General features: G+C 45.1%; 2 protein-coding genes and 1 long non-coding RNA gene across 5 annotated transcripts in view; all 3 read left to right on the forward strand.

The window, feature by feature from the left end:
- Positions 1-451: 451 nt before the first annotated feature.
- On the forward strand, positions 452-16,679 carry LOC149874278 (uncharacterized). The gene is made up of 7 exons (XM_090059206.1): positions 452-565; positions 4,295-4,597; positions 6,781-7,101; positions 9,726-9,845; positions 11,314-11,418; positions 14,283-14,438; positions 15,322-16,679. The coding sequence occupies exons 1-7, from the start codon at positions 466-468 to the stop codon at positions 15,654-15,656; spliced, it is 1,440 nt and encodes a 479-aa protein (XP_089915332.1). The 5' UTR covers positions 452-465; the 3' UTR covers positions 15,657-16,679.
- Positions 16,680-27,559: 10,880 nt separating this feature from the next.
- Positions 27,560-54,547, forward strand: LOC149874279 (uncharacterized). The gene is made up of 3 exons (XR_016439914.1): positions 27,560-27,578; positions 30,389-30,460; positions 54,123-54,547. It is a non-coding gene; the product is annotated as an uncharacterized LOC149874279 (long non-coding RNA).
- Positions 54,548-70,401: 15,854 nt separating this feature from the next.
- Positions 70,402-71,762, forward strand: part of LOC149874280 (uncharacterized) — a 13,154-nt gene continuing 11,793 nt past the window's right edge. For all 3 annotated transcript variants that reach the window (XM_090059253.1, XM_090059262.1, XM_090059271.1), the window contains exons 1-2: positions 70,402-70,527; positions 71,364-71,636. In XM_090059253.1, coding sequence (XP_089915379.1) covers positions 70,443-70,527; positions 71,364-71,636 — 358 coding nt within the window. In that variant the 5' untranslated portion in view covers positions 70,402-70,442. The remainder of the gene's footprint in view (positions 70,528-71,363; positions 71,637-71,762) is intronic.

Genomic DNA, 71,762 nt, shown 5'->3' on the forward strand with positions numbered 1-71,762 from the left:
TCAGATGACCTAAGAGTCTCCATTAGTAGTATAGTGAGACCAAAGTTAACCAGAGGAGCAGCCATTCATTTAAACACACACGGGCAGCCTACTTCAAGTGCAATCCTCCTCTGCTCTTGTACGGTAAGGATGACAGTGAACTTATTTCCCTTGTTTCCTTTTTGCTATGAAATGTCTTCTACAGTGCTGGCCTCCAACCACAGCAGCAGCAGCTGTGATGTGGAAAATAACAAAGTTTATCTACAAATTTTTCCCTGGTGTTTCTCTGACACAGTGGTTGAAGTCACAAGATTTTTGTTACAAAATAGTCACTGCTCTGTCTGTGAACTCTGCTTCTGAATCAGTAAGGAAGTAATTAAAATCGGATACATTCTTTCAGCATTTCCGCATGTTAAGTATTGTCTGGACCCACCATTCAGCAATGACATAAGCTTATCTGGATGTACAAGTTTCCTGAAAAATTCCATGTGCCAGTGTAAATATAACAACAGAGCAAGAATGGCTTATGAAATGTCATCTCTTTGTACCTTCCAGGCTATATTATGTGCGGCTTTTATTTTTAAGGGTAAGGCTTTTTTCTGTATCTATTTATTTCCCAATAGATCTTTAATTGTGAGATGTGTTTATGTTAAACCTAATTTTTTTTCTCTGTGAAATTAAGGCAAATTATGTCATCAGGTTTGCTTTGTTTTGAGAGTGAAGTGATATTGGCACGTTTTGGGGGGAAGTAGAATTAACTTCCCAAAGTATTTCAGTTTTTGGTAGTTCCATTTTTATGTTGCTTCTGGTTATAGTGAACTTGTATGCTGAAGATGAAACCTCATAATAATAGGATTTCACTATATTTGGTATGTAATCAATGACAAAATATAGAAGTACAGGAATGATTACTTGGTGCTATTGATTTATTGTCGTACAATACCTTTAATGTTGGAAATGTAGTACACCAAAATATAGTTGGATGACAGTAAGAAACCAAAGATTAATTCTGTATTTGTGAATTTCTGAGTTTGTGTCCTGTTCTCTTGTCCTCAGCTGTAACCATAGGATTATGTTTCTGTCTTGGAATTTAAAAACATGCATTGTCTCTCTCATTTGGATATATTTAGATGTCTGGCTCTAGTTTTTTGCTTTTTTTAAAAAAACTCTGGTCTTACTTTCTATAGATTGTTTGTTGTATAAAGTGCCATTCTTTTCTGCAAGGAATGTGTATAACACAAACATCGACTTGTGAATAAGCCACAATGACAAATGTAAGATATACATTTGCAAACCTAGTCAAGAAAGATGCATGTCAATTGACATTAAACATTTCAAAGGCAAGTTTCTGTTCTGTTCAAGTTCCATGCAGGGGGCATAGACAGTTGAAAAGCTCTAAGAAGCTGGCTGTGTCCCCCTGAATCTGAATATCCTACCTTTTTAAGAGGACCATATACCTTGGCTGTATTCTGCTGTGCAGCCTCCCCTCCCCAGCCTGCCTTCACCATACTATCAATATACTGCGGTGCATCTCCTCTGCTAAAAAGACTTGCGTTGGATTTCTGGTTTAAAGCCAGATGATACAAAATGGTTTTAGTAAGCCACAGTACAGTAGCATAAATATTTTTGTGACTTGTACTCCTAGCACAGTAGCATAAATATTTTTGTGACTTGTACTCCTCCTGTTTCAGTTACACAGAAAATGTCCCTCCTCTTTTCATGAGAGGTATAAGGCAAAGGAGAATGTGATAATTTTGTCAGACTGGGAGTAAATGGACAGATAAAAGAGAGCTGTTAGCCCAGTGGTCCTTAACCACTACTGACTCGAGACACCCCTTGGAAAATGTCGGCTCTTAGTTTTCACCTTGTTTTTGACTACAGAAAAATATTAGAGCAGTTCTTCTGTTGCAAAGAACTCGGGCTATGACAGGTCAGAATGTTTTGACACTATTTGAATTCCTATTTGAAATCTCTGGGTTTATCTTGTGAATCATGTTTGCACCTCTAACAGCACTAACCGTTCCCCATCACCGTAAACTGTGTAGCCAAGATCCTTACTTTGGAGGCATTATTGGCTCTCACAGGGATCAGCCTACCTGCGGTGCAAGGGACAGGTTTTCATGCTCAACTACACCAAGTCATTCAAGGCTGAGAAGAAGAGTATCCCCCTACCAGATAAGTAAAACCATCTGGGTTAAAATCATCATGATGAAACTCTGTTGACGGAGCCCAGCCCAATTAGCTATATGGTAAACCATGAGACTTTTGGCTTTGGGCTAATATTATGCATAATTTGTGCTATGTATAACTGGGTAGTCTGTATTGTATATAATACTGTCCCTTCATAGTTTGTGGTGTGTGGGTGTGTAGCACAAACTATATTGTATAGTTGTAAAGCTGCTAAAGTTCCACTAGATAAGACTGTGAATTTATTAGTATGTTGGGGTGCCCTGTTCCTTAATGAACTATTTCCCTTGCTGCAGGCGACACAAACAGGGTGATGCAACAAATATAGCACAAACTATACAAGGATCTATATATAGTACAAAGCAAGGATGCTGTCTGTCTGTCAGCCAATTGTCTGTCGTGAATGATGGATTTAAAATAATGGAGTGTATACATGGCTGCCCCCCGCTCACCCTTCAAGGCCGGTCATGTAAGCACTCCCTGCGCTGCCACCGCTGCCGCCTCCAGCCACTAGTGTGGGGGGTCCCTCCCTGTGCCTGCCTCCACCTCCTCCCCTGAGCAGTGGGGCTTCCCCCCACCTCTCTGCCTCCTCTCCCCTCCCCACTCCCCTTTGGTCTTGATGCTTCTGCTGACTTGCTGGCTGTTGTGTGGATGTGCATCTGCCTCCACCTCCTGCCCATCTCTGCCTCCACCTCCTCCATTGAGCAGCTTGGCTTCCCCTTGCCTTCCCCACCTCCCTGCCGGCTGTTGGGTGTGTACGTGCCCACCTCTTCCCGCCCCCCCCCCCCCCCACACGTCTGCCTCCCTGCCTTCCCCCCTTGTGCCCATGCAGCCAATTGCTGTCCACCCTCTCGGTGGCACATGCGCAGTTGACCAAAAGCATTATGGTCAGACAGAGACACACACACAGACAGACAGTCTAAGTCTTATATAATAAAATAATAGATAGATAAATTGTATGTGTACACACACACGACACAAAATATGCATAATAGTAGCCCAAAGCCAAAGGGCTCATGATTTACCATATAGCTTATTGGGCTGGGCTCCAGCAGAGTCAACAGAGTTTCAGTACATCTAAGTAAATGCTAAAATGCTTAAAAGTGCATTTATGGAATACCTGATACCTGTGCTAAAACTTATAGCAGTTTCAAAACGGTAATATGTATCAATTTTTAGATGAACTAAGTGTATGGGTACTGTATGATAATGACTATAGGCAGGTGTGTTCACACATTCACTAATGCGCCTTTGCTACTGCACATTAAGTTTAGTACCTTTAGCTACATAAGGTGCAGTAGCTGCGCTAATGCACATTAGTGCATTAGCATGGTTATTGCCATGACGCTCTAATGTGCAGTCGAATAGTCTACTGCGCATTTAAGCATCTCGCGTAGACATTCTCGGACATGTTTATTTCAAAGTCAAGTGTTTTTAAGTGTATTCCTCACTTCTGTGTGCTCAGGTAGAATGGAATCTGGCAGTAAGGAAAGCAGGGCCAAGGGCTGTGGGGTGAAGAAGTTGAGAGAGGGGGCAAAGTGGCTACCTGACCCTGCCAGATTAGTTTTTTCTGCTGTAGCAGTGGGAGGGGTACAAATTCAAGGCCAGGTTCCAAGAATTAGATTCTATACCTGGAAAATTATAACATATTTATACATTTCCATAAATAGAATGTAACTATTGGGGGTTGTCTTATAGTTTCATAGTTAGTGAGGTTGGAAGGGACCAGAACAGATCACCTAGTCCGACCCCCTGCCATGGGCAAGAAAGAGTGCTGGGATGACTCCAGCAAGGTGTCTGTCTAGCCTCCTCTTAAAGACCCCCAGGGTAGAAGTGAGGACCACTTCCCTTGGAAGTTGATTCCATATCCTAGCTGCCCTGACCGTGAAGTAGCGCCTCCTGATATCCAGCCTGAATCTGCTCTCTGTCATCTTATGGCCATTGTTCCTTGTTAATCCTGGTAGTGCTTTGAGGAACAGGGACTCTCCCAATGCCTGCTAGTCCCCCTTGGCCAGTTTATAGATGGCCACCAGATCCCCTCTCAGCCTTCTCTTGTGGAGGCTGAACAGGTTTATATATTTGAGTAAATATAGTAGACTTTCTCAAGCAAATACTTTTTTTTCCATAGGTACTAGTGGTGGGGAGAGCCCTACTAGAAGAACCGTAGGTGACTGTGTCATCCTTGATCTGAACATCCACAAGCCAGAAACAAATGAAGTCATCTGGAAGAAAGGCAGTAATCAAATGGCCAAGATCCAGAATTCTATTGTAAAGCTCTATGGAATCAATGTTACCCGATTTAATGCATTCCCCAATGGCAGCCTAAGCTTTTGCCCCATACAGTGGGGGGATGAGGGTAACTACACAGCTGAAATGTTCAGTCATGATGGGTTGCTTTTAGATACCCAAGCTATTTTCCTGGAGCTTGTTGGTAAGTAGGAATTTACCGTATAACACCTTGCTGGGTTTGTGGATGCATTCCATAAAGAAAGAGTTTGAAGTGTAGTTGGAAAATGCATCTTTATATTGTTCAGTTGACAGACAGTTATTTGTTGCACACAAGTCACTTACAAACTTGAATTTGCGTGGAGGTTTAAAAGACCTAAAACTGTCTTGTCTGAATGGTACTCCTGGGCTTTGTCTCCATAAAGCCCCACAGTGGGAAATTACCCAGACCGAGGAGAATGTGGAGCCCCTGGGTAGGGATGGTGGGCCCATTTAGGTAAGTCCAACTTTGTGTAACCAAACTTCATCCCAAACATTAATCTCTAACTCTGGGGGCATTTTCATTTTCTATTTGTGAATGACCTTTTCATTTTTGGGTTTCAAGCTGCCCTGTAGTCACAGCAACACAGATTCCCAAGTGAGGGCTTGTTCCTGCTTTCTCAGTCTTGGCTAGTAAGTCACAAAGAGGGCAAAGATGTGCCAGTAGGCAGCCTTATGATAAGGTTTCCAGACTAACTTGCAGCCTGCTAAGACAAATGTAGGCAAGCCTGAAATACAGTAAAATATTTGGATGCTTACAGAAAACAAACCTGAACTCTCAACCTTCCTTGGCTTACAATGGAAGTGTAAAATGGAACAGAGAGGACAAGAGTTATGTTCACATGTGAAGCTGTTAAGTGGCGTACGTACTGTACCAGCTTCTGCTCTTTAAATATATGAAGTGTTAAAGTGCTATAGACATTTATTTTGCAAGATGTCCTGTCTGCTCTAGGTCTTGTTTCATGCCCTGCTGTACTTTGATCTTCCAAGACTTGTAGTTTCAGTTTTTGGCTGAGACTGGAAAACTGCAGCCCTGTGACCACCCACAGGCATTAGGACTTGCATGCCACATTCAGTAAGGGTGGGGTGTTAGTGACTGTATCCTGACACGCTGCCTTCTGTCATTCCTCTTTCAACATGTTGTATGCTGCAGTATTCTTCAATGTTCTTCTTTGCTCCCTGTTCTCAATCATTGCACAGTGGGTGTTATTTTAGGATATGCCTAAACCTCATCTTGAAACTAGTTAGTAGTTCCCAAGCCAGCCACTTTGAAGCATTAGTAGGCATGCTTGCCCAGATGGCCATCATTAGGGACAGCAATGTAGACACTCCCTTGGTGTATTGAGCAAAATGTTTTGTGATCATTTGAAATAGAAACAGTATACTAAATTAACAGCTTTAATATTACTGTATTTTCTTGCATACCACATGTTCTCCCTCCACCACCACCAATGAGACACCAACTTCATTTGGGGAAGGCAGACTGAAGAAAACAACAAATTTCTCAGAGTTATTGCTGCATAGAGCAGGAGTGGAGTCTGATCTTTAGCTCGCTCACTTTCCTTTCCAGCTCAGGCAAAGGCTACAATTTGCTCAGCCAAGAGCCAAAACTAGCTGTTGCTAAGACTGGACTCCATGGGAATATCTAGGATTTTGAACAGAGCTAAAAGCAATTTGCAGAGCTGTGAAATAGGAGGAGAGATGCCAGGCATAGTCAAGAGACGGCAAAATTGCCAAGGAAAATATAGGTGAATTAGTGGAAAATCAAGAACATTAAAAAAGGTGTTAACACGTGTGAGATGAAAAGCAATGACCATGAATCAGGTCTATTATAATGAACCATGAAATCAATTGTCTACATCAGCACTTCCTGAATAGAATTGCTACCGCTGCTGCCAGACACTTGGTTTTAAGCTTTGGGTGCAGCTAGAACCATCTGGATGTGACTCCACCATTACGCCCTTGCTGAATACTGCTCCTCCCTCCATGCTGCTGCTGGAGGGAAAAAAAAAAAGCAGCAGCAGTCATTGTAGTCTCCATGCTTCTGTTCTGGGCAGAAAAATCAGTTTTCCTGCTTAAGACATGCATCCTAATTTTGAAAGGCTAAGCTTTGGGGAAAAGGGGGTTGTTTGTGAGGCAATATGGCATATAAAGTCAGCACACATGTATTTTAAACCTTAGTTTTATATCTCCAAGCGCTTGACTTCAGCCCTCCACTTTAAAAAGACCCAATAGAAATAAGAGAACTTCCAGTCAAAAGGAACTAGAGAAAATGTTTTCCCTGCAACTGCATTGAGTTGGCTAGTAAAAATAAACCGATATTTAACAGAGATGGCTTTTTCCCATCAGAATATATATCTGCACCTGTTCAAGAAATCAGTGGATTTGCTGGTGGTTCTGTGTTCTTACCTTCTCCTGAGGTAAATCTGGAAGGACATTTCCATGTGACATGGAAGAAAGACAATGTATCCATTGCTAGGATGAATTTTCCTTATTTCGAGTACTACGGGGAATATGCCAACAGATCTGAGATCTTTTCTAATGGCACTCTCAGATTGGACAGGATTGAGGACAGCGATAGTGGTTGGTATTATGTAGAAGCACATGATGGCACTGGAATGATAATGTACAACATGATCTCTCTTGAAGTGGAAGTGGGAGCAACAGAAGGTGAGCATTTCTCAATTTAAAATATTAGCAACATGTGCAAATACTGTCTTGTCTTAAAAAAAGTCTTGCTTTCCACTTGATCAAGTTTTGTTGGTATAGCTGTGTTCATGAGGGATGTGATATTTTTTCTTGTATTGCTGGCTTGGCCAAAACCTTACTGCATACACAGTGCATGCCAGGGAAAAAGTCCTTTGGCGCTATAGTTTTCTTTGCTAAGAAAGAAGTGCAAGCAATTCCAGAAAAGTACTTTGTGACTAATGTATGCTCTACCCACTCTCAGGGGGTAGCTACACCAGTATAGAACTGGTGGCAAAACTTAAATGTGCAAGGCATGGTTTAGAAATGTTTTGTAAACCGGGGAAAAAACAAACAAAGCATAAAGAGATGAATTGCCTGTCTGTGGGAATGTCAGATTGGCTGGAAATATTTGGGATACTTCAAGTCCTTCTCAAAATTCCAAACTGTACAAAATTTGAGAATCCAATCCACATTACCTGAATACTTGATTATACCTAATAAAGTACCCACCAGTGAAATAGGTAGGTGTGATGACTAAGAAACTGTTGGCAGGTAGCTTTGTATTAACAACCCATTTTGATGAATGAGGCAGCTCACACCTTTACTAACGTTACTGTTGCCTTGTCTACAAACTTTCAAAGGGCAGGTGTCCACTGCATCTATGACCATGCCTGTTAGGGATCTGATTCTGATATCTTTTTACACCCTAAGTAGTTATACCAGTATAAGCAGTTGTAGACACATACCAGTATATGGTAGCCTATTTTGTTTCCCACACAGGATTAAATAATGTATATGCAGTATAAGAAGAAATACATTTATAACCATCTAAAGTAAGGAAAGGCATTTACTTCCCCTAAATATATTAAAGATAGTTTAAAAAGTGCAACTTTTGTGTGGGGACAAGCCTTCAGTGAGCTAATGGACATCAGACTTTAATTGAAGGGCAGGGAAGAGACTTAACTGACTGAGGTCAAACTGGTTTATAGAATGTCTGTCCCAGTCACCTTCCTGGTTTAAGTTAAATCAGAGTCCCCCAGCATCCCAGCATGCTCTGCAGCCCTGGGCTGGCCTGTGCTGTCTGTTCCAGCAGAACAAGGCTGGCTCCACTCCTCTGCTCTCTAGGCAGAGCAGGGGTGGGGACATGGTCAGATGCTTGCTGGCATGACCCCTGAGAAAAAAGGGGCAGGAAGGGCCCTATTCCCCCCTCTCTCCCCTTTCCCACTGGGGGGACTTCGGCCAGGGTTTGCCAGTGCTGGCCACCACCTCCACCTCTGCCGCTCACCTCTGCATAGGTTGAGCACTCTCTGACAAGGGCTGCTGCACCTGGGCCAGACAGACCCCAGCTGTGGTTCCCTGGGGAAAGAGGGGAGGGAGAGGGGAATAACCCCCCTCTCTCTTCCCCCTTTGCCTCAGGGGGCCATGCAGAGCTGGCATCTGGTCATGGCCCTGCCCCTGCCACTGGAGCAGCAAGGAGTGAGGTGGGATCCTGACAGGGGTAGCAGCCTTATGGTGTCCTGGGGAGCACAAGCCTCTTCCTGGTGGGGACATTGAGAGGGGGCTGTGCTGCGGGCAGGAGTGGGGTGAGCAGAGCCTGTACAGGATGGACAGTGGCAGTAGGGCTGAGAGGGGTGGCTATGGGGGCTGAAGCAAATTTTGGGGTGGCTATAATTCTCCTTAGTGCCACCACTGCTTAGTCCCCCATAGCCCGACCATTGCTCACCCCTGCTCAGCCCCACAGCCCCTGCCCCAGCCCCAGCCCTGGGCAAAATGGGTGGCTACTAGGGCCAGGCTTTGCCGTGGGAGCAGGGCCCTTCCCAGTCATCCTGGGCCATGGGAGCTGTGTGCCTGGTTTGCTCCCAGCTCCCTGCACCCAGGCTAGGCCTGGCTGGGGAGGGTCCTGCCCCTGTGGCCCCATCCCATCTGGCCCCACCGTCCACCTGCCTTACCTGGGGTGGGGCTGTGGGGTGAGCTGGGCTGGCCTGTTGGTGCTGCTGAGGGTGGGCATGGAGGGGCCAGGCCCTTCCCAGCTAGCTGTGGCTTAGGCTGGGGCTATGGGAGCTGTGAATCTGGATTGCTCCCAGCTCCCTGCACTCAGGCTGGGCTGGGGTGTCAGGGAATCACTGCAGCAGGTAGGCCTCTCCCCATCTTCCTCCTCTCCCGCTGCTGGGTGGGAGGGTCAGGCTCTGTGCTGCACTGCCTCAGCAGCTCTGTGATGGCCTGGCCTGGTCTGGGCATGGGGATCTGGGAGCAATCCCAGTGCACAGCTCGTGTGGCCCCAGCCCGAGCTGCAGACAGCTGGGAAGGGCCTCTGCCCTTTTCAGCCAGAGGTGGGGCTTGGGCTGTGGGAGCTGTGTACCCAGAGTGCACCCAGCTCCCCTTGTCCAGGCTAGGCTGTCACAGAGGGCTCTTCCCCTCCTCTCTGTCCCCTGCTATGGGGCCATGGTGGGGCTCTGTACAGCACTGCCTCAGGGCTCATGGCTGGAGGGGCAGAGCGTTGAGCCCCACTGTGTCATTAGAAAATACATATACAGACATGTGTAAGACTAACAACATGGACAGAAGGAATTTTAAGTAATTTTTCCCATGTTGTATTCCCATTTTAGCACCCCAAAGAATCAATTTCTTTGTTATGTTATATATCTGGATGGGATGCGTTGTTGCTGTATGTACGATTGTGTCTGTCACACTTGCGTGGCATTGTGGAAAGTGCAAACGCAGCAAAGGTAAGGGTTTCTTTTTTACTCCATATCCAAACTAGGGAAAGAAGATTTTACACAAAAAATGGTGCTTAAGGCTAGCTTACTGTTTTTGTATAGCCGTCCTACCAGAGATACACCAGGGACTACCTGCCACTTCCAAGTCAGTCTTGTAGTCTGGAATTCTGACTGCTTCAAAATGCTTTCAGCTGACCTATGAAACTGCTTTGGAGCAGCAAGATGTAGTAACTCGAGAGGGAATTTGGCCATGAATCTGGGATTAATGCTCTGACTCTTGTGAAAAGCGTCATGGTCTTTTTAAAGGTCAGCATTGTCTGGGATCATATCTGTACATCTCCACACAAGAATTGAGAAGTACCGGTCCTCATTATTGACCCTGGTTGATACCTAGACGCAAGATGTTACTACATGTGAATCAGTTATGGAGAATTAAGTTAATGGGCCTAATCCTTTTCTTCAGCAGAGTCTGCCCACCTCTCCCAGAGCTAGGGGGCAAGCTGCTGGTGGGCTGAGTGGCCCCTGAACTGTAGGGGTCCTGGTCCTTCCCTCTGTGGTGGTGGCACCCCTTTCAGCAGGTACCTGTTGAAGGCAGAAGTGGCGAGGGGCCCAATCTTTTTTTCCTGAGGAGCCTGCCCGCCTCTCCTGCAGCTGGGGGCAAGCCGACAGCTGTATCATTGCAATTCACAAAGTTGTTAACTAAATTGCATCCAGATGTAGTTTAGTTTGCAATGATTCAAGTCATTTAAAACCCCCCAAAGTCCTGCATGTGTACACTGTAGTGCCATTAAGCCACACAAACTGACATTATCATTGTGTCCATGTGTTAATGGCATCACACACCCAGAGATGCAGAAAGGAAGAGAGGAGCCCATCTATGCTGTGTTACCCCAGTGCAGGCAGTTGGCAGTGGAAAGAGATGGGAGCAAGGCAGTTTGTCCAAGTACAGGCTAGAAGAAGAACACAGAACGAGATTAACATAGGGCTAGATGAAAGAGGAGTGCAATATTGCTAAGTTGTTTAAGACCAAACAGCCCATGTGTTCCAAAGGATGCACCTCCAGGAGCTGTTAGGAAGGAGAGAGATGGTCCTCATGTTCCACCAGGGACATGTGAGTTTATAATCTGTGTAAGGGACAGTGGTCTAAGGGAGTGTTTAAGGTATAGAGCAAGAGGGAAGGAGAAAGTAGAACACGAGAGAGCTGAAACTGCAGGGGAAAGTAAACAGGCAGTAAAACCTGACTGAAGGAGGAGACAAACAGGAAAAGGAAATGTCCTGAGAGTGATAGAAAGCATTAAAATGAGCCACGTAACAGACCCATGGTTTACAGTTCTTCAGTTGTCTCACTTTTCTTGGGTTCCAACTTGGATGGTGGGAGAGAGGTCTCAGTGGGATGAGCTGTAGTTAGGCAGGGCTTGCTTTTCCATGAAAGTCTTTCACACGTGTCTAATGCTTTTCTTATTTTATTTGGATTAAGGTCGCTTTAAACCCCCTAGCTTCAAGAGGGTGAATTTGAGCCTCAGGAGGCGCAGTGATGGCTCTAAGAAATCTGAGGAGGGAGGCATGAGCATCTGCTACCAAAGTGAGTATCCCCTTAGCCCAGAGAAGTTGCTAGGATGGGAAACATAAGGGGGCTGTTGACAACAACATGCATATTGGTTTGTTTTGAGGTGGCTGGACTTGCTTTCGTTTTTGTTCTTTCAGGGGCTTTTTGTTTTTTGGGAATTTTTTTGGTAACCAAATAATGTATATGAAGCAGAGCTCAGAGAGAAAGGACTGTTTAAAACATGCTAAAATGACTGCCAACTCGCAGAGCAGCATCAGGGCAATCATGCCCATTAATGTTCCTAACACAGTATCAGTGCTAAGCCCTGCCACCCTGGAGATGGGCTGCTGCCATGTGCTTGCCCTGGATTCACAGGTCCCTAGATCACACCCTTTTTACCCCTTTACCACTGGGCCCCTGCTGAGATGGGGTTGTTAATAATATATGCTGTAGTCTAGTTCTGTAGTATGTGATCTAAGTGGCAGGGAATTCAGTATTCAAATAGAAATTATACTGGAACAAATTTCACTACTTAAAAAGATAAAGGAGCCTCCAGTAAAATGACATTCTGTAAAGTCACAGGCATCTTAATAAAACTGCCTATGAAAGGATGTTTGCCATAATATAGAGCAGAAAGGATTGGGAATGCGCTTTATCAGACCCGGTTTTATAGTAAATTGGGCTGGCTGAGGTGCTGGATATGTTGGCAGTGGATGATCTTCTATTAATTTGTGAAGGAAGCAGCTGGGTCCCTTTAACTGCCTGCTGCACGGTCACTTGCTGAGCTTTTCCTTTGCTCTATTTTCCCATTCATTTACTAGTGTCTACTGATTCAAGAACATTAAGGTTGGAAGGGACCATGAGACCTCTTTTACTATACAGGCCAGAGTCTTATCTAAACCTCTCCTATGTTGAATTTAATAACTCTTGCTTTCAATACCGTATTAGTTTTGTTCCTATCCCTTTCTGGTTTCCCCCCACAATTTAAAACAAAAAGCATATCCTGAAAAGTTGCCCTGTGCTAGTAACTATGACTTCTTCCCCTGCTTCAGAGCCAGGCCTGTGCCTGAAGTGTGGTGGCACTCACTGAAAAATGCTATTATTTCTAATGTGGGACCCTTGGGAGACCAAGGACACAACTAGATATCACAGGTGCACACTGAGCTGTAAAGCATCACATTAATGACTGAGTTACTGAAATGAAGCAACTAGATTTCTCCAGCCACTAATCCCACCCTCTGTAGTAACAGATAAAATAACAAAGGGCATTTATACAAGTGCCCCAGGAGGCAGGGGAGGGGGGTGCTTTAATTAATGCAGCTCCAAGAGTATCACATGTGTCAGCATTTTTGTGCTGAAAAATGGTGGTGGGACATTTTGAACTAAAGCTTGTTGAATGAGCGTTAAAGTGCCCTGCTGCCATTTTTCAGCACTGGGACACTGATACACATGAAGCTGGAGTCTGCTGGAGCACGGTAGTACCATGCTCCAGCAGACTTGATTAATCGTGTCGGCTCCCATGTGCTATAATTACAGTGCATCAGAGCAGACTCTCTGCACGTGCATAGGAGCCCTAAGTGTATAAAGTCTGGCAAGACTTAGCTGTTGCATTTCACAGGTCTCAGATGAACCTTTGTTCTCATGTCCCTGAGTTTTGGGAATTTAAACCCCGCAAATGCAAAGCAAAGCTCAGCCAAACCCTGGAAAACTCCTGAACTGCACCTGGCTTCATGTAGTAACCATAGAAATCTATTGACTATTTCTTGGTTTTCACTGCAGACCACAAACTTCTCCTTAGTACTTGCAGTTCAGTCCAAGTTTCCCGAAAGTTTTATGAATCTCTGCAAGCTGGGCTTGTGTTTTGAGTTTGTCACCAGTCTTTGCCATCAGTTCTCATTAGGGGTCAAATTACATCACATACTCTTGTGTGGGTATGCAGGGGTGGAAGCTGGAAGGAACTGCTTCCTGAGCTTCTTAGAAAGGCACAGGGTGGGCGAGGGGCTCTCATCTCTTATGTGGAGGGTCTTGTCTTTTATGGGGGACTTTTGCGGAGCTCTTCTCTTATGGAGGGGCTCAGCCACCTGAGCCCGCCTATATTTCAAACCCTGGTTCTCATGTTGGTGTAAGGGAAAGTGACTCCTGGGGTGGAGTTCCCTAGTAGCAACAATTAGGAATGTGTCTGAAGATCCTGCATGGATTATTTCAGAGCTGAAAATGACTTCATTTTAAAGTATCAATTCTGCTCCTTAAAAATAATCAGAATGGTGTCCAAGAGGTCCTGTGTGAGATTTTTGTTACAGCTTCTCACTCTCAGCTGTGAGAAACTAATATTTCAGTTAATTATGGCAAGGTTGGGCTGTGGTTTTAAGGCCCACTTGCGTGCATTGCTGTAAAACAGTAGCAAATGCAGCCTTCATGTCTATTTATGTAAGACTCAAGAGAATTAGGTGCAGCTGTTGAGCTGGGTTGGCCCTAGCAGAAGCCTGTCACTGGTCTAGCATAAGTCATGCCTTGCAAGCTGCTGCAGCAACGGTGCTAAATTTATCAGTGTGCGGTCCCCCAGCCCCAATGAAATAAAAAGAAAAACTTTCTGATGAGGGAATAATTTGTAACTGGACTTTTTTAGTGCCTCTAGTGTGAAAATGCTACTAATGGCATCTGATAAAGGGGGTTTCCTGGTCAAATCCCCACTTTCTTCCCCTCAGGATTCCATGGCCCAAGCTTCAGTTTTAAGTTTATATTTTTTTACCATCTCTGAAAACCTCAGTTTCCAGTTTTCAGGCACTGGGGAAGAAGGACAAGAGCTGGCCTGCAGATCAGAAGTTGGACACTGCAGTCTGTGGTCAATGCCTATTGTCTGCTTGTGTTTGTTTTAAAATATATTGTGTCTCCTTGTTTAGATCAGGATGAAGACTGCCATTCAGGAAAAGCAAGCACTGCAGACTCCACCAAGCAAGGGGACAAAGCATTCAATCATGATGTTGATGCTAAAGCAGCAGTAGCTGCAGATGGTTTCAACAAGCTGCCTGTATCTTTAAATATCTCCAGTTTTCAAGGTAAGCAGGAGCAGGAGTAAAGAACCAAGTCAAATCGAAAAGCTGAACCACATTTCAAACAGGAAAGAAGAGTATGTATCCAAAGTGAAGAATTTCCCATAACAGCAGAAGTCCAAGGTGCTCTCTTAGTCAAGTGTAACATAATTATATTTTAAGCCTGCGGAGGGTTGATGCTACAGACTATGCAGGGCTGCTACGCTCAGTCTATAGTCCCTGCTCTAAGTGACCATATTTGGGCAATGGTTACATCTGGTGTATTTAATAACTCCAAAAGTAAAAGAACCACAAGCCCCAGCTTTTCTCAGTAATGTAAAATTAAGTTTGAAGCTGGCCAGGAAAATGGAGCTTGTGAGCATTAGAGTGGTATACTGTTGCTAATTGTTGCTATTGGGGAACTTCACCCCAGGAGGTCACTTTCCCTTACACCAACATGAGAACCAGGGCCTGATACACGTGCTGCATGTCAATTATGTTAATAGATTAACATTTAATAATTGACACTTAACAATTATCCTAAGCATCAGTTGTGCTTTTGAAAGAGTTTCACCTAATATGCTGAGTCCTTCTGAACACATGCCACTCTGAAGAGGAAGTGTGGTGGTGTGATGTAGAAAGAGTAATCAAAAAAGCAAAGCAAGATCCCAGGAGGGAACTGTGTAATCTTAAACTCTTCCCTTTGTTATTTTTCTTGATGCTCTTTTCTTCTCCCATTTCCATGCTTAGGTTAAAAAGTACTAATTTTGAAAGAAGGAGAGAGAATTCCCACTTTACCACTTACTCTGCGTGTGTCCTTAGACTTTGGCCTATTCTGGGCAACAGACACATTAGCCAGTCATTGGTCACGGTGCAGGGGTATCACATCCATCTATTTTCTTCCTTTCAGGGACTGAAGTACCTAAACCACAGCCCACGTCTGCAGATAGTTGGAACTCTGTTGCCTTTATTCCTGAAAGCTGTGTTCCTTTGCAAGCTGGGCATTGTATGCCTCTGGATTTTGAGGACTGTGATCCTCCTGATTTCTCTTCTGAGGAATATGATGACGGTTGGTTTCCACCTTCCCCTCCAGAGGCATGTGACCCCTACAATACTCTGGATTTTCCTCCAGTGGTTTTTGAGGACTTTAGTTCTGTGGCAGATGAGAACTATGTTCCTATGGAGGAAGGTGACTATGAACTTCAAGATTCAGGGGGTTCTGTTTTAGAAGTAGCCAATGACTAGCTAAAGATCCAGATGAACAAAGGGAACACGCATCCTGTTGTTGACAAAGACTGAAATAAAATTCCCAGAGGACAAGTCTGAAGGACTAACCTGCAGCTCTTCACATTAGAGTTTGCAATGTAATATGCAGTATGTTCCTGTTTATAGTATAACAGTGGCATTTATTTGGCAGATCCCCTTTTTGGCTCATCACTGAATGAGCAACTTCAAAATTCTGGAGTTTGTTTTTTCATTAAGTCTCCCAAGTATGAAATGTTCTCTCTCTCTTGGCCAAGGTATGCAAGCCTCTTCACATCTGATGAGCTGGCTAGGAATCAGAAAACAGTGCGTAACACTTTGATTTTCAGTCATGTATGTAAATACTGCAAGAGCAGCTTTGCAGAAAGCATTTCAGCATTTTCAGTTTGGAGCCTAGCTCCAAACCAGGAGTGGACAATAAATCATTAGTATTTTTGGAGCCTTGAAAAGGGTTTGGTTGTCATTTACCTGCTGTTAGGAACAAGGAGGATTTCAGTTTTCTGAAAGGAGCCCAGCAGTCTTTTTTCTGCTTCATCAACATGTTAATATGGGGAGATGGGACTAATGGAGTCAAAATGCCCCATCTTGATGCACCTGAGAGCTCACTGTTAAATGCCACTGCATAGCATTTTGTGTCAAGGAGGCAGCAAGTAAGCTAGCCAGGTTTAGATGCAAGCTCACAGTTAATTGCTTGAATTAGCAGATATACTGTTAACATGTTTATCTTCCTAAAATTACATTAAGATAAGAGAGTTTCAGTGAAGCATAGTCTTCAGTTTTCACACAGGCCCGTTTCAACAAAAAAAATTATAGCATTGCCAGTGAATTGCTAGAAATTTAAACAGTTGTTTAACGTGCGTTCAATAACATTCTTATTTATAAACAAACTTGAGAGAGCAGTATTCTATAAGTCGAACTATGGTATTAAACAAGGTCTTTTGCTTCATTTTGTAGTGTGATATATATGCAATCCATTAAAATGTAACTTTGCTTTCACATAGATAGAAACAAAGTAGTGTCCTTGGGGTTCCGGCAGCCTATAGGTGTTTTCTTATATACTCTGAACTTGTGTTCTGCTGTGTCGTCACTAGACTTCTTTCTGGAGAGTTTAAGATGCGGGTATGTATAATATTCTCTTTGAGAGAAACCTGGAGGAAAGATTTACCCACCGAGAGTCAGTTGCTACTCTGACATTTCTGACCAAGTTGGGGCATCTGGGATGCCCAGTGGCAGAATTATGGAACAACAGAGGACATTTTCTTGAGAACTGCATGGAGTTCACCCCGTAGCCATAGTGTCAACACAGTAACATAAAAGCTCCCTCAGTTGTTCAGAAGCATGTCAGCCCTAGCAGCTACTGGTTTTAGCAGTTTAGAGACTGACTGGGGCTCTTGTAATGGGGTGGTAGCATGGTAGTAAGAAGGTGGCGGTGCTAAGTGTTAAGGCTTGCCAATCCTAGGCCTTGTCTACAGCAGACTACCTTTGCTGCCAGAACTTCTGTCTGCAGTTGGCAACTACCACTGGATGTGTATGTGTACACTCTGGTGCTTCTGGCAATGCTGCTTGGTCCCTTTCAGCAGCAGTCTCCAGAAGATATTGTGCGCTCTGGGAGGGCACCACCTGCTGAATGGACTGCAGCAGCCAAATGAAGGCATGAAGTAATCTTCACTGAAAACATGCAGCCCCTCTTAATCAGCATGGCTACACCTCTGCTGGTGAACTGTTAAAGAGGGTCTAGTTCTCTTAGTTGAGTCTGGTTGACCAATTTTCTGACTCCTTGCCAACAGTGGACTCCAGGCCTATAGTTCTCATGAGTGTAGGAAACAGTACTGATCCAGGGGAAGGCCCCTGTAAACAGATTGACACAACCAAAGCAGCTCCCATTGGATGGGAACACCAACAATGTCATGTGGGCCTCCTAAAATACTGGTGGTCTTGGAAAAGTCTACTCATAGCCCCCACCCCCAAGACCTGAGCTGGACCATCAGGCAACTGAGACCTGAGGACCTGAAGTAGTTAAGGTAAGAACCAGTCACCAACCCAACAGTAGAGATCTTTTCCAGTGTATTTTCTCCATGCCTCAGTTGAAGCTATCTTAGAGCCCCCTGACTCTGGACAGGGTTAGGAAGAACATAACATGTCTTTCGCAGATGGTGAGAGGGATGGTCAAAGACGGGTTCCAGTTGATATTAGACCTGGAGAGACTGAAGAGTCCTATTGTCATGGTCCACCAGACCAGCTGGGCCTAGCATCAGGGATTGAAAGGGCAGAGGCCAGGAGCTGAATGCCCAGCCAGGGTCAGGATCTTGGAATCAAAAGCCTAGCTATCTAATCAGAAGGATAATATACAAGGCAAAGTCCAAGAGCAGGGTCAGGAACTGGGAATGCCAGAGAAATTGCTATGGCAGGAAATGCTCAGAGACTGAAGACCAGTCATTTGTGCAGCAAGGCTCAGGTGCTGGAGGAGTTTCTTAGAAGTAACCCAGAACCAGAAGGAGGGGGCTGAGGGTCAGTTAGCTGGCCTTGATTAGTTGCAACTGGGCAAAGCCTGCCTGTGCTTTACAGAGCTGACCCAGGCTTTAGGGCAGAAGCTTTGCACCTAAGGAAACTGGAGGAAATATGATTATTTTTGTCCCAGCACCTACCCAACCAGACCACACATTTCTGTATAGCATTTTGGATAGTCAATGGAAACATTGTCTCTCAAAACTTACTGCAGGTTATGGATCAATGAGTTATTAAATCATTTTGAATGGTAATCCTGTCCTCTGAAGTACTTGTCCACCTTTCCTCCCCCATCTTTGTGTCATCTGCAAATTTTGTACACTGGCTGTCTATGCCATCACTGAAGATCATGATAAATGTATTAAATAGGAATGGGCCCAGGGCAGTCCTCTGTGGAACCCTGCTTGAAATGTCCTTCTGGTTTAACAGTGAACCATTGACACCTGCTCAACTACTACAGGTATATAGTTTTACCACTGGGTCTACATCTATCTTAAGGTGGCTTTCATCTGGTCTACCAGATTTTTCTAGTTTGCTGATGAGATAACTGTTAAGTCAGCATCAAATCCTCACTAAAGTCAAATCTATTTCCCATCTACTGCCTTCCCTTCATCCGCCAGGCCAGTTAGCATGTCAAAGGAGGACATGAAGTTGTTTTGACATTATTTATTCTTGATAACTTAATGTGGATGGTTTCACTCGATTATCTCTGAGATGTTTAAAAAGTTGCTGCAGTATATTTTTAAGTATTGCTTTGAGGAAGACTGTTCAATAACTTAGTGAGACCTTATTCCCCGCTTTTTAAAGATGGTACCTACCATCTTTCCAAGTCCCCTGATATCTACTCCTTCCTCCCCAGATTCTCAAAAAGGCTCAGAGCATGCTTGTTCCTTAAATACTTATGAAGTGTCCAGAGAGATAGTGGATCTAGATTTAGAGACTCTTACATGGTATATCTGAATTTGTGTGCATTGCTTCCTGTCTCTCCTGTACTTTATCCAAGTGATATTGTCTAAATTCCCACGCAGCTGCATTTTTTTTCTCAGACATCTTTGATTCCTTTTCTGTCTGGACTTTATCTAAATAAATGTGTCCAGATATCCCTCCCTCTGGAACTAGTAAAGTTCAGCTCAGACCTCTTAACTTCTTTAATATTAAGTGCATGTGACTTTTACAGCTACAGCTGAGCAGATGAGCATAGTAGTAAAAGAGTGCTTGACATGATGATTAGGTCCTTTATGCTACAGAATTTGGGAGGCAGCCAATGGGAATCGTCTATACCACTACTCTTCATGCTAGCACAATCCCAGTTAATTATCCTGCGATTCTGTAAAGCAGATGAAGACATGGGACATTTTGCTTTAAAACCCCATAAACCAGCCCTTTTTTCATCTTTGTTGACTGTCTTGTGGTTTTGGCTTGTGCTTGCATATTAGTGCTATTAGTGCTTGCTTTTCCTGCTTTACATTTTGTTGTGAAATGTTTCAAACAGGGATCACTTCCCAGTGCATCAGCAATGCTGTGGAAAACAAAGACAAGCTAGGAAATTTCCGACTCGGGTTATACATTTACTGTTTGGGTTCCTGAGAGTGTGTAGAAATGTAGAGTGGTTCTCCCTCAATCAGACTTAATCTTGCCCTGAATGCCTACCTATAGTCAGAAGATCCACATAACACCAAAGCAAGGTGCCCATACATACTTACTATAACAAACAGGATTTGGAAAAGCAACATTAGAATGTCCTATGAACACATTAACATAGCAGCACTAGAAAACAGCTTACAATTCAATCTCTCTAGAGACAAACAGAGAAATCTGTCTATGATAAAATGCACATTGGATGTCACATGAATAATATAGTAGGTTTGCCAACTGTTTGTAAATTTACTGACTGTCAGTAAAAAGTCAGGCTAAAAATGGCTGGCAGGTTAGATGTGGGGTCAGCATGATGTAGGGTATAGTTGGGGGAATCCGGATGTGGGGATAAGTAGGGGTCCCTTGGCAGAGTAGTGGGGGCAGCACAGTGTAAACCATTGCTATAGTCAAGCAGGGTTGCCAACCCAAGACATTTTTTTTTTTGCTGCAAACTTTTTACTGATAATCAAACTTTTTAAAAACTTTTTTGCTATGGTTGATGATAACCCCCTAAATTTGAACCTAGCCCTTTAACTAGGGTCCGGCAGCAGGGCAGGGCTTGGCAGAAGAGTTATATTTACATTATGAGTATACATATGAGTAAACACATATCAGTATAATCATGTTAGAAAAAATTGTCTGTCAGTAAAAAGCTGTAGATTGCCAGTTAAAATGTTTTTCTTGTGTAGTCAATCTTGATTGCTGCCATAAGCAGTTTTGCTAGTTTTTAGTGGTTGCAGACATTTGGCTTAATGTAGATAAGTTGTTCTTAAGTCTGTGATCCATCTAGTTTTACAGGTAGTAAGTTGAGGTGCTGACAAGAATGATGTGTCTATAGATGGGCAACTGTAATAGAATATGTTGCAGCGGAGCTAATATCTCACGAGAAATTCTGTTCCCCTCTCCCTTTTTAGGTATTCTCAAAAATGTTAGTCCTTCTATGCATAATTTATACTTGCATTTTATGCCTTTTCTACTCTGGTCCAACGTCACAGGTCTCACTTTATCATTCTCTTTTGCTATGATAGTCAAGCATCAGATAACATCCACCTGGATTTAGTTAAGCCAAATGTGGGAAGCAGCCAACTTTTAAATACCATGCAAACAGTCTGAATCCTGTACTTCATCTGCTTTTGTGTGTTGAACTGACAATTGGTCTTTGAGCATAATAAATAACTCCTGATTTCCAATTAAAACAATTGCACTAACACAATCAAGAGATAGGGAAGGCTTACATAGGGTGCATCTACACATGCAAGCACATACGCTTGCAGCAGCTCAAATAGAAGCGGTGCAAATTTGAGCTAGGGCTTTTTGCTTCAGTGCATATGCTTGTCATGTTTGAATTTTATTTGTCAAGTTAGAGTGCCGATGCCAGCAAACCAAAAGATCTGGTAGGATTGCAAACCATAAAGCCCCCCCAATATTAGTGGCCTTTATTTCTTTGCTGAAGGTAGCATTACAATTGGAGTTGGTTAAAAGTTGTTCTTCACACTTAGAAGCTTGTGATCTGCAGTCATAAGTATTGCAGGTGCTAGTCACAAGGTTGACCTTTTGAACCCACTGAGGGCAGCCAAATGAATGATGTATCTTGGTCAATTGATGTATCTAGGTCAAATGAATATGTATCTAGGTCACTGAATATGTATCTAGGTCACAGGTGAAAAATTGTAATTGGCAGTCAAAAAATCATCCCACTTTAGACACCAGGTGATTGGTCATTGCTGACGATAAATGAGAGCAGATGCCGCCATTGAGTGGAGAATTCTGAGCACACCAAGGAGACACAGTCAGCAGATTGGCCACCTGCAGACATCTCCCCGCCAGCTGTTCTTCATTTGGTGTATCTCGTTCACTGGTTCATCTGATGGTTTCGTCAAAGAGCTCTCGGAAGGTTGATCGAAGTGCATTCCCTTATATGAGCTGTTGACCAGTTCTGGGACTATTGAGTCGGGTAGCCGCACCTATCCTGGGCTTCGGCACCAGGGTAGAAAGAAGGGCTTGGCTCAAGAACCCCGTGAACCAGCAGACCCCTCTAGTTTGTTTTATATTCATGCACTGTAACTGAACAAAGCCAGCTACCCTGCCTATGCTACGACCATCTGTAGCGTGAGTACAATAAACCTTTGTTATAACCAGTACACTTAAGTAACCTGACTCCTCCTCGCTGCTAATCCCCACCTGTCTGGTTATTGATTCCTTCCGTGCCAAGCCGGTCGTGCCGACCTAGGCTCGCAGGTCAAAGGGTACGCCGGTCACGTGGTGCAACAATGCTCAGACATGCACTTTGGTGTGGAGCAAATTGTGCCACTTGGGACAAAATAACCATGCCTGACTCTTCCTGGATCTGTAGCCAGGGGGAGCTACAGCCTGAAACCAGCACCTGTGCTGTCCCCAGCAGCATAAAAAGCTGCCCTGTCCTGGCCCCAGCAGTATAAAAAAACCACCCTGGCAAGTAGCTCAGGGCTACTAGCTCTCAGGAGCTTCTGGGGCCCAGTTAGTTGGTACCTGGGGTCACTACCTCTTGTGCCAACTGGACTGCTGAAGCAGCCTTGAGAGTTCCCTGCATCTCTACCTACTGCAGCAGCTGGCAGTGGGAGCTGCTGCCTGACTGTGATCTGCTGCACACCTGCCAGACCTGGACGGGGACTGCAGAGCCAGTAGAGGCATCTGCCCCTCTGGGCTAGCTGCCAGTGGACTGTGGTTGCAGGGTTGGCCTCTGTGCGGCACTACTGCCATGTATGCCCTCTGCCCGGCCATATGGGCAGCTATTGCCCGGAAGATCGTCTGGGCAGCTACCGCCTCCTTTGAACTGTCGAAGCATGTTCTCCTGGCACCATTTGGCTGGGAGGTCAGCCACAGCCAGCTTGGTCCATGGTGCCAGCCCTGACAAGCAGCGTCCTGCCACTGGCCTCCCTAGCAGGAATTCTGGTGTTTCCTACTGGAAAACTGAAAAATCCCTGATACAGTGTGACTTTGGGATTTTTTTTTAAAATACCCCCAAATCCATGTTCCTCCACAAGTAAAACAAAAGACCACTATAAAGAGAGAGACAGAGACAGTGATCAGTTGGACAATGTTTTATTGATCTATATTAGTGTTAAAGCAAGTCTCTTATTATAATAATAAACTGAACTCTAAATACAGGTTTCATGGATTCATGAATATATGTTTTGCTGCCTTCCTACAGGGGTGATGGCCCCCACATGGAGGTTATGGCTCCCCAACAGGTGGTTCAGCCCCCACACAAGGAGTTTGCCCCCCCCAACAGGGGATTCAGCCCACACACAAAGGGTATGGCCCCCACACAGGGGATCCGCCCCCACACAAGGGGTTCGGACTCTCCAACAGGGGATTCAGCCCCCACACAAGGGGTGCAGCCCCCACACAAGGAGTATGGCCCTCTAACAGGGGATTCGGCCCCCATACAAGGGATATGGCCCCTGCAGGGGCTACCACCCCCCCTACAAGGCCCACATGTCCCACCCCAGCCCGCCAATTGCCCCACCTGGCCCCATCCCCCACCAGCTGCTGCAGCTCCCCACAATGGCTGCCCCACCCAGTCCCACTCTCTGCTTCCCCAGACACCCCAAAGACACCCAACCTCACCCCCCAAACTTGCACCCCCAGGCCTCCATGGTTACTTCCAAAAGCCCCAGGCACCTCATTAAAAAAGAAAAAAAAAAGAAAGAAAAAGAAAAACAGGAAGAAAAACGGGGGGGAAAAAGCCTCTGCTTACCTTAGATGTGGGGGGGCTCCAGAGCATTCTGGCAGAGCCCCCCAGGCAGCACAGGACAGCAGAGGGGCAGGAGGGTCCAGGCTGGTGCCACTGGGGCTGTCACCCTGCCCCGCACTGTGCGGGCAGGGCCCCTGTCAGCCAGACAGCAGCCAGACTGCTGGTAAGCGCAGGGTTTCTTTGTTTGTTTTTTTAAAACTATGTGGTGGGGGGGGCAGGGATTGGGGGGGCTTGGGGGGATGGGGCCAGGCAGGGGAGGGGTTGGGGGCCTCAGGGAGGGACTGGGGAGTATGGGGCCGGCCAGGGCAAGGGTCAAGGGTTTCGGGGGCGGGGGGCCTGGCAGGATGAGGGGCCAGCCAGGGCAGGAGTCAGGTGCCTGGGGGGGCTGGTGGGGGGTGAAGCCAGTCATGGCAGGGGTTGGGGGGGCTGGGAGAGTGGGCAGGGCCATCACAGGTCCCCCCCATGGTCCCCTCCTCCAGCCCCCCTGACCCCTAACACACCAGCACTGGAGCCCTGGTGCTGAGTGTGCTGCCTGGGCAGCCACGTGTTTCAGCACCAGGGTGAGGGGCCAACCATAGAGACGCTCTGGCAGCCAGAGCGTATCTGTGGAGGACCCAGCCTCCGGTTGCCTCAGGGCACAGTCCAGGACCATGCCCTGCTCCACTTTTTTAAACTTCTAATTTTCTCCCATGCGGGGAACATTTTTTCTTTCCTGCACATGCCTCTTGCCCCACCTCAAAGAGGTTTGAGGCGGGGCAAGAGGTACGTGCGCAGTCATCTGGATGTGCCCATAGAGGGCAACTGAAACAGAATCGTATTGCAGTAAGCAACAACCATAGAATCATAGAAAAGTAGGGCTGGAAGGGACCTCAAGAGGTCATCTAGTTCACCCCCACCACTCAAAGCAGGATCAGCCCTAACTAGATCATCCCAGCCAAAGCTTTGTCTAGCTGGGTCTTAAATCCCGAAGGGTAGAGATTCTACCACTTCTCTAGGTAACCTGTTCCAGTGTTTTACTACCTTCCTAGTGAGAAAATTCTTCCTTGTATCCAACCATTCTGACCTAAGTTGTTGGGATATACTCCATTGTTGATTTGTTTCAATGGAGGATTTGATGCATTTGCACAGGTGGCTAGGAAGTGCCACCTGCATTTCCATCTTGCATTTTTAAAATATTTATCCCAAATCGGGATGAAAAGTCACATTTTCAAATTGTTTTGTGGCACCAGTGTTTCTGAAATACGATATTTCGTAATTCCTAAGTATCACTGCCCAGTTTCAGAGAAGCCTTTCTTGATACACTGGCATTTGCCTAACAAGCTGGCCACCAGGCAGTCTACTAAGCGCACAGCTAGGGAGCTGAGAAGCCAAGCAACTGAGTATGCCACATAGTCTGGAAGTGGGGAAGCCTTGAGACTAGAGACTGGAGTAGCCTGCTGGGGCTGCAGGAGAATCATGGATCCTAAAGAACCTGGGAACTCAGGGATTCAGAAGAGCTGGAGAGGTTGACAGGAAACCAGGCTTTCAGCTTGCCTGCCTGACTTCTGTTGAAAGTTTTGACAGAGTCAGTGCATTCTCATGGAACAATTTAAGTTCTGTGAACTTTGCATTTTCCAAATGAAAACTATTCTGTTGGAATTTTTTGACCAGGTCTGTTAACCTGTGAACTGTTTGTAAAATGCTCTGTAATCCTTTAGATGAAAAGACGTAAAAACATGCAGAAAATTTTTATTACTACTAGTGGTACAGCCATCCATATATGCACAGTTAAGTTTTGCATACCTCCTAGAAACTGAATTTCGTTCTGCTGTTATAAAAAATACAACAGAAAAAGGGCTTGCCTTCATTTAAACGGGAATATATTTAACACTCACTTCCACAGTTGTCTCGAGAGACACTTGTAAAAACAGCCAAAACATACAGCAAGATATTTTTCTCCTTAGAAAATAAAACAGTTGGTTCAGGAATCCCTGGTATCTTCACGTCCATTCATCTAGCAGAGAGAAGACCTGTTCCAGGTAACGTGGAGGAAAGACAGCTCATTGGTTACCGGGATGAATTACTCTCAGTATGAGTTCAAAGGGGAATATAATCCAGACATCCAAGATCATACCTGCTGACCCCTTTGAACTGGGCAAGCTTCACATATCCCATAGGGCATGAGACAGAACTAGAAACATTAAGTATCAGGGAATGAGAAATGCAAAAGATGTGAGCATGTGCCTGTGGTTCTTGCTGTTGGGAGACGAAGCTCAACAGTTTTTTGAAAAATTCAGTAAACAAGTAAAAGCAGTTCAGTTATGGTTGTGGGTTATCAAACAACTCTAAAGCGATTTAGGGGATAATACAATACATCAATTAAATGAAAGGATGAAAACACATCTTTTGTGTCAGTATTTGAAGCTCCATCTAATACTGCCTTCATTCAATGAGAGAAGCTCTTAGTGTGATTTTCATGGTTGGCTTTTAAAATGGAAATATAGGAAATCCCAGTTAATACCTTTCTGATGACACTTCTAGTTCCATATCCAAACCTGAGTGGGTTGAATATATAGTCAACAAGTTTCCAGTGTAGCAAAGTATACAGACCAACAGCAAACCTCACTCCTTTCTTGATTTTTCCATGACAAAGTAAAATCAGACAGGAGAAAGAAGGGGCCAGTTGGCATGGATCGAGTGGTAATGTGCCTTTTTTTTAATTCCACGCTTGTCAATAAATAAATGAAAAAAACAAAAAAAAATTAACCTGAATGTGCTGCAAGCTGTAGGCCATCTGTCTTTTCCTTCCAGTCATAGGTCCAAACCATATTTCACCTCTGCAGTACCTACACCACATTTAAGTGTGATCTAACTGCTGGCATGAACCCCTGTACAACCATTAATATAAAAGGTGAGTGGAATCTCCTTGCTGCTTTCTGTGACTTGCTTTTATGGGTAAGAAGGTGTGTGTGGAAATTGATGTTCTAATGGATTTTAGAGACACGAGCAGGGTGAAATAGGATCATGTCACTTACGATTAAACAGGCTTTGGGCCTTAGTCACTCCTATGCTTTCTGTTTGCTGCAACTTGCCAGTGAGGAGAACAGTCCTTATTTTCTTATCACATATAAATGTTTAACTTTTGTTGAAAGAGGAACGTTGACAAGTGGTTTCTTTTTAAGTTACAGGAAGGGAGTTTAAAACAAATGCCCAAAAGATGTTCAGATCTCATGTGCTGTGTCTTAGGTGCCTAGTAACATAGGAGCCCGTGGTTCATAAGGGACAATCTTTTCTGCAGAGCTGAGCTGAGTACAAACAACTGTATTGCAAAGCATCAGCTGAGTTATTGTGTTCTCCCTGGTGTTGCAGTTGCCTGGATGCTAGTCCTTTAGGAGTCAAATCCTATGTTTCTCTTTGCTGCAATGGGCTGAACTAATCTCTTATTTTTCTGCAGTGACTTGTGGGAGAGCTTGTCTGTCCTGGGCCAGCACAGCAAATTGTGGGAAGGCCCTGGAGGAATACCAGCACTTGATATTTAGCATATGTCCCTACTGCAAAATGGGTAGCATACTAATGAAAGTGAAAGCCTTGCTTATCTTAAGTACCAACCTGAAAAAGGTAGGAAACATTTCCCCCATCCCTGAGCTGAACTGTGCACCCTGTCTTAAACCCTGTGCAGCTCTACACTGACAGTATGCAGAAGGAAGGTGTTTAGATCAAAGAGCAACTTCAGATAAAATGAGAACCTCTCTCACCAACTTTTAAGTACCATATTTATTATATATTCCCCCATATTTATAATGCAACTAAAACCAAGGCCTTTGGCAAGACTTAAAAAGACTCTATTTTCTCACATAAAACAGCCTCCAGTTAACATATGCACATAGATTATTAAAAGGCAGAACGAAGCAAAAAAGATTTTTCCTTGAAAATACTGGTAAGCAGAGGTGGATCCCAGGGGTGGTGGGTGCAGTGGGGTGATCACATTCCCCTTTTGGATTGCAGCATGGGAGTAGCAGCCAGGGACATTTATGAAGTCCCCAAGTGAGGTAAGAATCCTCCTTCCTCTCCCCTTCATGCTTGGCAGACATTTCCACTCCCCAGCATTCCCCTATCTTCTGTCCACTGCTGCAGCTGCCACTGCTGCTGGCTAACCCAGGGGTAAGAGGAACTCTACAGCTACTCCTGCCCTGCTCCAACTGGGCTATGCAGCAGCTGGGATCACCCAGGGACAGCAGCAGCAGAGGTGGGATGGGGAGTTCCTTCTCCCTGTCCAGTCCCCCTGGGTGTTTCATACTAGCCTGGGAGCAGGCTCAGGGAAGGGAACCCACCACCACTGCTGCTGTTGGCCCCAACCAAACCTGGATCCCCACACAGCCTCCATGCAGCCCCAGCTGGCTAGGGGCAGGAGTGCCCAGACAGGGGAGACAGTGGGAAGGTCTAGAGGTGTAAATAAAGATGGGTCTGGGGCTCGCCCTTTCACACCTCTGGGTCAGGCAGGGACAGTGGCAGCACTGGGCGGGGGATGGATAGGGAGGGAAGGGGATGTGCCACTGAGTATGGATAGAAGGGGGGGGGTCTTACCTGATTCAGGCTCTTAAAAAAAAAATCCCTGACTTCTGCTCCTATATATAGCAGAAACTGCAGTTGCCATATATCCTTGGTTACGATGTGCACTCCAATTTCCAGCAGTTGAATTTTGGAAAAAGTTATGTAAGAAAATACAGTACATCGATAGGTTTGTTTTCTTTTCTTCATACTTATGGCCAATTTCTCCTGGGTTTCATCCACCCACTGATATTACCTTGTGACAGGCTGTCTTTACAAGTCTGTGGCTGAGAGAGAAAGGGAACTGCAGGGAGCTCTCTCCTATGAAATTTCAAATCTGAGGTTTAGACCTCAGTGGTTTGGATATGTTTTGGACAAACACAAGATTACAGTAACCTATCAAACTACTCCCGGTACATCTGTGTTGCCATCTGCAATGTTTTGTAGATACCGGAGCTAGCTTCAAACTGATGTAGGCATGGTTTTCAAGCTAGCCTTGTTATCTCTACATTGCATTATAACTGGCACTATAGACATACCCTGCAGTTTTACATGGTTCACTGGCTGTTACTTCTCTGCATGGTGTGTTTACAATGCTTTAGGATCCTTGGTTTGGAATATATGAACCCATGCACACTGATTGTATTATCAGTCAGTGCATGCTAATCAAGCTTACATACATACAGCCTTCTAATTTCTGATTTCATGTTTCAGTAGAACAAGGGTTAATGCTCCTGCTTTGAACTGGAATGGCATACAGAATGTAATGCTGCTCCTTTTCTTTGAAGAAAATTAAGCGGCTTCAGCTTAATTACTGTTAAAAATTAACTGGAATTGCTGGTAGCCCCAGATTCCTTCCAGCAAGCAGGGAAGGACCTAATTCAGATAACATGGAGCAAAGGCAGTACATTGACCACAAGGAGGAATTATTCTCAAATAGACCACCATGGCCAGGTACAGATACTACACTTTTACTAGTATAAGAGATTGGAAACCAGTCTATGCCTGTAACAGAGCAGAAGTTTGGCACACAAAACTGGCCTATACCTGTAAGAACAGAAATTTGGCACACACAGACTGGTTTAAAAATGGCAGAACTCTGTCTAAGATTTGCACCCCCCCAACACCCAAAACACACACAAAAAGGCGAATGTGTATTCTGTTCATTACTGATCTAAACTATGCCGCTGAATAGAAAACTGCATAACTTAGATCAATTCCACCTCGAGTTTCTTGAATGTCTGTACCTTGCCCAAAGGGATGCAGATCTGAAATCTTTCCTGAGGATACCCTCAGATGAGACAGGTTGCAAAACAATGATAGCAGATGGTATTCTGTAGAAGTGTGTGATAGAGGGAAGATTATATACAATGAGGTCTCTGATGTGAATGTGGATGAGTTATTCATTTTGAAATAATCATTTAGCTAAAAGAAAATGTGGTTAAGACTTCAAGATGTGGTAGACACAAAAAGCTTGACACTTTTTGGAGAGAGCTATAAAGAACTCTGTGTTTCCATTTCCTGTGTTTCAGTTGTTCAGGGGCAGAACAGCTACATAACTAAGGGTGGATGAGGGGGTGCACCCACCCTGGGCACAGAGTTAGTGGGAGTGCTGGAATGGTAGTCCTCATGGACCCGGGTTGCTGAAGCTGCTAGGTGGGGAGTCTGAGCTGCAGCCAGGGTGCAGCGACCCCACCCTGCAGCAACAGGGGCCTTTGAGTCTCTAGATGGAGTAAGACTTGCTTGTAGCCCACACCCCCTAACCCCATACCTCTGCTCTATTCAGGGCAGGGAAATAGTTACTGGGAGGTATTCTGCTCAACGGGCTAAGGTAACACTGATTTTCCTCACTAATACCAAACTTTAATAATGACCTCCTGCTTGCCACATGAAGACATAACACACCACACTCTTAACTCATGTATGTGTGATTCCTAAAGTTTTTGCATATATTATAATTATAAGGTTAAGCTCTGAGGGAAACTACTGAGAGTGTGGGTTTCCTTATTGTTTCAACTTCCTTGTAGCTTGGAGTTTCTCACTCTTGTTGGTAACATGTTATGTGGGTGTTAAAATGGTTAAGATGTCTCATAATTTGTTTTTAAGGTTTTGTGAGGATTTCTGTCATAGCTGACCTTATTTCCTTTTCAGAATGACTTTTGTGACCATGAGATTACAAGACGAAATATTTGAAGAACTCAGACATGGATGGAGGTGCTTTGGATACATGGTTGTTTTCCCCTTTGTAATCTCACTTGAGACCAAGAGATGCAAGTAAAATCTTTGTGTTTACTGTCATTTCTCTCAATAGATCACAGTGCTGTATTTATTGCAGTCTTGGGCCCACTCTTCTGGGAACTGAGAAAACACAGATGCAGTCCAGGTAAGGAGGAGGGAAATATTATGGGGTTGGGGACTTTGTTCTCAGTGACAGAAAAGCTGAAAGAAGCTGGGATAAGGCAGTTGTAGAAGAGGAGACTCAGCAGGACCTCTAGCAGCAAGCAGAAGTCTTCATCCCCACCTGCAGTGGTTTGCATGGAGAACAAATATAGAGACCCAGCAACAGAGGAAGAGGAACATATTCCATCAGCAGAAGAGGCCAGTCCAGGCCTCCCCAAGGTTGAGAAGACTGACACCACTGCCACAAAGAGGAACTGACAGTGGTGGTGGCTGAAGACTCCCTTCTCTGGAGTCTCCAAACTCCAGGGGGATGGAGGTATACAGGTCTGCTGGCCTGACCTGTTGTCTCAGGAGGTCTGCAGCTTAGCCGGAGCCTAGATCCAAGATGTCATGGAGAGATTACTGAGATTCATCTGGCCCTCTGACTACTACCTTATGCTGCTCATCCATGTGGGCACCAATGATAATGCCAGGGGGGACCCTGAGCAGACAAGAAGTGACTGCAGGGCTCTGGGTGCAAGGGGGAAAGGGACTGGTGCTCAGGTGGTGTTCTCCTCAATCATTCCAGTGAAAGGGAAGGGCCAAGGCAAGAGCAAATGCATCCTTCAGATCAATGCATAGCTGCACAGATTATATCACCAGCAGGGCTTTAGCAGCAGGGCTTTAGCTTTAGCTTCTTTGACCATAGGAAGTTGTTCCATGAAGGATAGCTCAGAAGAGATGGAATCCATCTGATGAAAAGAAGGAAAAGCAACTTTACAGAGATGCTTACTAACCTAGTGAGGAGGGTTTTAAACTAGGTTTGCTGGGGCATGGAGACCAAAGCCCTAAGATAAGTGGGGAAGTGAGTGACCTGAAGTGCAAGCGGGGGGGGACAACAGGGGAGGTCTTCTCATTCCTCCTGAGAAATTAGCACAATTGGCTAGTTACCTCAGATGCCTGTACACGAATGAATGTTATTCCAATCGGACTGTGCAAGGACTTCCAATTCTTCCTGCAGATGGCTCCCTCCATCCCCCACAGAAGGGAGTCTCCAAACACCACTACTTGTCACTTCTTGGTGGTTGGTTGTCTTGATCTTTCCCACTTTTGTCCTGTCCTCCTTCACCAATGGAATGTGCTCCTCCCTCTCTGTTCCTAGGACTGCATATATGTTCTCCAGATGAATTGCTAAAGGTGGAGGTGAAGATTTATGCTTGCTGCCCGAGGTCACAATCTTCCAGCTTCCACCCTCCTGGAAGTCCATGTCCTCTCTCTTCTCTGGCACCGCCTATGGCAGATCTTCCTCCAGAGTCCTGGAGGTCTCCTCCAGTATCGAATTGGTGGAGTGGTGGCCAGGTTTCCTCTCTCTGAAATATTCCACTGTATGCAATTTGCGCTACTCATCCTTGCCTATCCAGGGGGCAGTAAAACCGTGGTTAGTGTTCTGCTATCATGGGATAGCTCATAGCTAGTTTCAGCAGATGCAGCGTGTCCCATAGCTCTCCCTGACAGCTGTTACCGACTTCCTTTGTGCTCATCTGCCATGCCTTGATGTAAAAGAAATAGAGGGGAAGCTGAGTATTGCCAAAAGGGAAACAGAGCTCTATCAACAGGGTGTTCATCTTCTTTACAGGTCTCCACCTTCCCTATACCTTATCCTCACCACACCTGCCGGGCCAGACCTATGATTTTTCACATATGCCTGAGTCTCTCAACTGGAATCTCACTGGATCACTCAACAGTTATTTATACCCTTCTAATCCATGAGTTCCTCAGGGCTCAATTAATTCTTACTTAGCCCTCTTTATTTACATGCACACCCCCAACCAAAGGGGTCCTTATTTATGGCTACTCATTCTGAGAGTCCAGCATCAATCACTTAGTCCTTGTACTTCCTTGATTGATGGATCTTTCACCAACCAATGAATTCTTATTTATGTCTCATCCTCAGATGTATCAAATCAGGGATTCTTCCCTACCTTTCTGCCAGCCCCACCATTGCCAGCCCATTGGCTCAATGAATTAGCTTCCCAGAGAGGCTCCACAGCCGCTCCCCGCACAAGGAACCTTACCCACAGTACTGATGGGTTGAGTGGCTGCCTCTTTTCCATCACTCTTCACTAGCTGCTGCTCAGTCTGCCTGAGACTCGCCCACAGATCAGGATCCAGGTTCATTGTGCTCCTTGATTTTCTCTGTGCCTCCACACAGACATACACCACTCTCTTCCAGGAGACTGTGCTCTCCTCTCTCTGGGGATGTCGTGACTCAGCCCTCTCTCTTTTGGGCCTGCCCGGACTCCCAGGGACTAATCAACCCTGGCTCCCCAGGCATGTGGCTGCATGCAGTTGGAGCCTGCTTGCACTTTCGGGGTCACTCTCAGGCAGACACAGCCACGTGATCCAAGTGCTACTTCTGGGTAAGTCAGCTGATGACCCTAGTTGCACTTGGGGTCCTGATCATAACAGGCTTTCTATTACATAGAGAAAGCCATACTTTAAGTTCATCAGATTGTTCACACACACATGTGCTTAGATGTGGGGCTCAACAGCACCGTATACTCTGTTTGGATCGTCTCCAGGAAGATTTTGATTGCTAGTCTTGGCTTTGTTTAAAAACAAAACTAAGTCCTTGCTATTGCAGAGAGGTATGGAAATATGAACTGACTGCTGTTTCAAAGCTAGAGGGTCAGAGATCGGAGACAACCCCAACATTTATGATTTTTTTTTTAAACACCCTCATGATTTATAAGGAAATCTTGGGATTTCTGAGAACTGGTTCGGCTCTGCTCTTAATAGGTTGGATCTGCAAATCTGGCATTGAGCATTATCTCAGGTACATCATCTTGTCCTGTCTGTAACAATGTGATGGCAGGCATTAAGACAGGGAAAATTGTTTTCTTCACTCCAAAATTATGGGACCACTTGTACTAATCATACAGTTAGCTCCTCACCCAACTTTTCTTTTCACTAAACTGATAGTCTGACTACTTTCTCTTTTCCTCGGCTCCCCTAGTTGTCTGCAGTTCTCCACAGTTCTCCACAGTCCTTTGCAGCCAGTTCCCATGATTTCATCCTCTGCTTCTTAACTGTTGCCCACCTGCCTCTCCACTCACTATTATTTCCTATGGGCAGGAGTATCCTGCCTTCCTCCATGTTCGCTGCAGGCAGGTCTGGTATGGAACATGTAGCAAAGAACAGAGAAGTGCCCCAAACTCCTTTGCTTTCCTGCTGCTCAAAACTCTTCCCAATTCCTGACTGAGGTTCCATTTCCTACACCAGCCTTTAACACCTTTACCTTCCTTAAACACACACTCTGACTTCCTTCCTGCCTCTCCCCTGCAGCTACAGATAACTCAGTTTTGCTCCTCAAAACAGTTTGGCCTCACCACAAACGCTGTCCTGATGTCTAGTTAAAAGTTCCTTTTCCTGACTTGTCTCATACACCCATAGAAACAACTGCTTTCCTAATGCTGAATACTCTCACCATTTTCTGTCTTTTTTCTCTCTTGCTGCATCTGGGGACTGTCCCTCTAAACAGCTGTTGGTCTTTTTCTTTCCTTTGGTTTCTTTTACTTTCTGATACTTTCTGGTTTGTCTCTTCAACTTCTTCTTTTTAGTGTTCTCTTCTGTCCTTCTTCCAGTTGTTTTTTCTTGACAACAGTCTTTAACCCCAGGGGTTTTCTGTGACATCCGGAGTTTCTCTTGCAAGGCCCCATGTGGCCCAACGTTTCAGAAGGGAGTAGTTGTACCGAATTCAGATTTTTTTTTTTATAACAGATGTTTACTATCAAAGAGACAGACCCACTAACAGAGTGTGTGCTCTATCCTTTTAGTGTGACAATTGCTTTGTCTCTAATATCTCCCTCACTCTGCTGGTTTTGCATTTCATCTGCCTTTTAAAAGTCTGGTTTAAAAATGTCCTTTCCACTAATCCACAGTCCCTTTCTAATGACATCCTGAGGTTAATTTCTTGATTCCATGTGTGAGATGTAAGCAATACAATGCAGTAAGTTAAGAAAGTATACCATATATTCTCTTTAAATACCATGACGATTAAGTTTTTTGTAACTTAATTAAGGGACTTGGTAAGATAATGCACCCTACTAGACTTGATAAGTAGTTGATAGTCTGGGTTAACTTCTCTTTCCTGATAAGCCAATGAATGTGTCCTAGAAATAAGTTTCCAATAGGTGCCCACTGAGATATGTGAAAGACAAAGAAGTTAATTGGTGTATTGAAAAGCAGAATCAGTGTGTTACTTGGATATCCTATATTTTTTTTCTGCATATTATTTTTCTTGATAGATTTCCAATGTCTGCAGCCAGCATATACATTATGGTATACTTCTTTCCATGCTTACTGAGCCATGAATTGGAGCAGAATACACTCCTTTCTCATTATTGCTTCAATAACTGCTGAATTTAGACTATTGTGTACAACAGTGGAAGCCAAACTTTTTAACAGGCATGCCACAAAATAAGCCCCATGCCCTTCCCAGGTGCCATTTTGATCCCCTTCCCTTGCCCCATCTGCTTCTCTGCTTTTTGTTCCCTGCACTATCTGCTGCTGTGCTGCCTGTCCCCACCCTCATCTGTCATGTGCCACACACACAGACTGCCTATGCCACCTGTTTCCTCATGTTGGCCACACTAGTATACAATCTATGAGGTGTCTGATTATTGGCAACAAAATTCCTGACTTGTCACATAACACCCATAGAAACAGCCACTTTCCAAGAGACGCATTTCGTTGATATCTACATTTCCTTTCAAAGATCTAAAAGAACTATATGGCAACAGATGGTGAAAATGATATTGTTCTGGATGCTGAAAACTAATAGAAAATGGAGAGGTAAAACAAGACTAATGTATATTATTGCTGCCTGTAAAGACTGCATCAGTATCCTTGGAGACAAATCTGAACGCATGATGTAGCATTACTTACAGATTTTTTTAGCCCATAAGTGGTGGGCATCATTATAATGGATGAAGATCATCAGATGGAATTTGGTTCTCCATTCTGATAGGCATCCATGACCTAAGACTTTTTCTTTTATCTTATTAGAATTGTTCAAGTAATTTAGATCTAAGGAATTGAGTTGGAACTTTTAGGAGAAGACATCTGGTCTTGTTACTTCTGCTTCAAGTCATAAGTCCTTGGAGAGTGTTTTGCTCATATTAGTTCAGCATTTCCAGTCTGAGTCCTAGCTGAGAATGAATATTCAGTATAAATCACTAGATCTTCGATTAAGGTTGGGATTAATATTTGATTTTACAAAGAAATGAAGTTTTAGAGATTAAATGGATTTCAGTTTTCTGACTGATTGAGTTTAGAATTAATATAGAATCCAGTTATCTTATCTGTTTAATCTACAGATAAATATGGAAATGGGAAGATCAGGGCACAGTTGGAACCCCTGAGCTGGGCAGAGAGCTGTAAAATGCTTGGCATGGCATTTCACACCAAGAAGACTGTGATTAAACTTAGCAAAATCAAAAACTCACTTTAATTGATTGCATATGCAATTATATAAACTACTAATAACATTCTCCCTATCTCCCCAGTGGTCTAAGAGGGACCGGGTACTCTGACCTGGTTTGGCCCACTTGTTGAGGTGGTGTATTGGGGTGTGGCCGCTGTCACGTGCACTTGTCAGAGGAAGAGTCACTGAGGCAAGCATGACATACTTTTTCTCTGGAGGTGCTATCTCTCCCAAACACCCTGAGATAGGGACATGCCTATCCCTGCATGCAAAGTCTGACTCCAGCTGACTGGGCAGACAAAACCCGTGTATGGTCCAAAGGCCATGATGGCAGTACAGCTCTGTGCCATGGATTGCGTAGAGCAGGACAAGGCACAAAAGATGTCCTGATCATCCGCTGCATCTGCACCAATCTCTATCCATCTTGACACTGTCCTGCTGCTGGTTACCAATTGGCTCAGATGAGTAAGTGAATTGAATGCTTCCTCACTTAAATCTAAATCCCACACAACTCACATTTAGCACAAGCCCTGTGGTGACATGCCAGCGATGAAGCAGCATATGTGGACACACTGGGAGCTGTAGCCGCAAACCTGCACACAAGTGGCTCAGGGCTTTGGGTTGCTTTCTACTGGACAGAAGCAGCAGTAGAACTCGGCAGCCCCCTGAGTGACTGAGAAGCCCTATTCAGGACCACACTGTTCACCTCCTAGAATTAGGAAGGGGCTAGAAAAAGTGCCCTAAATATTGTCTGCTTCACTTCACCCTGGCCAGCATATCACGGCTGGCAGGGGTCCCACTACAGCTGTCAAAAAGGAAAGAAATCAATCCCTCTCAAGCTGGCCATGTGGAATGGACATATGTTGACTGACAGAAACACCGGCAGACCTGAAAGGAGAACTGCCTTAATCGGGAGAGAATTGGGCAGATACAACATCCAGGTGGCTGCCCTTAGTGAGACTTGCCTACCCGACGAAGGGCAGTGCTCCTGGAACCGATGTGATTCTAGTGGAGGTCTACAAATCAGGTGGTCATGACCTCACAGAGAAACTAACCAAGATCTTTTGCAGTATGTGGGTGCAGGAAGTAGTTCCTCAAGAATTCAAGGATGCCTTCATCATCCACCTGTACAAGAGGAAGGGAAATCAACTCTGTGACAACCACAGGAGCATTTTCCTCCTCTTAATTGCCAGCAAGATACCTGCAAGAGTCCTTCTCAACTGGCTGATTGACTATCTAAACGACCAACTGCCTGAGAGCCAATGCCACTTTAGAAAAGGACACAGAACCACCAACATGGTGTTTGCAGCTTGGCAGCTGCAAGAAAAGTGCCAGGAACAGAAAGTCAACCTTCTCCTCACATTCATTGACCTAACCAAAGCCTTCAATATGGTGAACCATGAAAGCCTTTGGGAAATCATGACAAAGTATGGATTCATAGATTTCATAGACATTAGAGCTAGCACAGTCCCACCAGAGGAAACGCCCTGTTGAACCTGGTCCTGGCCAAAGGCGATGACCTAGTAAGGTTCTTGACCACCTGGGCAATAGCGATCATCGCTTGCTGGAATTCACCATCCAGCGCAGGGTGTCACAGGCCTGCAGCAAGACAGTAGCCCTAGACTTTAGGAGGGCCAACTTCAACAAGTTGAGGAGACTAGTGGGAGAGGCGCTGGGGTCCTTGAGGGCAGGGGGACTCAGTGTCCAGGATGAGTGGTCGTTCCTTAAGGAAATGATACTCAGGGCCCAAGGGGTGTCCATCCCAACAAGAAGCAAGGGGGACAAGAGTGCCTGAAAGCTCTCCTGGCTCACCAAGGGTGTCCGGGAATGCCTGATTGCCTAAAAGACAGCGTACACCTGGTGGAAGGGGGGGTGCTGTCTCCAGGATAGTATACCTCCTCTGCTTGGGACTGTAGGGGGGCTGTCAGGAAAGCTAAGGCAGACATAGAGCTAGGACTAGTGTCCAAGATCAAGGATAAGTCCTTTTTCAAATATATAGGGAGGATGAAGAAGGCACCAAGTAATGTGGAGCCCCCACAAAATACGCTGGGCAATCTGGTGGTTGTGCCAGAGGAGAAAGTGGACCCCTTTAACTAATTCTTCAACTCCGTTTTCTTGTGACTGGGACTTCCCCACTGTGATGCAAGACGGACTCGAGGGGAACACCTCCAGACCTCAGGTTGGGGAGGACTGGGTTAGAGAGCTTCTGGAGGGGCTGGACGTGTTCAAGTCAGTGGGTCCAGATGCTCTCCACCCCAGGGTGTTGAGGGAGCTAGCTGGGGTTATTGCAGGGCCCTTGGCATGGCTTTACGAGCACTTGCGGTGCTCGGGCCAGGTGCCAGATGATTGGAAGATAGCTAACGTGGTCCCCATCTTCAAAAAAGGGAAGAGAGAGGACCCGGGCAACTATAGGCCTGTCAGTCTTACCTCAATCGTAGGGAAACTCTTTGAGAAGATTCTCAAGGAGCGCATCTGTGATGGGCCGGCTTCAGGGATGATGCTCAAGGGCAACCAGCACGGTTTCATTAGGGGCAGGTCATGTCAGACCAACCTTATTGCCTTTTATGATCAGGTCACAAAGGCAATGGATGCAAGTGTCGCCGTGGATGTAGTCTTTCTGGACTTCAGCAAGGCCTTTGACACCGTCTCCCACCCCATCCTCATTAAAAAACTAGGCAACTGTGGCATTGATGCCTACACAGTCAGATGGATTGCAGATTGGCTCAAGGATCATACTCAGAGGGTGGTGGTGGACAGGTCATATTTGACCTGGGGGGAAGTGGGCAGCAGAGCCCCCTGGGCTCGGTCCTTGGGCCTGTGCTGTTCAATTTCTTCATCAGCGATTTGGACGATGGGGTGAAAAGCAACCTGTTTAAATTCGCTGATGATACCAAAATTTGGGGTGAGGTGAGCACGCTAGTAGGGAGGAAAAGATTGCAGCAAGATCTGGATAGGTTACAGGAGTGGGCTAACATAAACAGGATGCGTTTCAATACTGACAAGTGCAGGATGCTGCACTTGGGCAGTAGAAACCAGCAGCACACTTACAGAATGGGAAACTCCCTTCTTGAGAGCACAGAGGCAGAAAGGGATCTTGGCGTCATTATTGACTCCAAGATGAACATGGGCCAATAATGCGAGGTCACGGTTTGCCAAGTAGAGCCAGGGAGGTGCTCCTCCCCCTCTATGCGACGCTGGTCAGGCCACAGCTGGAGTACTGCGTCCAGTTCTGTGTGCCCCATTTCAGTAGGGATGTGGACAATATTGAAAGGGTCCAGAGGAGAGCCACCTGCATGATCCGGGGATAACAGGGCAGACCCTACAATGAAAGACTGTGGGACCTAAACCTTTTCAGCCTTCACAAGAGAAGGCTGAGGGGAGACCTAGTGACTGTCTATAAGCTCACCGGGGGGACCAGAAGGGTCTGGGAGAGACACTGTTTCCCCTAGCGCCCCCTGGCATAACCAGGAATAATGGACACAAGTTATTGGAGAGTAGGTTTAGATTAGACATCCTCAAGAACTACTTCACAGTTAGGGCAGCTAGGAGCTGGAACCAACTTCCAAGGGAAGTGGTGCTGGCTCCTACCCTGGGCGTCTTTAAGAAGAGGCTTGATGCCTACCTGGCTGGAGTCGTTTGAGTCCAGTTTTTCTCCTGCCCAGGCGGGGGGTCGGACTTGAAGATCTACAAGGTCCCTTCCAACCCTACTTCTATGATTCTATAGCAGGGACCTCATAAGATCATTGGGTCCAGCCCCTTCCCCAAGGGGCAGGAAGTCTGCTAGGGTCAAAGGATTGCAGCAAGATAAATGTCCAAATGATGATGACCTTGGTATGGGGATCAGGTACTGATTTGACAGAGACATCTTTAACTTGTTCGGGGAAAAAAGTGAGCTCCGAAGTCCAGATAGCCATGCTTTGTGACTTCCTCTTTGCTGATGACTTTGCATTATGTGCAGACTCACAGACTGACATGCAATGGTCCAGGGACCTATTCTTGTCAGCCTGCAATACCTACGGACTCATTAATAACATGAAGAAAACCAAAGTGATATTTCATCCTGCACCTGGCACAACACCCCAGGAACCACACGTCTCAGTTAAAGGCCAACAGCTGTTGATGGTCGCTAAGTTTGTCTGTCTAAGCAGCACGCTCTCCTGTGCTGTCCACATTGACGATGAAGTCAATGGGAGATGAATGAAAGCTAGCATGGCCTTTGGCAGACTCTGTAAGTCAGTCTGGGACTGCAGATGCATCGGAATATTGATGAAATTGAAGGTACACAAAGCCATCATTTTCTCAACCCTCCTCTACACCTGCGAAACCATCTACCAGTGCCATGTCAAGAAACTAAAACACTTCCACCTGTGCTGCCTGGAAAAGATACTTAAGATCAAGTGGTAGGACAAGATTCTGGATACCGAGGTGCTCAAAAGATTAGCTCTCCCCAGTATTCACACTCTACTGAAATTGGCGCAACTAAGATGGGCCAGCCACCTTTCAAGAATGCCTGACACTCACCTGTCAAAGAAAATCTACGGCACACTGTCAAATGGAGTATGCTCTCATGGCACACCAAAGAAGCAGTACAAGGACACCCTAAAGGTGTCCCTAAAAAGTTTCAGCATTGACCCAGAGTCATGGGAGCAAATTGCTTGTGTCTGCCCATCCTAGAGGTCATCAATCCAGAACAGAGCACAGGCCTTCGAACAGCACTGCATGGCAGAAACAATGAAGAAATGAGTGACCAGGAAAATGAAAACCTCTTGTACTCAGTCCTCATCGTTTTCCTGCCCTTGCTGCAACAGAACGTTCAAGGCAATGATTGGGTTCATAAGTCACCCACCCATGTGACCTAGCCTCCCCCCTCCCCCCGTTTTCTCTTTCCTCTCTCCCTTTTCTCCTTTTTCCTTTTTTTCTCCTTTTATCTTTTCTCCCTCCCTGTTTCTTTCCCATTTCTTTTCTTTTTTCTTCCTCCACTCCACTCATCACTCCATGCAGGACGTGGCTGTCTTCGCCTGCGAAGGACAACAAATTATACTATCATTCTACCACAGTCATATCTGTGAGGAAATTACATTGAACCTCTGACTGGAAGATGTACAATAGGTTTGCTGTTTTGGTAGAAAGCTGTTTGTTCCCTACTGAGCGCATCTACATGTGCTATTAATGTGGCTGAATAAACTCTGGCTCAGTTCGCGCCAGAGTTTATTGCTCCCAAGTGCCATGCTTGCACATGTGCCCAGGACCACAGTACACTGAGCGAGGATGGAGCAGCCCCAGATGGCAGGGAGCCTTGTGGGGGCTGCTCTGACCCAACTCACTATGCTGTAGAGGGGCTGACTGGGGCACAAGTGTGCTTCAGTGTGGGGCTAGCTAGCAGGTAGCCCCAGCAAGCTCTGTCAGCATGTGGAGTTAATTAGTTTACTCTGCCCTAATCTCACCACGTGTAGACAGTGATGTTTTACTGTGGAACTAATTAGTCAGCGCTCCAGTAAACATCTTTTATAGATGGGCCCACTGAATGGCTTAAATTTTAGGCATATATTTAACTCACCGTAACAGGCACTCTTAATAATTAGGTATCAGTATTTCTGATAACTGAAAAATATGTTAAATTGTATATAATTGTTCTTATAATAAGGTTTTTAACCCTTGTCATTTGGCATCATGCCAATTATTAAAGTGCTAATTTGTATTTCTTCTGAATAGAAACAGTGTCACGTTCTTTGGGAATAATCATCCAATGAGAAGTTATTGAAATACTGTACAGGAAACCCTTGCTACTCATGGATTTGGCATTCACAGTTTCGAATATTCGTGGTGCCATGCCAACCCATGCTCTCTCCCTGCTGGCAGCGTGATGACACTGTCACAGCACCAGTGGCATCTGCAAGAGTGCTGCACTTGCCGCTGCTGCACTCCTGTTGCTGCCGGCGCAGCCATGTCCCCCCAGCCTCCGGAGGCACGCACCGTTCATGATGTGATACAGTACGTATTCACGGATTTTGTCATTTGCAGGAATCTCTGGAACCCCATGAATGGCAAGGGTCTCCTGTACTTCTAGCCTGTTTTTTATATGTTCACTGTGCTGTCACTTGGTGGTCTTTGGGGGAGCTGTAGAAGTTGAATTCTACAAAAATTCATAGAAGATTTTCTCTCCAATACACACAGATCCAAGTAAACTCTTGGAAAAATAATAGTTGCATTTCCTAACTTACTTCAGACTCTATATTGCTCTTGTTTCAAGCAGACCCCGATGTATGTGATTTCCAGAAAGCCTCTGGACTAAAGAGAAATAAGCAGAAGCAATTACAGACTAGGTGAACAACTCTTGCTATACGTAAGCCCCAATGAATAAGTCCATTAAAAATGGTAGAGGTCCATTACTACCTGTGAATCAAAGACAGGTAGTAAAAGAGCTATCCAGTAAGTTGTAATGAACCATAAAACCACTTCATAGGTTAAATCCATGGTTTTCAGTGCTTAGTAAAGTTATGTATTTCTGTTTTCAGGCCAGTCTTCTAAAGGTCTTGTTTTCTTACGAGGGAATTAAGAAGTCCTCAAATAGAATCCAAAATATACTTTCAAAAGATGGTACTCTGAAATATTTCTCCACAATGTATAGAAGTTACAAAAATGGACAGGGGTGAGAAGTATTTCCTATTTCTTAGTCACTATTTTAACCTGCATGACAGGAGTCTTCTTGTACATATATCTGATTTAATCAATATACATTCATTATATGAGAAACTATAGGTTTATGTACCGATTATTTCTTTTCTAATTATGGACAAACCAACTTAACTCATCAGCAGGGATCTGGGTTTTCTATTCACCATGGAAAAATACAGTAAAACCTGGATTTTCTCATTTTAAGGAGAAAAATCTTGGGAATGGTGGGCTTCCTCTTGCAGACTGGTAGAGTTTCAGCCTGCAAGGGGATAGGGGGAGTGGGAGGAGGGCAGTTAGGCAAGGGGTGCCATGTGCATGTGTGCCAGGGGTATAGGTTGTAGCCATGTTGGTTTAAGGAGATAGGCAGACAAGGTTCTTTGGGTAAATCTGATATCTTTTATTAGACAAACAATTAGAGTTCGTCTAATAAAACAGTGTTTCCTAACCTTTTTGAGCCCTAGGCACACTTACATTAATAAAAATTTTCCACAGCAGATCTGTTAAAGCATTCCCCATCCTCATACCTATTGTAGTTCACTGTAGCTCATTGCCATGGCAAAAGTCCACAGCATATCTGTTCACTTCTGATGGCACACCTTTGTGCTGTGGCACACTGGTTGGGAAATATGGTAATAAAAGATATCAGATTTACCCAAAGAACCTTGTCTGCCTATGCGTATATGCGCATGCTTATACATGCACATGGCTGTCAGGCAGCCTGGAGAGCAGCTTCTGCAGGTAAGTCTGGCAGGGGTTGGGGATTGAAGCCGCCGTATGGAGGGAGGGAGGGAGTTTGGCAGGGCTGGGGCTGGTGCTGCTGTGTGGGGTTTGGGGCCTGGGGCTGGAACACGTGGCCACAGGATTTAGGTGGGGAGTGCAATGGGGCTGTGGGTGACTCATCTGGAGGGAGGTGGGGCTGGCTCCCTGCCACTGCATGCACTCCCAGGAGGCACTGGGAGGGCATGTGTCCCCCAGATCTGTGCATGGGGTAAGGGTGGATTGCCCACTGCAGGCTTGGACTTGGGCTCCTTACCCTGCTGCCCTTCCACTGGGAAGAGGGCAGCAGGGTAGTGAGCCCAAGCCAACAGTGAACAGCCCACACCTGTCCTCCTGTGCTGCCCATGGGGAAGGGGGAGCCAGACTCCATACTCTAGTCTGCCATAGCAGCCACCACCTCCCGTGGATGGCAGCCGGGGCTCAGGCATTTCTGTGGGGGGCAAGAGGCTGTGGACCCAGGTCCCTGACCCCATAGCTCTGGCAGCTGGGGATCCCTCTGGCAGGGCTGGGTGGGGTGGGGGGCTGTGGGTGGAGAGTGAGAGAACCAGCCAGGTCAGATGGGCTGGGGGCGGGGGGGAGTGGGGGTGAGGGGCACCAGCAGGGTCAGGGGGCTGTAGTTGGGGAGTGAGGGCATTGGCAGAGCTGTGGATGCAGAGTGAGGGACAGCAGCAGGGCTGGGGGGTTGGGGGTTGGAAGAAAGGGGCAATAGCATGGGCGTCAGCATATCAGGGCTGCTCAATGTCACAAAGTGGCAGGGGGAGGAGGTTGCAGCCACAGCTGGACCTACATCTTGGTGAGTGAAGGGGGCAGGGGGAGTTCTGATTTTCCATGATAACACCCAAAATCAAACACCACAATGTATAGGTATTTAGAATGTATTTTATGATAGGAATTGAGGCACTGGTAGGCTTCCAAATTGCTTTAAAATTGTAAATATATTAATAAAACATTGTGTTCAACTGATACACAAAGACACACACACACACACACACACACACACAGTGGCACTTCATTTTAACCATGGAAAAAACGTGGATTTTGGATTTTTTTAAAATCAGAGAATCTGTGATTTTTTTATCAGAAAATTTCTGATTTTTAAACCGAGAAAACAGGATCCTTGAGTCATCAAATCAATTGGGAAGTTTTACAGAACTCGTGTGTTTCCACAACCGGGTTCTGTGGGTCAGCTGAAACTGAGCCTCCGAGGTGTGGAAGAAGAGGGTCTTTATCAGCATCAGTTTGCAGGGAGCTGATAGTCATCCGTATCTGTAACTGAATGGTGGGTGTGCTTTGTTGTCCTGCCCCCCATCCAAAAGGGGAAATGGCTGGATTTCCATGCATTCTCACGCTTCCTGAGGTGTTTCTGACGCCTCCTCTGCATGTCTTTTAGCCATAAAACCATGCAGTAGATCCTGTCTCTCAGCATCAAATATATGGGCTACTGGCGGTAGGGCCATCCTCTGTGGTTATGACTTCAGCTAATGGTGACTCTGAGGTATTGCATTCCTTTTTCCCCACTAGGTGTGAACATCCTGCGCCATTGCTGTGTACACTAGTGTCTGTTGTCCAGCAGTTCCTTTGTTTCTAATATTAAGCCTTTTTTTTTCGTACTGAAAATTGACTCCATCCCTCCTTTTGTACTCCCAGTTTAATTTTGGCTATGAAATGGCTCCTATATGGCTCACTTATATGCACCAGCAGTGCTGTGAAAAAACAAACAAACCTCCAAACAGAGTAACTTTATTAGCATTGTCATTTCTGATAGGTTTAGATGTTATCAACACATTGGTCAAAGTCACAAGGTACCTTTTTGGATAGATTTTTCATCTCATGGTGAGACCTCTGTCCCTAGTTAGTAAGGACAGTAAAGACGTGATTATAGAGTCTGAACCTTTTTCTGAACCTTCACTATCTTTCTACCACTTCCATGAGTGCAATTAAAGAAGATTCCTGATAAGAGGGCCATGGGTTGGCCTGTGTATGGAAGCACAATAAGATTCAAATCTGATATGTCACCTTTGTCTTCAGTCCTTCCCGTTTGCAATGATTATTCTCCAAGACCTATTTGTGTACTGACATTTTAGTGTCTTAGCAAATCTTGAAGAGTGGAATAGGTTGTGTTAACGTCTTAAATGTGGTGTTAGGAAAAGCAATGTGCTGACCTCATGATGATCTGAAGCTGTATTTCAGGAGTTAATACAGATTTTGTATAGTTGCATGTTTCTGAAAATTTACTTGGTTAGAAGTGGCTGCATTTTCCTCACTTCAGTTTCAGGATATGGGAGATATTTCCAGCCCTTTGCAAATCACCTGTGATCTGGGGATCTCAAAGCATGTTAGAAAAAATACCCTGTTAAGTATCATCACTATGTAAAGGAAAAGACAAATTACATGACTGGTTCAGTAGTGGAGCTGATAACAGTCCTGACTTCTTGTCCCCAGTTCTAACCATGAGGCTACATTTATTTCTCAGAATTTAGGGACCTGGATCTATTTTTTAATTCTGACATTCAGCAATATATTGTGCTCTTGTGGACTCTTTTATTGTTCTACATGTGTAGTACTTCTGGAGCACAGGGATGTGGTAACTGTGCATGGGGCCCTGTTTGGGTTATTACTCTTCACCTTGAGTCCCCTGACTTGAATAACCCTGCTCATATCACCAGGAAGTTATTTTATTTTGAATCTCTTGGGGGGTCTGTGGGACTTCAGCACTCTTGAAGGCATGTCTGCCTGCTCTCTCTACACTCTTAGCTTTTATTAATTTCTCTACTCTAATGTTTTATGATAATTTCCCTATACCTATTGGCTCAAGCCTCTACCTTTACACTTGCACTTACATTTCACTCTTTCCCTTACAAGCTGACATTTGTTGCATCTTTCTCCTCCAAAATAGGATTATAAGTTTTAGTTTAAATTTAATCATCACAAACTTTTAACTAAGGCTGGTGAGCTAGAACAAATAGTTGATAAGCTCAGATTTTCTAATTCAATACAGCTGTGATAGGTTTCTGCCATTGAATGATGCATTGTGATCATAATGAGCTCTTTGCTAAGCTTTGTACAAGGTTGCTGGTATGGACTACGCAGTGCTCCTGAGCTCAATGCACGGTCCGTACTTGTCACCTTATTTGGGCAATGCTTGTGTATGCTACTACAGGGGCTAAAATTAATGATACCACACACCACGATTGTACTCAGCCAATCAGAGCACAGAGCAGCAGCCAGGCTCCATCTCTCTGAAGTGCATTGATGCTGCTGGCAGATATCAAAGACTTCATTAAGCCGGAGGAAGCAACAGCAACTACTCCAAACTGCGCAACTATTCAGGACAATACTAGCTTGTAAAGAAAAGGACTCTGAGTTCATGGATAATACGTGCAAACAATATTACTACATGCAAGCAATATTTAATTATCATTAAATAAAATCAGCAATAGCATCCAGGAATGCTTGAGGGCAACAAAGGAGGTGTACACATGGTGGAGGCAAGAGGCTATCACCCAGGAGGATTATACCTCTGTTGCTGGTGATTGCAAGTAGGCTGTTAGGAATGCCAAGGCAGAGATGGAGCTAGGGCTAGCAACCAGAATTAGGGATAACAAAAAGTCCTTCGTCAAATACATAGGGAGTAAGAAGGTGGCACTGGGGAATGTAGGGCCCCTACAGGACAGGCTTGGCAATCTGGTGATCGCAGCTAATGAAAAAGCTGATCTCTTTAATGAATTCTTTGCCTCCATATTCCTGAACAGGGACCGGGACATCTCCCCACTAGGATTGTGGATGGACCCAGGGGAGGGATCACTATGCCTAAGGTTAGGGATGACCTAGTTGGGGAATTGTTGGAGGGACTGAACATATTTAAATCAGTAGGTCCAGAAGCTCTTCACCCAAGGGTGCTGAGGGAATTGGTGGGGATCATAGCGGGGCTCCTAGCATGGCTCTATGAGTGCTTGTGGGGCACTGGCTAGGTAGCAGAGGATTTGAAAAGGGCCAATGGTCCCCACTTACAAGAAGGGGAGAAAGGAGGACCCAGGTAACTATATACCAGTTAGTCTCACCTCAGTCTTTGGAAAGACCTTTGAGAAAATCATCAAGGAGCACATCTGCAAGGCCCCAGCAGGGGAGGTAATGCTCAGGGGCAACCACCATGGGTTCACTGAGGTCAGTTCCTGCCTGACTAACCTGGTTTCCTTTTATGATCAGGTCACAAAGTCCCTGGATGAGGGCGTCAAGGTGGATGTCTTCTTCCTGGACTTTAAGAAAGCCTTTGACATAGTTTCCTACCACATTGTCTCAAAAAAACCTAGGTGACTGTGGCATTGATGCCTACACAGTCAGATCGGTGGCAGATTGGCTAGATGGTAACACCCAGAGCGGGGTGGTGGATAGGTTATTTTCGACCTGGAGGGATGTGGGCAGTGGAGTCTCCCAGGGCTTAGTCCTGGGGCCTGTACTGTTCAACATCTTTATCGGCGATTTGGATGTGGGGTGGAAAGCACACTGTCCAAATTCACTGAGGACACCAAGTTGTGGGGTGAGGTGGGCACGCTGGAGGGGAGGGACAGAATCCAGCTAGATCTAGACAAATTACAGAGGTGGGCAGATGAGAATAGGATGGCATTCAACACAGATAAGTGCAAGGTACTGCATCTTGGGAGAAGGAACCAGCAACACACGTATAGGCTGGGGAACACCCTTAGTGTCAACGCTGTGGCAGAAAGGGATCTTGGAGTCATTGTTGACTCCAGGATGAACATGAGCTGCCATGCGAGGAAGCGGTCATGGTTTCATAGTTAGTAGGATCGGAAGGGACCTAAGCAGATCATCAGGTCTGACCCCTTGCCATGGCAGGAAAGAGTACTGGGGTCAAAAGACCCCAGCAAAGTGATTGTCAAGCCTTGGAAGGTGATTCTCAAGCCTAACCACACCTTGTTGCGCATCTACAGATACATCACAAGCAGGTCCAGGGAGGTGATCCTTTCCCTCTGTGTGGCACTGGTCAGGCCACAATTGGAGTACTGTGTTCAGTTCTGGGTGTTGCACTTCAAGAGGGATGTGAGAGAGTGCAGAGGAGGGTCACTTGCATGGTCAAGGGGCAGCGGGTCAGGCCCTATGAAGAGAAGCTAAGGGGCCTGAACCTATTCGGCCTCCACAAGAGAAGGCTGAGAGGGGATCTGGTGGCTATTTACAAACTCATCAGGGGGACTTGGGGGAGGCTCTGTTCCCCTGGGCACCACCCGGGGTTACTAGGAATAACAGCCACAAATTGTTAGAGAGAAGGTTCAGGCTGGACATCGGAGACATTGCTTCACAGTTAGGGCTGCCAGGCTCTGGAACGGGCTCCCAAGTGAGGCGGTGCTGTCTCCTACCTTGGGGGTCTTCAAGAAGAGTCTGGACAGATATTTGGCTGGGGAGATATGACCCCATGCTCATTTCTGCCCAGGGCAGGGGGTCAGACCTAATTATCTGTTTAGGTCCCTTCTGACCCTAAGCACTATGAAACTATGAAACTTTTATTAACAAGTTATGTTACAGTGAAGTAACCATGATGGAATTATGCAAGGGGCAAGGATTTCTCAGCTTGGTATCTTTTATTGGGCTAACTGCATAGTTGGGATACAGTTAGACAAGGTTTTGAATGCAGGAGGTTCTTCTTTACGTCAGGCTTTACTCCTCAGACCTGAAGAAGAATATCTTGCATTTGAAAGCTTGTCTAACTCTATCCCAACCATGCAGTTGGCCCAGTAAAAGACATCACCCTAAGAAATCCTTGCTTCTCACATCATTATCAAGTAATTTATTTGTTCTTTTTTATGCACATTTCTATGTTGTCCTGCATATATGGGTCCATTTAAGTGGTTTCAAGTGAATCACTGAGGGCTTAACTACACATTCATTAATATGCTATAATTACAGCGCATTAAGTTTAGTATCTGTAATTACAGGTACTGACTTAATGGGTCGTAATTAGCACTAGGGTGCATTAGAGCCGGTGCCCGTTTTTTAAGTGCCACTAACGTGCAGTAGACTAATTCTTCTGCACATTAGCGCTTTTTTTTTTGGTGCTGTGCTAATGTGCAGTAGAGTTAGTCTTCTGTCCTGTTAGCATCTCATATAGATGTGCCCTGACACTACAGTACAAAGCCAAGCTATTTGGCTTTTCTGTTGCCCATACCTCTAATGCCTTCACTACTCTACAGGGTCTTGTCTATAATAGTTTGCTTTTGCCACCATAGGTTTTCATATGTATGCAAATAACACTGAGACAAACTGGCAAAATACAGCCTTTTTCTGGCTGAGTGACACCGCTTGCCCAAAACCTTTGTGAACGTATGTAAACTGGAGCAGGCACTAAGCTGCTTAATGGCAATATGTATGGTATAGAAATTGTTTGCATTTGCTTGACCAAGATTTGTATGAGAGGAAACGAGCAGGTGAGAGAATGTCAGAAGTGAGAAGAGTTTAGATGGTACAAGAAAGACGGGTCAGAAGAAGATGGCTAAAGTTTGCTGTAACAGGGCCCTGCCCTGTTACTAGGGGCTCGGGGGAGTCTGAGCCCCACACCCCAGAAGCATCTCTGCACACCCACCCCAGATCTGGAAGAACTCACCGGAGGCTGGGGAATCAGGTCCTGGGACATAGCAAGTCTCTCAGCAAGGGAGCTGACGCAGGTGTGGGGAGCGAGAGAAGGTTAGCCATGTGAGCCCGAAGTGGGGAGGATAAAAGACACTGAAAGCAGCCTCTAGGGTAGGGGTGGGCAATTATTTTTGGGAAAGGACCACTTACTGAGTTTTGGCAAGCCATCAAGGGCTGCATGACGAGCAGCCCAGGGCAGATTAATATTAATTTTCTAAATTTCTTAAGGGCCCTGCAGGTCAGATAGAATGGCCTGGCGGGCCGCATCCGGCCCCCGGACCACATTTTGTCCACCCGTGCTCTATGGGCTACACCTGGCAAGGGAGCAGGCTGCCTGGAGCTACCAGGGGTTAAGCAGGTAGGGGAGAGCGTGGAGCAGGGGTCTTCTCTGTTTGTTTGTTTGCTTGATCATTTGCTTTGTTGCACAAGCCTGCAGGCTCTGCAAAGCCTCTGAAATATAAGAGGCAACCAGGAGGTGAAGCCTGGAAGAAGCACTGAAAGACAGTTAAGTGCTAACTTATTTAACTTATTTTGTTTGTTTTGCATTGCTAACAAGCCTGGGTGGCCTCTGGGTATTATCTACTAGCCTGGCTGCAGCAGAGGCAAGGGCCCTGAACTCTGCCCATAGCAGTCTCCAGTTGCTTCAAAATGCTGAAGAGCCCACCTGCAGATGAACCAACTTAGTTTTTACACTTAGTTGAGAAGTCTGTTCCCTAACAGGCTGGCCACATGTTAGAGGGTTTTTTTTAAGACTTTAGAGAATTTAAGATTTTTTTTTCAAATATTAATAAGATTGTTACTTCTTTAGATGAATGCACATTTCATCCATTTTAATCATTTGCTTATATATATGCCTTATCTTTATTGTTTGGTTGCAATCCTATAGTATCCCTGATACTGAAATCATGACTGCTCTGGTCACAGTTTTGAACTGCACTGCTTGGGAGTCACAGTGACTGGAAGCTTGTCTCTTCTCTTTAATATCCCCAACATATTTTGGACAGGGCATGTGTTTTTTTCTGCTAGTCCACGTTTGGGAGCAAACAACGAATGTGCCATTAAAAAAAGGGCACCAGCTAAATCTTATGGTTTTGCCAAGATCATATCAGAAACCTAGCTCTCTTCAGCTATGGGAAAAGGTGCTGTGGAAGCCCAGCTTTTGGACAACATCAGGAACAGGGACCCATATGTGGACATTGTAGAAGGGATGCAAACCAAGGGCTACTCTTGGGTTTAGAAGTAATGTTATACAAAGATGAATAAGATAATGGTGGAAAACAAAATCTGGCACTGTCCCAATAACTTGCCTTTTATATAAAAAAGTTGTATGCCATACTGCATGAGGATTCCTGATCCAGCTTCTGTGAGCATATCACACGAACCAGTGGAAATAACCTCTGAAGTGCACAGCAAGAAGAAGGGATGCTGAAAGTAATGCAGAACCCATCTGTGAAGAGCCAGCAGAAAGTATATAGCTAAGATCCTCTCATTGATTCTCTTGCTGAGGTTTCTAGAAGTGTTATCTTTGCTTCTTCCACCTTGATAAGTAAGGCACCTTCTTATGCTACTCTGATGAATTGCACAGGCACCAATTCTGTAAACAGTTAACCAGGAAATAAGCCATAGTGAAACTGGTCTGCTTTTCTTGACTTTGTGAACTGCAGGAGTAGTATTTCATAAGCACTACTGCCTTGAATAAGTTTATCAGCATTTAGTATGCTGTTTCTCTTACTAGGAGCCTGGGAGCTTTCTTGCTCCTAGGTTTATGGACTCATAGAAACCCCATGCAATAACATTAACTTCTGTGCAACATTAACCTCTCTCTTTATCTGTTTCCTGGAGTGGAGAATCGTTGAGACACTTCCATGCCTGCTGAAAGACAGACCCAGATCAGAAAGCAAGAGAAACTCACAAAGGATGATAGGTTCTTTGACCTTTTCTGGTTCACAGAGTTTGCAGACTGGACTTCATGCTGGAGAGATCATGGATAGATCAGGAGTGGATGGATAGCATGCTGCAGGAGCAGTTGAAAAACAGGTGGTTGGATTGGTATGTCAGGCAGCTCTTTATGCAACAGAGATGTTGCAGACAAGTATGGAGGGAGATTTCCAAAGGTCTCCTCCACAACTTCCTTTACATCATATGGACAATTGCACCTTCAAGGAATCCTAAACCCTCATGAATATGAGGTGAAGGCACAGATAGCATCATGACTCATTCCAGTTCCAGCCTACAGAAAACAAGAAAAATTGTGACGGTACCTGCAATACCTCTGAGTATGCAAGGTTTCAGAAGCAGCTTATACTTTCCTTAATAAGGCATATTTTTGGCACTTAAAATTGGCTTCCATACAATAGCAGTATTTTTATATATGCTACCATTTTTTCCTTTTGTTTGAAATGCATTTTGATGGTGCAAAAAATGTCAATGCTTTTTTAATTTTAGTACAAAATTGTAGTTCTTGTCGTTGTTTGTTAAGAACGATTTCCTCTTAGTCTTTGTTCCAACTGCACACGCAAAAATATTTAGGATACCAAAGTGTGACCACCTGTCCCTTACAAATAATATATAACAGTAGTTTCTCACCTATTATTATAAATAAAGTTGCTCACACAATGCAAATAAAAAAAGCAACATGTATCACACTCAGCACTGAAGTGGTGCCTTGAGGCCTCCCTCAGCTGAATAGCTCTGGAGTAGGCTTTAATAAATGCTCTGTCTGGCCCTTCCGAACCAGCAAATGCTTTTCCTGTCTATACCTGCTATTCTCTGCTTCACAAATATTGAGCATAACACAGCATGCAGCAATAACATTTGAAACATTGGTCTTGCTTAGAACCAGCTGAGCCTTCAGGTAACTCCAGTGTCCTTTCAATCGAACAAAACACATTCAGTAGTCCTCTAGCTGCTACTAAGTGGTAGTTCAATATGTCTCAGTTACTGCTGGGGTGGCCAATTTATGGGTTCAAGGGCTGAGGCAATAAGAACTTGGTTGAGCTCCCTAGAATTGCTTGGTATTCCAGTACCAGCAATATGGATGTGCTGGCTAGGGAAGAAAGCCCCTTCTTGCAGTTTGCACAGTACATGAAAAAGTCCATAAATGGAAATGCACTCATAAGCAAGGACTGGATTATATACCCTACCAAGTACTTCCTACACATTGCCTAGAATTGCAAACCTGAATAGGTTTACTGGCCCTGCACACCTGAAAAACTACATCTGCTGTGGATTTTCCAACCCCAAGCTAGTTAAATGCAGCCTGGATTTGTCAGCTTCCACAGTATGATCACCACCTCTTTTTTGACTATTGAAGCAGCTCTCCATCTTGTGAGTGATGGGGTTGGAGGTGGTTTAAAAGTAAAAAATGTGTGTGGGTGAGTATTGGGGATATTTTTTCTCATGGTCTGATCCTCTTTAAATGCAGGTTGTAATTGTTTGATGATCTTTGTAATGGGCTTCAGGGTAGGATTGTACGTGTGAAGAAAGGGTGAGTGATCAGTGGCAGGTTTCTTTTTTGTATCACAGTAGGTTTGGGGAGGATATTTGAGTGGCTTGTTCAAAGATGTGGTCTATTTCTTCTTAGAGTGTCCTTGTTGATGAAGGCAATTTTTAGATTGATGATTTTGCTGTCACAAGTATCTCCTCAGAGCAAATGCTCCTCAGATATCTGAGGTCCTGATGTAGACTACAATTTCCTGGTGTGTTTAGGATTACAGATTTTGTGGGTGTAAGTGTGGAGGTCAGTGGGCTTTTTTGCACATAGTGTCTTGTAGGGTTTCATTCTGGGTATGGGTTATGGGATTGGTGCTGCTGTATGCCTATTCCAGAGACAATTTGAGGGAATGTGATAGTTTTTGACACAATGGTAGAAATCCGTAAGTGAATCGAAGTGCCTATTTCAGATGATGGAAATGTCATCAGTGTATTAAAGGTGCAGTACAGGTTTGGTGGTGCCATTTCTGAAAAGTTTTTTCGAAGGTGGCTTAATAAATGGTCAGCATACCAGGCCATCTTTGTGTCCATGATTTGGAGGCAGAGTTGGTCCAATAAAAGATTACCAAACAACCCTTTCTTTTTGTTTGTTCCCTAGATTGTAGCACTGGTGTAGCTGTGACAACACTTCAGCTTCTAGTCATGGATGCAAATACTCCAAGATCAGCTTTACTCATGATATTGCAGTATTTTTAGTTCCAGGCCCACTTGCAAGCGAGACAGAGAAGAAAAATCAGTGGAATTTTTTTCACAGTCTTAGCTGTATGAACAACAGATATGCTATTTATTTCTACTAAGGCCCATATGCAAAGGAAGCTATGCTGAATTGTTTGCCTGTGTGGTGGTTACACAAACCAATTTCAGCAGAATGGAATTGAAGCGCCAGCAAGCAGGGTGAAGTTTAACCATATATACACTTTAAAATAATGTACACAATTCTGGCAATGTTAGATGCACAATACTTATTATTGCAATATTTTATGCATGAAAGTGTCTTTAATATGCTTGTATGCTTGTATTATGGTGTGCCTGGCAACTATGACAGTTCTATATTGGGTTTCACATTCTGAAAAAATACAAGGTCACATTTTTTGGCCATGACAGCAAATGGACACTTTCTCAAATGATGTCACGCTTTTAACATTTACTGGCTTACTGTGTTGCCACTTACTGTCCTGCAAGAGAGTCGGATGGTTTGGGTTTCATAGGAATTCATAAGAGAATCTCTCTAACACACACTGTTCTGTCGAACTCTTAGTAAACTTAATATTGTTTTCCTAATTCACTTCCAGTCTCTGAAATATTGTGTTTTATCCAAAGATGCTGATTCACTAATTTGTGAATTCTCCTTTAATTCTTGTGACATACGCAGGTTAGTGCATTTGTTTTAGAGACTAGTTAACTAGAAGTACAATTTAACAAAGAGTTCCAATTCAGGATGGCTAGTAGTTGTAGTAGGCTGCTGGTGATTCTCTGAGCTGTTCCTAACTTAATGCCTGAGATCTTTTTTCTCTAAAAAAAAATCTGTGACAAAACTGACAACCCAGGTGAGCAAAAGTCTCCAAAATATATTAACTAGTTCACAGGTTCTGAAACTGGGAATGATTTTTGATGAAGAATTAACCCTCTGAAAAAAGCAGTAGTGTTCAGAGCTGCTCACTGTGAATCAATACATGATGTGACAATTTGCACACCCGTTTCATTCATGGTTTGTATCACATATTATTCAGATTTTGATGAACAAGCCTGTGTTAAGTGTAAAAACTGGTGCAGAGTCCATGCACTATCACTTCCCATGCAGCATATATCCTGGAAATGTCCCCAGCTGGAGAAGCTGGCTGTAATGAAAACACTAAGTAAGTTTGAGGATGCACAGATGGTCCGATTTACATGATGAGCTAGTAAGGCCTGCAAATAGATTATATTCAGTGCTAATGCAAATTTCATTAGGAAATGCACAGACATTCTTCACTCAATACAGAAATAGCAAACAACACATAAGTAATATTGACACTAAACACAGTACTTACACACTCTTGTCAATAATACCCTTTATACCTAAGTATACTATTCTATCTATATCTAAGTATAATATATGTATCTATAACTATCTGTCTATTCCTCATACTATTATTATCAAGGTACAGAGTGGCATAAACTTTATTAGGAAAGGGAAGGGAAGGGGGATCTTTATTAAGCTCCAACTGCTGCAGCCTCTGAGATCCTGAGGGCTGTCCACCTCACAAGTCCACTCCAAGCTGGCAGTGGCATACCTTCCACTTATTAAACAGGGGTCACTTATACTAATACAGAACAGATGGAGAGGAGGGAGGTGGCTTACAACATTGGGGCAAAGGGCTGCTAAACGTGTAAAACACACCCGGAGGAAGAAAGGTTCTGGGGAGCCAACCCTAATTGCCTCTGCTGTGGAGTTTGCTGAAGGGGAGCAAGACACTGGAGACCCTCAAGTCACCAGAGTGTTAGATGACACACTTCCACGGAGCACTGCACACTCCTTCCTGCTCTTCACTTTTGACCAGCTTAGGCACACAGGCCCACGCTGACTCCAATCACACCCTCACACTTTCTTGCTATCCCTCAATTGGACACCATAAGTTAATCTCCATCACACTTTCAGTCACGCACACATCAAACCCACACCAGGTAGTCCCACACACACACCTGAAGCATTCTCAAAAAAACACCCCCCCCGAGCTCTGCCCACACATACTCCTTTATATGGAATGTGTGCATGGCACTCTCTAGTTCTGCGCTCAGTACTAAAATATGCATGCAACACTACTTTCAGATGGCTGACATCTTCTTAACAGGGGTAAGGTCAACTGCAATTCACACTGCCCTACTTAGAGAGTCAGCCTGAGTACCATGATCTCTCTCTCCCTCTTAGACACAGACCCAAATTTCTACAGCAACAGACCCAGGCCCTGCAAGTGGCACCATCAGGAGCAGCCTCATGATGACTGCTCCGGTGGTGATACCTCTGGAGGAGTCATCCTTGGGCCTTCAGAACCCTGCTGTGCCCTCCTCCCTAGCTGCTGTATCCTCTGGCAGCTCAGGGAACCCTGGCCAGTGGTTGCCTCACCCTCAGCGCAGCCCTAGACCCCACCATGATGAGTGGCTGGCACTGTCACCACCAGCCAACTGTAGCACCAACTCCTCCCTGGGGGTGAGGGACCCTGCCCGGGCAACAACCCACCGTGCATGATGGTGCATAGACACTGGGTGAAGCCAATTGCCCATGCCTAGCCACCAGCTTTCCCAGTCCTGGAGATGTGGTAAGTCCCCCACTGGAGGAGAGCCCTCCCAGTCCCTGCCTCTGCCCCTGTCCCCAGTCCCAGCCCCTGACCCCACTCCCTGCCTGGCCTGCCCATACTCCACTTGCCCTGGTTCCCCCTCCCCCGTCCCCCCCACAGCACGCAGGCAGGTGGGAAACAGTTCAGAACTTTATTAAGCAGCCCATGTCCCTGCAGCTGAGTGGACAGGGCCTCTCACCCCAAGGAAGGTATCGATGATGGCAGCGATGTTTTGCTTGGCAATGGGAGACAGGGATGTGTAGCACTCCAGGCAGTGGTTGCGGTTGAGGTGCAGCCTGGGCTTGCTCCCTGCACACTTGTAGTTCAGGGACCTGAACCATTAGTGTAGGTGTGCTTGGGGCACCAGGAGGATCATCATCAGCAGGGTGCTGTGGCTCAGGCACCCCCTTGCACAAACAGCTCATCATTCACCATCTGGGGCACATGCAACAGGGGCATACTTGGGGTGCAGTGGTGGCATGGGGGGGCTGGCCTTGGGCGCCTCTCTGGAGATGCTTTTTGCAGAGAGGGTAGGGGTGCGGCCAGCCCCTTGCCCCAGATGTCTGGGAGCTCTGTGCAGGAGAGAGGTTGGCCTGCAGGGGTAGAGGGAGAAAGCGGGATCTGGAGCTGTGGCAGCAGGTGCTACCAGCAGCCTGGCTTGGCCTGGCCTGCCCTGGGAAGGGAGCAGGGGAGGCAGGCTGCCTGTGGCCAGCACCCAGTGGGCTGCCAGCCCAAGGGGAGCAAGTGGGGATGGGGGGCTTGCCTGGTGGCTTCCTGGGACCAGGCCCATCCAGCCTACTTACCACGGTCAGTGGGCATCTGTCCATGGCCAACTCCTGATCTGAGGCTGGGCAGCACATGGCCCCTGGTGCAGAGCATCTTATCTCTGAAATGTAGCAAACTCTCATATAAACCTTCTGTCTCTTGCCTCTGCAGGGCCAACATCTGGACACAGGGGAGAGCCCAACAGACCCAGTGGGGATGCAGGCTCTGGGTCACTGCCACCCAGTGGTGGAGCCATCTGGATGTGCCAGCTGTGCCAGCAGTGCACCATAGACTGGACCCTCCTGCTCCAGCAGCTGGTGGCAATGACGGAGGAGTGGGAGGTGTGAGAACAGGCCTGGTGGGCAGAGGGTGTCACCCAGGCAGAGGTATGGGACTGAGTGCAGCAGGACCTCTGGGCCCAAATGGAGGCCCTGGAGTGGGAGCACCTAGAGCTGCTCCGGCAGCAGGGGGTGCTAACTGCCAGGCCCTGGACACCTTCCTGGGCCTGTCAGCCATATCCATGCCCCCCACTGCCTGGCCCTGTCCCAGCCCTATGGGTCCAGAAAAAATGGTAGCAGGGAAGTGGCAATTAATGCTGCTACCAGTACCCTGCTGCCAAATGTCAGGACCTGTGGGCAATCCTGTGGGCTGGATTTGACCCCTTGCACCAGAGATTGAGCACCACTGCTCTGCACCATTCCTATGTATCCTGCTGCAGCCATAGTTAGCCATCCAGCAATTTCCTAGTATAGATGCTGGACTGCAGTTCCAAAATCAAAACAAGCAAGTCCATTTTTGTCATTGAACATCGACTCCATCTTTGCTTTGATACAGGCTTGGGTAGTAGGGATACAGTAATCCTCCCAGCTTTATTTCTCCTCTGAAATGGCAGAAGCAGTGCTGTGAACAATAAGCACATTTATTAGTGTGTTTGTGTCTAACAGGTTTGGATGTTATCTGACTCATCAGTCAAAACCATACAAGGTAACTACCAGTCTTTTGGTATATTCACTGTCCTATTTGGCAGATCTCTATTATTTAGCCAGGGCAGTAAAGAAATGGTAAAAAAACCCAACCCCCCCCCAAGGCTTTGTTCTGATTGTTCAGTAACTTCAAGGCACATCAGTTAGCCTCATTAAAGCTATTGGGCTCAAGAGGATTCCTGATAAAAAAGCCATTGGTTTGTGTGTGTGCGTATAGTTAGTATCAGAGCAAGAATCGACCTTGACATGTCACAGAGTTTTGCCTTCTAGTCTTTCCTATGTGCTGTGATTATTCTCCAAGGTAAGGCCTATTTATACATTGACTTCTTTTTCATTTCTTAGCAAATCATTAGGAGGGGAATGTGCTTTGTTAAACTCAAATTAAATATCTGATCCTGCTCCAGGTGAGGAGTTTTATTGGAATCAAAGTTTATATGAACCACCTACCGTGCAGCCTGGTATAGACTGAAATAAAATAAAATTCCTAGATAGTTTCAATGTATTTAATTTTGGCTATGCTGAACCTCTGCTTACAGTTAGATGATCTGTGAAAAAAATAAATGAGCTTGCTGTAAGTTTGTTTCAGTGAAAGTGAGAGGCTCTTAAAGATACAAAGAGATCAAAGCTTCTGTATTGAAAAGAGCAATGCATTAAATCAATGTCAGGTTATGGTCTGAAGCTGTAGATAAGTTGGGATTCATGTTTTTCATGTTTCTGCAAAGTAACGTGGATAGAATCAGCTGCTGAGTCTTTGTCTCTGGGCATGGTGAGCCCTCCTTTCCTGTGCTTCATAAAGGTGCATCTTATTTGGGGATTTTGAAGCACGTTAGAAAAAATACTGTGTTAATCATCAATATGAAGAGGTAGGCAAGGCACAGTATTGGCCCATGTACAGATGGGGAAAATGTGGAAGAGAGGAATGGGTGATTTGACAGAAAGTACATGGTAGGTCCGTAGCAGAGCTGGGAATAGGATTCAGGAGTCCTGTCTGCTAGTTCTCAGCTCTACCCTTGAAGCTACCTTCCTAAGAACTTACTGCTCTGTTTCATTTTGATGCTCAGCAACATTTGTTATTGTGTAACTAAAATTGTTTTGTGCATGCTGTACTTTCAGTGCACAGTGATGTGGTAATTGTACACGGGACCCTGGGATCAGTCTATTACTCTTCACCTCTAGTATCCCAACTTTGATCATCCTACTTACGTCACCTGGAATGAGGGAAATAGTTCATTAAAGAATGCAGCACATCAAACGACTGGATATATTGATAAGTTGACTGTCTATTCTAATGAACCCTAGCACTTAATACGGCAAGAGAAGATGAGGGGGAGTTCACAGGGAAGGTGCATCACATAAATGGAAGTGTCTCTATCAAAAATTATATCAGCTACATGTTCATGCTGGGTGTGAGGTACAAACCTAAAGTCTTTTAAAACAAGACTTGTGGGTATTAGACCCAGCAACCTTTCTTGTAGCATGATTTTTGCTCTCAGGTTCTGAGATACACTTGCTTATTATATTAGTGATTGACCTTTCCCATGGTTGCATCAAGATTTTTTAAAAAAAGAAAAGCCTAAGTTTATATTTGTTAAGTTCTTTAGATTCCTACACAATTGATTTTCAAAAGTGCCTGGTCCCTCTCAGTTCCTATTGTAGTGCAGCTCCTGGAGGCTCAGTGCTTTTGAAAATAAGCTCATTATTTTGGTACTAAATTTGCTTATGTGAACTTAATTGGAAGCTTCTAGTCGTAAAAGCTTGTCCTTATGGTCTCTTGAATGTGTTTTTGCAAGTGCCTGTCTCTTTCATGAAAACTATGAAAACAAATGAGCCTTTGTTTAGCTTTTAATGTTAACTTGGGTTTTGAAAAACTAACAATAAGAACACATTAGCAAATCCAGTCAACGAAAGATTTAGCAAATTTACTTTTAGAATCAAAGGACTTGATTCCTCTGTTAAATGATGTGGAGAAGGAGGAACAGAGTTTCCAGCTTTCATTATATACAGACTAACAGTTGGTCCTTTAATTCAAGCCTCAGATCTTGGAGGGAGGTAAAAAGAGTAGAATCTCAGCTTTCACATCAACCAAAAACAAAACTAAATGAAACCCTAACCAAATAAACAAGCTGTGGTAGTGTTACAGTGATGTTAAAGGAATTATGTGAAAGGCAAAGCTTTCTTGGGGTGATAACTTTTTTTATTGGACCAACTACATAGTTGAGATAGACTTAGAACCGTTTTGCATCTTTTGCAAAGGCAAGGATTAAGAAATCACATTTTGCAAGGATTAAGGAATACTTGCATTGCTAATAAACAAAGAAATTCTAGCTGCAGTGACTGAGAAAAAAAAAGTTGAAAAAGCTGAATTTATGAGGCTTAAAAACAAGAAGACAAAGGTAGGGAGGGAATTCCCCCCCCAAAAAAACCAACCAAACAAAAAACCCCAAAAAACCACCTTCCTTTCAAGATCTCATGAATTTAAATTCAATCTCATGAAGTCTGGGAAACTACATTCATGGTTTTTGCATAATTCAGTTTGGCAGTACTGTGGCCTGAGTTTCCTGATTCTCAGCTGGCTTGTCAGTACTGTACATAAGTGAGATTTGCTCAGGGACTTTGTGCCAACGGAGCACACAGTATTGCTTTGTCCTACCCTGCCCCACACTTTGTCCATCATTTTGTCTTACTATATTTTGTGGAGCACCAGGAGTAGGCACTGATTTTGATTTCTCTTAGCCATTCAAGAGTGGAAAGACATCCCCTCAGCATGAGAGTTCCTTCTGAAATGCAATTAGCCATTGCTTGAGGTTACTGCCTCTACCCAGGTAAACACTACAAGTCTTGCTCACTTTCCTGGCTGATTGAGAGGCATACCAATTCTAGGTGTACAGTCTAAAGACTGATTTCCTCCCTGTTCAAAAGGTATTCAAGCCAGGGTCTCTGAGGTGTTGACAGCCATTGCCTGAAATTAACATTCCTGACACTTGACTTAGCAACCACAACTCACTGCCTATGTTGTCACGCTATGAGAATACAAAAATATATTCATACCCAACACCATAGTTCATACAAATATAAAAATAATGAAACTGAACATAGTTTAACTTTATCTGTAAATAGAGATGAAACATGACAGTAGTTAAGCCAGTTTGGGAAAATATCTATGACACAGTGGGAATGTCTACACATTCATTAATGCGCTGTAATTACGAAGGGTTTTTAAACCCAAAAGCTTGCTAAGAAAATGTTTTCCAACTATTTAAGTTGGTCTAAAAAAAGGTATCATATTCACCCAAAGAACCTTGTCTGTCTATGTCCTTACACCAACACAGCTACAACCTGCACCCCTGTAATTACCCCTGTACCTGTAATGACAGGTACTACCTTAATGTGCCATCATTGTGCTTCTGTGCATTAGTGTGGATGAATGCTCTTTTAGTGACGTTAATGCACATTAAACTAAATCTACTATGCACTGGCACATTAGCACAGGTTTTGCCCACCATACTAATAAACAGTAGAATTAGTCTTCTGTGCATTGTCTTGTGTAGACATGCCCAGTGTACTCCAAATTAACCCTGCATGTGGGTGTATACATGACACAAGGTAGCTGAAGTACCAATAACATTGAAATTGTTGCAGGACTAGCCTCAAGCTGCTTAGGAAGTGCTAAGGTCCTGAGTGGACTTGTGCTGCTCACCCTGGAGCCTGTGCTGCTGCCTGAGCTGGTAAGATCAAACTTAGCTCAGGTATGTTGATATGTGCTGCAGTCATAGCCCCCTACTGCAGTGGAGTGAGACACATTCTCTGCATGGCTTCTTGAAGGTCATTATCTTTAATCCAGGACTCAGCCATCTTGTTTTCAGTTGCAAAATGTAATTATAAATAGTTGACATGCACTAAGAACTTGCCAAATACAGCTTTTCCACATCAACAGTTGCTTTGGATTTTAAAGGGAACTGAAGCATAGGTGGGAAGGCAGATGATTGCAAGATCATCTTTCCATTAAGATGTGGGTTTATGAAAACAGTGTGATAACCCTGTTGAACTCCATACGTGCTGTTGGTCTTATGGCATTATTTAACATTATTTTTGCATCTATGGTCAGTCCTTTGCTGTAGGATTTTTTCCAGTAATCTCAGCTTTAACTTTCCCATGACCCTGGTATAAATCTTCAACTACACAAAAATTAATGATGCTAACAAAACTTGCTAAGCTGCTGGAATCTTTCTTAAACTCTGTTAATACTTATAAGCTGGAAATGGCAAGTGACATCCATAAAAGTTATGATGACACAATTTAAAGTCCTGGAGACGATAATAATTTCAGTTCACTTCCAAAGCTGAGGTTGTGTTAGAACAATTTTCCTTCAGCAAACACAGCCAAAGAAAAGGCTTAAGGGGAAAGGAAAAGGAAAGCAGCTCTGCTACAGACAATTGTGGGTGGGTAGTACAGAGAGCTCATGTCCGGAAGAAGCTAGTACCCACACTTGGGGTGGCTGGTACCCCCTTATCTATTCTTTTTTCTCTTAGCAGCAAGAAGCTGAGGTATTGGCAGGCAGGAGTTGGTGACACCTGGGAGGGCCAGTGATGGTCCAGAAATGATGCTGTATGAAAGCTCAGGTGTTACTGGGGGCTGCACTGAGGCTGATTCTACACTCCTTGATCCTTGTAGGGAGATAGCTGGAGAATAAATACACACACACGTACATACTAGGGCTGTGCAAAACTTCAGGTGCTGTTTCAATTTGGAGGAGATCCAGTCTGATTTGACAGCCGAATCTCTGAATCGAATCAGGAGACCAATAAAAAGGTCTGAATTGACTCAAAGCCTCTGAACTGATTTGGAAGAGTTGGAGAAAGATTCAGAAATTCAGTGATTCAGGCAGTCCCTGCTCGCTGCTGCAGGGTGCTGGACCTGGGCTCTGTGCTGGTAAGTAGAGGGTGAAGGGGAGGCTGGGGGAGGGGACCATGGGAGGACCCCTGCCAGGCCTCATCCCCTGCCCGCTCCCCCAGCCCCATCAATGGCTGCCCTGCCTGGCCCAGCATCCTGGCTCTTAAAAAAAAAAAAAAAAAAGGAAAAAAAAAAAAAGCCCTGCACTCACTGGCTGCTGCAGCGGCCATCGGGGTCTCTGGGGGTTTGTGACAGAGCCCCCCCCATGCAGTGGGAATCACCCCCATGCCTGGCAGCAGCTGGTGAGTGTGGGGCTTTTTTTTTTTTTTAAAGAGCTAGGACGCTGGGGCTGGGCGGGGCAACCACTGATGGGGTTGGGAGTACGGGTGGGGAATAGGCCTGTTTTATTTGGAGATTTGGATGATCCAGTGGTGGCTGAAACTCTGAATCAGATTTGGCCGAATTGATTCGGAACAGTGTTTCGAATCATCGAATCGAACCTCTGGCCCCTGAGTCAGCTGAATACAAATCCAAAGCAAAAACTAGCCACTTCACACAAACCTAATACATACTAGGTGCATCCCTTCTCCCTGGCCAGTCACTTTTCTGGTTTGGAGCGGTGTGGAGAGCATGGGGGCAGCACATGGAGGTTCTCTCACTGTAGCCTCTGCCTCTCCACACCATAGCTACTCCATGCCCCCACCCCGGCAGTGACATCCAGCGCCCTGGGCTTCTAGTCACCACCCTGCTGGCCCACTGCAGTGAATGCCATCTGCAGTGAATGCCATCTGGCCTAGGGGAGTCTGGGCCCTGCCAGCTCCCCCTGCATGCAGTGCCCACCTAGCTGGCCTCACCATGCTGTCCCAGACCCCTTGCTGGCACGCAGCTACAGCTCAAATCCCATTCTGCTGCTTGGAACCTGGCAGGGATGATGACAATGTGCTCCTGGATGCCACCACTGGGGCTGTCCACACCATCCAGGGCCTCTAACCCTGCTGCTTCTGGGCCACCCGGCCAGCTAGGACTGGTGGCTTAATGTCATCCAGACCACCTGGGATGATAAACAGTGGCTGAAGGCATTCTGGATGGCCCAGGTCACCTTCCAGGACCTCCTGGAGCAGGTCTACCCACACTTTGAGTGGTAGGACATCACCATGTGGCAGCCTCTCCCTGTGAATACCTGGCTGTCCATTGCCTTGCTCAAGCTGGTCACACCCACCAGCCTCCACTATGTTGGCCTCCTCTTTAGCATGTGCAAGGCCACCAGTGGGGAGGTCATCGTGGAGGTATGCATCACCCTCCAGGATGTGCTGGGGCACACCATGGTCCGCATGCATGACCCCCTGGTGGTGGTGGTGAGGTTCTGTGCCCTGGGCTTCCCCCAGTGCATCGGGGCCCTGGATGGGGCCCACATTCCTTTCACCTGCCCAGCCCATGGTGACTGCCCCTACTACAGCTGGCAGGGATTCCACTCTGTCATGCTCCAGGCCATTGTCGACCACCATGGTGCCTTCATAAACATGAGTGCCAGCTGGGTGGGCAGTGCCCACATCACCTGCATCTTCTACAACTCTGCCTTGCCAGCCCTGGTGGAGAGTGGGCGCTTGATGCCAGGGGTGCCAGACCTCCAACTGGACATGGTGATGGTCTTGCCCGTCCTCACTGTGGATCCCACCTACCCACTCCTTGCCAGAATATGCCTTGCCAGGGGGAAGGCGGGGCTGTGCCCAGGGGCTAGGCAGCATGAAGGTAACTGCCAGGGCCAGAAGAGTGGCCATCACCTGGCAATCCTCCTCCATCACCTTCACTGCCCTGGCCACCAGCGCAGCCTGCTGCTCCAGGACTTCCACATGTCTCTCTTCCAGGGCCAGGAGCCTGTCCCTGAACTCCTGGTCCACCTAGTCCCTCTGCTGGTCCCTCTCCTCTTCATACTGGTCCCTCTCCTCCTTGCATGGGTCCCTTGCATCCTTGTGGGCAACATCCTCCATCTGCAAAGCCTCCTGCCAAGTAACATCCTCCACCTGCCAAGCCTGTGCATCCAGTAGCTGCTCCTCAGATGCTGTGACCAGGTTGTCCAGCAGGAGGGTCAGGTCCTGGGTCTTCCTGTGCCTGACCTGGTGCATCTGTAGGGCCCAAGCCAAGGCTGGTGGTGACCCCGAGTCACCATCCTACTTGCCAAATACTGCCACTCCCTCATGTGCAGCTGCAGGGCCTGCAGAGCCATGAGAAAGAGGCTGTTTGTGAGAGTTTGCAACATTTTTGAGAGAAGGTGCTTTGTACCAAGAGGCAGTGTGCTGCTTGGCCTCAGATCAGGGATCATGCATGCACGAGTGCCCACAGATCACGGTAAGTTGGCTAGGCAGGCCTGGACCCTGGTGGCTACTGGACAAACTCCCCATCCCTGCTTGCTCCTCAGGGGCTGGTGGGCCATGGGGTACTGCCTGCAGACAGCCTGCTTCCCCTGCCCATGTTCCCGGGCTGGGACAGGCATAGCTCCTGGCAGCACCTGCTGCCACAGCTCCAGATCTGCAGATTATTTTTAACTCATTCCAATGAAGTTATATTTGTTTTTGCTTCAATCTGAAACTGAATAATACAGCCCTAGCCCCCTGGCATATTAGCAAAGTTTCTAGTTTATTTTTAACTGGAGAAAAAACTGTATTGTGTTACATGTGATGATGCACCTCCCTTTTTCAAAATTCTAGATCTGCCTATGCTTCTTCTCAGTCTTGCCTCTTCATGGCCAGCATGCATCTCACCTCTTTGCAGGCACAATGCCATCTATTTGAACTTGACTGCCAATATTAGCAGACCCAGTGGTGCAGAGTAGCATGATTACTCTGTATTTGCCCTTTTTTTGGTCTATATGTCTGCCTCACTCCTTCTCAGAGTTTCTGTCAAAGAAAGAGGCAGGGTATTTTTAGGTTTTCTTTTTCTTTTCTCCTTCACAGTGCACACCAAGTAAACCTTCTACCACATAGCTGATCACAGTGGTGGTATAATACATGCAGCTGTGCACAGCAGGCAGGCACACATTCACAGAACCACCCTTGCAGATACTTATTTTTGGGGAAGTGGGAGAATTGGAAACTATGAATATTTGTAGCATGAGAAAGAAAAAAGAAAGAGAATAAATCATCCGCTGGGCATAAGTCCAGGTTCCTTCTGTGCCCCTCATCAGATTTATTCAGCAACTAAATTAGAAATGTGATGGCAGAATAAAATGGATGAGGTCTATAATAAGTTGATGGATTTTGATTTAAAAAACTGGGGAGCGTAGAGTGGCCCTATGCCTACCTATCTATCTGCATGTGTGGATAGGTATTATTTACTGGGTACTTTCTATAAGTAAGCTTTTTGGGACAGGAATGGCATGTACACCTTCCTGCCAAAAGAAAGGGCCTGATCAGACTTCTCAACCTCCTAAGCACCAGAGCAGCCAAGACCTCCATATTGCATAATTCAAATGCCAGGATGCATAGCAGGGCATGTCTTCATGCAAAGCTAACTGCTCAATAGCCAAATAATACTGTGCAGTAGCGCATCACAACACAGACAGTGCTAATACACTACTGGGCAGTATTATTAGGCTACTACAAACTAGCATCACTTAAAAGGTGTTCACTGGCACTACTGTGCAGTAACTCCAGTTACTGCGCACATATTCATATTTGTATGACCATGTATTAAATAATTTACAGGTACTTGATTATAAAAGTACTTGTATAATCAGATACTTGTATAATCAAGTATTAAATAAATGCACAGTAACCACTGTGCACTAGCATCTCATGTAGGTGTACCCGCAGTCATTTATCCTATGTGTATCCTAAAGTTGCATCCATTCAGTAATTGCCTAACTTGGGAAGTGTTCAGATCCCATGCAGGTGTCTCTATATCTCCTTTTTAAATATCAGGTAAACTATGCCTCCATTTTTATCTTCTTGGTTCATCCTATGGTCAGTTGGAATCCATCATGTGCTTACTGTCTTCCTCCAGGGCTGTCTCAGTCAGGCCTGCTTGCTTCCTTATGTCTCTCCCCAAAATCTTTCTTGCAACTGCTACCTGCTCATTTTTATGTCCTAAGGAGGAAGAGCCTAGTACTGATACAGATTAATTTGAGCCTGCACTTGCTATTGCTGAAATGAACTGGGGTGCAGGCACTTGGGGAAGAGGAAAAGAAGCCTTTTCGTTTCCCTGGCAGGCTGACAAGAACTCCATCACTGGAAGAAATCTTGAAATTGCTGCTCCTGGTTCTTTTCCCTCAAGAGGACAGAGCATCCTGTGCTGGGGAGAGTTGATGGAGCCCCCATTACTTGTCCAGTCAGTAAAGAAAGGCCCTTCTTTTGAGGCACATTCCTTAGCACAGCTTCCCTCAGACTCTCTCCTCCAAGAAATGGTTATACTACCTATTCTACAGAAGATCTCTGCCACAATTGCCCATTAACTTTATGATGATAAATTTGATTACAAATCATTTTAATGGAGGGTTGTTTTGTAAACATATATCCATCATAAATGCTGATCCTGATGAAATTCAGCCAATCATAATCCTGCTTAAGGTCTCAACTCACTGAAGAGAATACCCATGCAGAGGCAGTGTGTTTACATAAGCACCTCCAAATATCTGAAACTTATTTGTTACTTTACTGACCTGCTCAGAACCAAATGCAGCCTCTATCTTTCTCTTACTTTATTAACTCCTACGGTACCTAAGTCACAGCACTCCTTTCTCTTCTAGTGTAGTTAGTGATGCTCTCAGCTGCTGCAGGAGAAGATAAAACATGTCATTTATGTTTTCTCAGGTAAAAGTGTTTAAGTTCACCTTCAAAACACATGCCTGTTTCATTTTTACATTCCTTCATGGCTTCTGCTAATAATCTGAAACCCCAAAGAAAGTGTTTTTTTAAAGTGTCTCTAGCAAGCTTTCAACAGCTTTACACTAAAAGGGGAAATGATTTCTCTGGGTGTCTGAGTGATTGCAGAGATGCATTAGTTAATGTCGGATACATCGATTCTCAACCTAGATGATGTGAGATCCTTTTTAGGGTGCTACAGGGTGTCACACAGTAATAGCACTGTTAGATATGTAAATACCTGCAGATGATATACGAGATAAAGCTGGAGATTTCACAGAGTGTCAAAAGTGTTCTGACCTGTTGTTGTCTTTCTCAGTTCTTTGTAACAGAAGAATTGCTCTATTATTTTTTCATAGTCAGGAAATGAGTGAAAGCCAATAGCTGGTATTTTCCAAGGGGTGCTGTGAGTCTAACTGCAATTTTGTACTGCAGTTGCTTACTGCCTATGAAGATTCAAGAGGCAGAAAGAGCCCAGATGGATACTGGGTGATGTATGAGGCACCAGGAGTCAGAAATACCATCCCTTGAACACATAAAATGAGCTCATTTGCTGTGGAGTCACTGAGAAAGACTGAAGACAGGACACCGCAATGTCACAGTCTCAGAGTCACTTTTCTAATGGTAGAGCTGCAATCAGAGTGCCAAGTTCTTCTCTCATTTACACTGTAATTGGGCAAATGGCCTCATTGAAGGTGCTATGGTGCAATGAAAAGGAGACTGTAGCCCTGAATCTGCATGATTCTTCCCCTCACTTCCCAGTGCATGAAGCTTTTTGACTGGTGGTGGTTCTCTAAGATTTGTGTCTTTTCATTATTCCCCTTTTCACTGAAGCAGTACAGAGCTGCATCCCTCTGCTCTCCCTCTCTCTTGCCTCTAGCATAGCACAAAAGAATGCAACCAGGTAAGGAGCCAGGGAGCTGGCCTTAAAGAGTAAGAACAACCATGGGGCTGAAATGCATATGCAAGAAAGGTATTTAGCCCCAAGCGTGCAGTTGTCTCAAACTGCTGTTTTCCTCCATTAATTTTAGCTGTGCTGCAGGAAATGAAAGCACACTATTTTACTGTAAATGCCTTTTTCCCCCTCTCCCCACCCTTGCAGCTATCTGAAGACTCACATCACTGATCTTCTCACCAAGGGCTATTTCTGTCACCTCTTAGATCAATTTGAGTCTGTTCTGTGCACACATGATAAAGACAGGATGGGGCTTCTGTGGCCTTGAACAAATTTTCAGATTTTGGATAGCGAGAAGTGTTTGACATTGTTAAGAGGTCTGGGGGACCAAAATCAGCTTGGACCAGCTTGCTGACTTGTACTGGTCTGGTTTGACTACATTTAAATGGCTATTTTTGAATGTCACACAGAAACACAAATGCTCTGTCCTACTCTGCAAAGCTTTCTTAAAATTACTCTGACTTCGGCAAATGAGATGTATGTACTTTGTATGAAGTAATTCAATACTGTAAGAATATGGCACTCCAGGTGCATGCTGAAGTCATGGAATAAGCATCAACTGGCTGCGTCCTAAAAAGGGAGAATTAGATCCCATACTGTCCTTCTCCAAGGTGGGTGAGATGAGACTGATCTGCTTGTGAATATTTTACAATGATAAAAGGTGTTAACTGACCATTGGTGGGTCTCCTTTCCAACACAGCATAACTTCTTGTAACCTTTAGTCTCCACTGAGGTTTGTACATGGGCTTAAGTGGCACGTTTTGGTGCTGAAAAACAGCTTGCATTTGTATATACTACTTCCTTTGACGATGCCCACTCTTTTTTGTGCTGCTCTTTGAGCCAATAAAGACTGGGAAAGGCTTTGGAGGTTGGGCATCTTCCTCCTTTCCTCATGATTGGACTTAGCATTGGCATCTTCTTAAGCCCAGATAACTGGCTGAGACAGTTGGTCACCCACCCAGCTCCCAGCTACCTCCCCTTGCAAGCTAATTGTGGCTCGTGTTGCTACAGCATGAGTTCAGCCACCCAAGACCTTGCAGGTCTATTTTGATACATTATTCAATCTGGTCCAATGTTCTTTCCCCCCCCTTGCTTCTGACATCATTTCCTGAGCAATATATTCATTTGACAGTGTAGTTAGATTCTCTTCTCAGCATGGGATGGAAGGAGCTCTTTAAAATGGATTTCAAACCTTCATTGACCCTGCACTGCATGCTGGTGATGATAACCATTATTGATGGTAAGTAGAGTTTTCTTTATGAAATTGGCACTGATTCACTTAGGTGAGTAGACACCTTTGTTTTGCTGGGGTATCTTTTAGGCGTTTTGGGAAATCTCAGGATTTGGAGTCACTAATGCGTGAAAAGGGGCAGTCAGACATAAACTGATTGTAACTAACTATATAGAGCCTTGATATATGGCAGGGGTGAGAGCTGTTGAAACAAGAGAGGTTAGCGACCATTGTACTCAGCAGACTTGCTACAGCCGGAGATAGGAATATGGGACATTGGGGCTCTGTTCCTAACTCTCTGCGTGACCTTGGATCAGTCATTTAGTCACTGTGCCCTGGCCTTTACTCATCTGTAATTGGGATACAGGGATTTTGACCTAGTGCAGTAGGATATTGTGAGACTTGAGTCAAGTTTGCAAAGGCATTTGAGATGCTGAGAGGAAATGGCTGTCGGCAGCAGTGGCACTATAAATCATGGCATTTCTGAACTAGATGCCAGCTATCTTTTTGAGCCTCTGACTGCCTGCTTACAGCATCTGTCTTCCAACAACGAGGAGAGGAAGCAGTTGGTCATAGGAACTTGGAAGTAAAGAAAGAAGCATTGATCAGATTTTGTCTCTGAAGTGCTGGTTTAAGGTGTGTCTCCCACCTTGATCTTAGCAGGATTGCAGAGCTAGTCTTTGCATCAGATTTAACCTTTTCTCTTCCTCTTCTGTTCCTATGTTTCAAGTGCACCTAGCACTTGGATTTCCAAGGGCTTCAGCACTTTCAGCTGCCTCTGGTGAAGCATTTTCTTGGCAGGATACATAATAGAATCAGTGACTGTTTTCTTATTGTTATTGCAGGCTACAGTGGGACTAACATACCTGTCACCGGTGTCAGAGGCAGCTCGGTCACCTTTCCTTTGCGAAGTCAAGGCTTGAATGATCTCGCAGAAATAACTGGGCCCAAGTTTTACTGTTTGCAGAACAATGATACCTGGTCTGAAGACATATGTAGCAGGAAGATGCATATCTGGGAAGGATCAATAGAGCTGGTGAATGTGATGGAGGAAGATGAGGGGCTGTATATATTTGATTTTGGAAAAAGAAATGAAACGTTCTTTCTGGAAGTGTTTGGTAAGTGAGCCTCATTTGGGATCAGTAGTTCTGGAACCTCTGAGCCTGACCAGAGGTTTCTGCTCCCTTGTCTTCCCCAGAGGCCAGTTTGGCTTGTAGTAACTTCAGGGGCATCTCAATTTGCTG

The sequence above is a fragment of the Crocodylus siamensis genome, chromosome 1, assembly GCF_052110815.1.
Source record: "Crocodylus siamensis isolate JL-2025a chromosome 1, ASM5211081v1, whole genome shotgun sequence".
In the NCBI taxonomy this organism is placed as follows: Eukaryota; Metazoa; Chordata; order Crocodylia; family Crocodylidae; genus Crocodylus; species Crocodylus siamensis.

Coding starts and splice junctions, on each gene's coding strand:
- LOC149874278 (XM_090059206.1), top strand. CDS start 466: ATGTGCCAGTGTAAATATAACAACAGAGCAAGAATGGCTTATGAAATG. Junction 566..4,294: donor TGCGGCTTTTATTTTTAAGG/GTAAGGCTTTTT, acceptor TTTTTTCCATAG/GTACTAGTGGTGGGGAGAGC. Junction 14,439..15,321: donor AAATATCTCCAGTTTTCAAG/GTAAGCAGGAGC, acceptor TCTTCCTTTCAG/GGACTGAAGTACCTAAACCA.